The sequence below is a fragment of the Hyalella azteca genome, unplaced genomic scaffold (assembly GCF_000764305.2).
Source record: "Hyalella azteca isolate HAZT.00-mixed unplaced genomic scaffold, Hazt_2.0.2 contig10701, whole genome shotgun sequence".
In the NCBI taxonomy this organism is placed as follows: domain Eukaryota; kingdom Metazoa; phylum Arthropoda; class Malacostraca; order Amphipoda; family Hyalellidae; genus Hyalella; species Hyalella azteca.
Window position 1 is genome coordinate 107 of NW_025940728.1, and position 72,089 is coordinate 72,195.

General features: G+C 37.7%; 4 protein-coding genes across 5 annotated transcripts; 3 read left to right on the forward strand and 1 right to left on the reverse strand.

The window, feature by feature from the left end:
* The first annotated feature begins 5,996 nt into the window (after positions 1 to 5,996).
* On the forward strand, positions 5,997 to 14,385 carry LOC108666243 (WD repeat-containing protein 5). The gene is made up of 8 exons (XM_018153078.2): positions 5,997 to 6,135; positions 7,281 to 7,377; positions 7,925 to 8,088; positions 8,774 to 8,863; positions 9,293 to 9,432; positions 10,101 to 10,332; positions 11,658 to 11,745; positions 12,835 to 14,385. Exons 1-8 carry the CDS (start codon positions 6,073 to 6,075, stop codon positions 12,933 to 12,935), a joined length of 975 nt encoding a protein of 324 aa, XP_018008567.1. The 5' UTR covers positions 5,997 to 6,072; the 3' UTR covers positions 12,936 to 14,385.
* Positions 14,386 to 14,551: 166 nt separating this feature from the next.
* LOC108666242 (probable serine/threonine-protein kinase DDB_G0282963) lies at positions 14,552 to 23,825 on the reverse strand. The gene is made up of 5 exons (XM_018153077.2): positions 23,477 to 23,825; positions 20,970 to 21,370; positions 17,273 to 20,229; positions 16,181 to 16,307; positions 14,552 to 15,447 (listed from the first exon to the last, which is right to left on the reverse strand). The coding sequence occupies exons 1-5, from the start codon at positions 23,619 to 23,621 to the stop codon at positions 15,160 to 15,162; spliced, it is 3,918 nt and encodes a 1,305-aa protein (XP_018008566.1). The 5' UTR covers positions 23,622 to 23,825; the 3' UTR covers positions 14,552 to 15,159.
* Positions 23,826 to 40,869: 17,044 nt separating this feature from the next.
* LOC108666240 (transgelin-2-like) lies at positions 40,870 to 49,539 on the forward strand. Its single transcript, XM_018153076.2, has 3 exons — positions 40,870 to 41,034; positions 43,657 to 43,793; positions 49,299 to 49,539. Exons 1-3 carry the CDS (start codon positions 40,987 to 40,989, stop codon positions 49,528 to 49,530), a joined length of 417 nt encoding a protein of 138 aa, XP_018008565.1. The 5' UTR covers positions 40,870 to 40,986; the 3' UTR covers positions 49,531 to 49,539.
* A 6,215-nt stretch (positions 49,540 to 55,754) lies between these two features.
* Positions 55,755 to 71,841, forward strand: LOC108666244 (UDP-glycosyltransferase UGT5). Of its 2 annotated transcripts, none has more exons than XM_047882551.1 (8): positions 55,755 to 55,786; positions 63,315 to 63,497; positions 65,570 to 65,821; positions 66,867 to 67,100; positions 67,369 to 67,533; positions 68,639 to 68,861; positions 69,555 to 69,774; positions 70,488 to 71,841. In XM_047882551.1, the coding sequence occupies exons 1-8, from the start codon at positions 55,778 to 55,780 to the stop codon at positions 70,795 to 70,797; spliced, it is 1,596 nt and encodes a 531-aa protein (XP_047738507.1). In that variant the 5' UTR covers positions 55,755 to 55,777; the 3' UTR covers positions 70,798 to 71,841. The 2 variants fall into 2 exon arrangements, with proteins under 2 accessions (XP_047738507.1, XP_018008568.1); XM_018153079.2 differs by lacking the exon at positions 55,755 to 55,786 and adding an exon at positions 61,782 to 61,921.
* The last annotated feature ends 248 nt before the right edge of the window (positions 71,842 to 72,089 follow it).

The following is a 72,089-nucleotide window of genomic DNA, read 5'->3' on the forward strand; positions in this document are numbered from 1 at the left end:
GTTCTTTATCGAAAGTGGAGAAGGGGCTAGGCTGCATGAAATAGAAATATTTTGGGGTTTAGCGTGTGGGTTACGACCATTGTTTTGGCGGCTTGCAGGTCATTGGCTCGCTGGTTTACATCCATGAAGGAATTTAGTCCCTGTGGCTTTCAGCAAGTAATCATGTTGGCTAATTTGCTCTGCAGCATGCTTTCGCACGGGGTGAAGTATGAAAATTATGCTGGTATTGGGCAATGCTGGGTTATTTCAGTCGTCCCGCACAAGGTTCTCGATTTCGGGCTATTCTGAGCACTCAATCCTCAACAGTGTTTTAGTACATTTAAATCGTCCTGCGCTTGATGTTTTACTTCTATTCACAATTAAATATACTTAGAATGTTTTTTTAACACAGATAACTATAATTATCCGTCCTCTGTGTTCGAAATTATCCCGCTAGTGTCGCACAAGGTTCTCGATTTCGGACTATTCTGAGCACCCACCCACCACCAACAGCGTTGAAGTCTATTGGGATCAGGCTGCGCTTCGTGTTTTATTGTTACTCATGCTAATAAAGGCTAATTTTATGCTGATTGGTCCATTATTTATTTGGTGTTATTCTTAGATTGTTTTTTCGATTTTCTTCTCTCAATTCCGGACTATTTTGAGCTCCCACCAGCAGTGTTGAAGTCTATTGGAATTATGCTGTGCTTCGTGTTCTATTGTTACTCATGCTTATAAAGGCTAATTTTATGCTGATTTGTCCATTATTTATTTGGTGTTATTTTTAGATTGTTTTATCGCTTTTCTTCATCAGATCGAATCAGTTTCATTAATTCAAGCGTATCATTAGCCTCAGTCTACACCAGTTTTATGATTCGGTGCTGCTGCTGTCTGTGTTAAGGAATTAAATTTACGGATTGTTGATTCATAGATTTAAGGCTTTATTTAGGCTTACGACCATATACAAGGTTTTTCGATTTTCATTGGCTTAAGCATGTTGAGATAAGCTAGTACGGTAATTTTAGGTAGTCATTTGAATTTATAGTGATTTGCTGCTTACATTATTTGCAAATCACTTTTGGTGCGGGGAGTGTTAAAGAATTAAAATTCACCTACAGTTTATTTGCATAACTTTATGCAGAATCTTTTTCGCGATCTCCACTTGGTAAAAGCCTTAACTTTAAAATGTCTTAAATATCAATTTACAGCATCTAGTTGATGCTTCATCTCCACTAGACTCATCCCCCGTCATCCTCCTGCCTTGGACGTGAGACGTGGACCGCTGGCCGTGCCCATTCTTCGGTGCAAACACGTGAACTCCAGACGACAGCATGTGGTGGGTGGCGTGACGACCATTAGTGCAGTGTCCTTTATGCCTTTCCAAATGCTGTTTAAATTTGCTTAGCCAAATAGTCTTCTCGAGCTGTCAATTACTTTAATTTAAACATGATCACAGTAGCCTTCATTAAATTTAATCTATATTGCGGTTATCCCATATTGTGGAGATCGTTAGAAAGATTTCTGAAAACTTTGGTACATTTAAGCAACTCTAAGCACGGAGCATTGTAAGTCTAAACTGTTAATTTACTTTGTCTCCTGCTTAATTATGTCGTATATTTAGGTGCTGTGATCTCTTGAAACTTTGCCTGGGACTGCGGCGGGAGCACTGGCCTACTGCTTACCTTTCAGCGGCAAGGGTCCCCGCCATAGCTAGGATACCGGATTTGGGGAGGATACCGAGCTATGACATTCGTCATACATTTTTGATGCGACGCACGTCGCATATTTCATCGCTCAATAAACTGTTCTTCTACCAATCCAATTTTTAATCCCTAATAAGTTTTTCAAGAGTCTGTGAAGGTTCATGCCAATTTATTTCATTTATTTATTTATTTATTTTATGCTACTATTTCATGCTACTATAATCCTTTTCGTGAGTTGAAATTACTTCGCCAGCTTTAAGGTTCGTTCATTAATTCGTAAACAGATAAAGTTTCTGGGTTTCTTTGCAACATAATAAGTTATCATATTAATATCCTAAATAGGTGTCACTTCAGGAATTTTCGTTAATTGATAGTCATATTTTGTTTCATAAATGGTATGTAATAAATGAAAGCAATATTTTTGATAGCTTGGATAATGATTAGCAATCAAATAAAGTATAAAACATTTATAGCCAATAATTGTCCTATTAATTCATGTGTGGGCAACAGGAATAATTTAATTCGAATTGAACGAGATATTGTCGAATTAAAAATGACATATTCTTGCATTTATTTATTAGAATTTGAGCGTTTTTTCCAGTTACAACTACTGTTTACCGTGAGCAACGTGATAGAAACGATGATGATTAAAGTAAATGCTACTTACAATTAGTCCTTGTAAACGAATAACAAACAGTAAAATCGCTATCAACTTCTCGAGGTAAACGAATAACAAACGGTAAAATCGCTATCAACTTCTCGAGATTAATGTTTAATGATATGACCAACGCACGAAATTCCGTTACTACGGCCGAAATTTCTGTACAACTTGTCTGAGCCCGGTAAGCCCTGGTTTTCGCTCAGGGGAGTGGGTCTGTGCTGAGACTGTGCAGTGTACTAAACTTTTTTTGCATTCTGATTTCTTTACTTCTCCTTACGAAAAAATGGTATTTTTCATCATAACTGAAACGGTGGCTTCATGGTTTAACTATATACTACTAACCACGCGGCGCACTAATACTACTAACCACGCGGCGGCTGATTAGTGGCGTTTACGGATCGCTGCTTGCACAGCAGAGTTGCGCTGGTCGTTCGTTCAACTTCAGTCTTCCATGTAGCCATCCAGGCAGCATGGATGAACCCAGACTGCGACCCTGGCTCTGCCTAAAGTCCCGCAGAATGGAGTGTGCTACTGCTGCCGCTCGACTCAGAATTGGACATGCCGGTGTCAGAAGCCATCCACCTACATAGATTCAACATGAGCGACTCTGATAGGGTTAGCAAACTTTAGACAGGTGACCAAAATGGAAATGTTGCTTATGTAGTCATTGTAGTGTATGTATAAGTGTGTATGTGTGCGTACTCTACTTATACTATCAACTTCAAGTTATAGTATAGGACTCACTCTCAATAGCTAATAGGCCTATGCATTTAAAAATTACTTTTTAAAGATAACACTTCTAAAGAATTCAGTGTTGGCAATGTTGCATATGTAGAATGAATTTCTAATTTTATCATCAAATATTATAAAAAATCATTTTTAAATTTTGTTTTTAAAACTAAAAGAAAAAATCAAAATTTTCAGAATTATTTATTCTGTCAATTGAATCATGCATTGTCTCCAAGTTCCAACAGTCCAACTCAGGCTAACACAAGTGTGCAAAATTTCAGATTGATTGGACCATAGTTAGGTATGTGCACAAAAAAAATTTTTTCCTTTGATTGTAATGAAAATTACACCACTGAAAAGAGAAAAAAATTTAGAAAAATATCATATAAGTATGAGTGAAGTAAGTCGACAAATGAAAAAGATATGAATTTTTTCCTATTTTCAATTTCACCCCACATAGTGGCAAAGCAGAGAGTTTTTTAGACTCTCCCTCAAGTTCATTTTTGAGTCCTATAAGTAGACCAGTAAAGTATCCTGGATACCAGCATTATCATACATAAGAAATTGGCTTAAATCTTGAGTAAATTAAAAATGAACTGATTCTAAAAAAAGCTCCAGCTTGCCACTATGGATTGGACAGGTTGTAGTGTGTTAAATAGTGATTATATTATATGTAGTAGACAAAATTGGTTTTTCAAATTTTTTTTATATTAGAAATAAAAATTTTAAAATCTTTAAAATTATTTATTCTGTCAATTGATTCATGTATTGTTTCCAACTTAATGCAAGTGTGCCAAATTTCAGATAGATTGGACTGGTAGGTACAACCGTAGAAGCAGGCATGGAATACTGGTATATCTAATTGGCAAGCCGCAACTAGATTTTTTTTGAGCCGTGGCTTCATGGGTTTGTCAGCCGTGTTTAAATTTCTTTGAGCCATGGCTTCATGGGTTTGCCAGCCGTGATTCCATTTCTTTGAGCTGTGAATTCCATATCTCGGCCGTGAAAAGCCATATATGACCCATGAACTTGTTATTCACAAAGTCCCATCACTCCCATGCATACAAAGACCCTGGGTAGAAGTGTGTTAAATATCAATTATAAGATTTGTAGCATACAGACAAACAACAAGAAGTGAAGTTAAAGAGAAGTGTTGTATAAATTAACTTGAGGGAGAGTCTAAAGAACTCTGCTTTGCCTCTAAACTATGGTTTGCAGTCTGCAACTGCATTCAAGTGCAGTGACTCTGCTCTACAAAATCTCTGGCACCACAAGTCTTTAACTTTGACTCAAATCTCAATTATAAAAAACTCTTGAGTTTTGGGTGCAATCCTAATTATTTAGCTCAGAGTATGTGCTGCTCTTGCGGTCTTGCTATATGCCCATTCCCAAACATTGCAATAGTTCTCTGAACAAACAGGATTATAATTTTCCCACTTGTTTCTGAAATCTCATGGCTCTGATGTGACGAATATTTAATACAATTGGAACCTTGCGGCCTGATTGCACAATTTTGTTAACAATTAGATAGAAGGTAATTCATCTTGCAGAAATCTTGCAGTTCTGGAAATGCTGGGAAACCTCTAGTTGCAGCCCTAAAGATAGAGGTTTTCCATGCTTGTAAACAAATAGGTTTTGGCCAAAAGGGCAGCCAGGCTGCTCGCTGCTGCATCTTATGATTAAAAATATTGATCTTGTTCCCATTTCCCAGCCCAGCATCTTGAAGTTGAAGGCACTTGGGCAATGATTTGGCATTTTTAAGGCTTTAAATATGCAATTGGCATCATTCACTTTTTATCCATCAAGGTGTGAGTGACCATGGTGGCATTCTAAATTCTTTCTAGATGACCATGTAGCTCTGTAATTGACTAAGTTGAAGGGTGCGGGGGCCAAAAATAGGAGCGCACTTGCTCCAATAGGAGAGGGACCATGAGGATGCGCGCTCCAATACGAGCAGGCCATCAAGCTCTTTCGCTTCTTGAACGAGTAGCACTTTGGCTGTCCTGGTGGACTGCTTTAGTTGCAGATTAGTGGAGTAGATATATCATATGCCTGATAAAAGTCATGATTTGATTTAACTTTATATCATTCACACTCATTCACTTCATTTTCACTGAATTTTTCTTCTTATATATCTATGGCTTAGCAAATGATTTTGTTGCTAGTGTAATTTTTGTCATGGTTGTCAATATATATATGAATTCATGACCTTGAAATGAAGATAAACTCTCAAAAAAATTTGTTGCTGTAAAATTTATTAGCTTATAAACCCAAAAATTCTATAATTGCATGCAAATTAATTTTTTTCATGACTAAATTTAGCTGGATCTTGTTCTTCATTGAAAAATGTTAGCTGACTTGTAAAGAAAGGGACTTTCAATTAAATATGCCATACATATTTGTTCATTATTTAATATATACACTTTTCAAGTTTTAAGTTTCAGATATATCAAATTTGGAAATTTGGACATCTGTTTTACCTAGTGTGTATAAGTATAAATTTATTTTTTAAGATCTCATTACTCACTCATGGAGTTTCATTAACATAACAATTAAATGCAATATAGTTCATTAAAACAGAATTTGGACACATAAGGAATTTTAGTAGCAAAAAGTGGGTTTTTAGTTCCTGTCTTTCTATCATTCTTGGAGTCTAGGTAGAGCACAATGACTGTAAAATTTAGCCTAGCCATTTATCTTCCAGCCAACACTTTAAGTTTACTTTTTCTTAATGAATTACAAAGTGTAAAAATGCTGCTGCTTGATTAAAGTTTTACAGTTTAGTTATTATTATTACAGTTTTACAGTATTATTGTACAGTACTACAGTACAATATTGTACAACAGTACAGTAATACTGTACAGTATGTACAGTATTATTATTACAGTTTAGTTTAGTTATTTTACATGACTTGCTTATTTCCAGAATACAGACAGCTGGTTAATTAAAATTATATATTATCTGAGTTTCTTATTATCAGATTTACTAGAATTAGCCACAATGGGAGATGATCGTGGAGGAGATGGCCAAGCTGCTCCTTCTAAACCTGCCAGTCATACTTTAGTAAGTTTGGTCACTTTCAGGTGCTGTATGAATTGTGTACCTATATTTTAAAATTGATCTTTTTATTATTAATGATAAGATTCTTCTTGTCTTGTGTGGTGTAAGTTTTATCACTTTCAATTGCTGCATGAATTGTTTACCTATATTTTAAAATTGATCTTTTAATTATTAATGATAAGATTCTTCTTGTCTTGTGTGGTGTAGGTTTTATCACTTTCAATTGCTGCATGAATTGTTTACCTATATTTTAAAATTGATCTTGTAATTATTAATGATAAGATTCTTCTTGTCTTGTGTGGTGTAGGTTTTATCACTTTCAATTGCTGCATGAATTGTTTACCTATATTTTAAAATTGATCTTGTAATTATTAATGACAATATTCTTCTTGTCTTGTGTTGTGCAGAATTTGTATGTACTTGGTCATTGGTTTCCCATTGGTCACTTTCAGGTGCCGAATGAATCATTTAAATTTTAAAATTGATCTTGCAATTATTAATGATAAGATTCTTCTTGTCTTGTGTTGTGCAGAATTTGCATGTACTTGGTCATTGGTTTCCCAGAAGTTTTCTCTAAAAGCTCTCATGAACAGAGCCAAATGAATCATTTCAGGTGCCAAATGAATCATTTAAATTTTAAAATTGATCTTGCAATTGTTGAGGATAATATTTATATTGCTAATAAAGAAATATTTTCTATATTAATATTCTAAGAAATATTTTCTATGTTCTATCTATTTCACTTCCACCATCAAGATTCTTCTTGTCTTGTGTGATGCATAATTTCTATGTACTTGGGCATTGGTTTCCCTGAAGTTTTTCTATAAACGCTCTCATGAACAGAGGCATTATAATATCTATCATGAAAGAGACTTGACTAACCTCAATTAAATCAGCCCAAGTTCACAGGCTTTTGGTCAAAGTTTCCAATTACACATTAAATTTTCTTCCTCAGCATGCCAAACGTTTCTCAATAAAATATTTTGATTGAAAGGTTGTTTGTATAAAACTAGTTTTTGTTCTAGCACTTGGTGTTTATATTCATGTGTTTATATTCATGGAATATACCGTAATATATATTTATATATTATATTCCATGTTCGGTCTTCCTATTTTGTACAGTCCCTGATAAACTCTGTGATTTTCAGAAACCAAACTACATATTGAAGTACACCCTCTCTGGTCACTCAAAGGCAATATCTTCCGTCAAATTCAGTCCAACAGGAGAGTGGCTGGCAAGCTCTTGTAAGTAATATAGGTATATGTGTACCCAAAAATGCCTCAGCAGTCATAATGTAATTAACTTTGGCTCTACTGCTACAATAGGGAGTCTGCTTTTCTAAATATTAATACGTATCTATTATCATATAATGCATTGAAATTACCTATATAGATGATCAAATTAGTATTCATTAAATTTTATAAAAAATATTATTTTTTTTGTGAAATATTATTTTCTCTCATTTAGCAAACATGTATTTATTTTATATGATTGTGTTGAAATTTGAATCTGATTAACAAGTTTTTCTGAATCTGATAAACATTTGTTTTTTTTCCTGGCATCTAATGAGCTGTTCAAGATTCCACCTTATTCTCACTGCTACACAAAAGCTATCTAAGATTCTAACTTGTTCTTTCATACTCTCCAGCTACAAAGAAAGAATTTCAAGATACCATCTTTTTCTGCCACACTCTCTCAACTTCAGAAAATTTCATCAAGATTCCACCTTATCCTGCCTTATTCTCTCAGCTGCAGATAAGCTCACTCCACCTTATCTTCTCTTACTCTCAGCTGCAGATAAGCTCATCAAGATCTGGTCTGCCTATGATGGCAAGTTTGAGAAGACGCTCAACGGACACAAGTTGGGTGTAAGTGATGTGGCCTGGTCACACGATGGGCGCCTTCTCTGCTCTGCATCAGATGACAAGACCGTCAAGATGTGGGAGCTTGCATCTGTAATTATGTGTTCAAAGTTCTTGTTGACATATATGGTGCTATTTAGTTCTCATATTTATTATCCAGAAAAAGGTTCAACTTGATAAAAATAATTCTATATCGTGTCCAGCAAAGCAATTTCTATCTCTAAGTCTAGAATAAATGTCCTGTCATTATTACATTGAACATTTCATTTTCTTATTCTATTTGACTTTATTTGATTTGTGTTCCACTTAATATCTCATTCTGCCTTGACTTTATTTGATTTATGTTCCACTTATTATCTCCATATTTATATTTTTTATATCACGCTGACCTGAAAAATTGCACATTATTTTTCTTACTGTTTTTCTCATGTCTAGCTATTTCTGCTCATGGCCTTAGATAAATTTTGTACTTTAATGTATGCCTAATTCTACCTTTCATTCGTGACATTATTATATACTTAAAAGTATTTTATGCAAGTAGTATGATTGAAGACCAGCGCATGCTTTTTATTAACATCAATACTCCATTATCTGTGAGACTTATCCATTATCTGTGAGACTTAAAGTGCATTAAAAAATTAGTCCTAGGATTAATGCTGCAATTGATGATATTTTTGCCACAATACATAAAGAAAATATGTGTATTACTTAGTTGGATTTTTTCACATGCATTTGTTTTCAATTAGAAATCACTGTTAAATATTATTTTTATTTACAGGGCAAGTGTGTGAAAACCCTGAAAGGTCACAGCAACTATGTCTTCTGCTGCAATTTTAATCCCCAGTCTAACCTCGTTGTTTCGGGTTCGGTGAGTACATCAGCAGAGAAAATTATTTCAACTTCAGTCAACTGGTTCTTTATCTGTGATGATTTATTCACCTTCAGTTACTGAACTGGTTCTTGATCTGTGATGAATTAGTCACCTTCAGTTCCTGAACTGGTTCTTGATCTGCGATGATTTAGTCACCTTCAGTTCCTGAACTGGTTCTTGATCTGTGATAATTTATTCACCTTCAGTTCCTGAACTGGTTCTTGACCTGTGTTAATTTATTCACCTTCAGTTCCTGAACTGCTTCTTGATCTGTGATGATTTATTCACCTTCAGTTCCTCAACTGGTTCTTGATCTGTGATAATTTATTCACCTTCAGTTCCTTAACTGATTCTTGATCTGTGATGATTTATTCACCTTCAGCTCCTGAACTGGTTCTCAATTTTTAATAACTTATTTATCTTCAGTTCGATGAGTCGGTGCGCGTTTGGGACATCAAGACTGGCCGTTGCTTGAAAACATTGCCAGCTCACAGCGACCCTGTCAGTGCTGTGAACTTCAACAGAGATGGCACCCTCATTGTCTCCAGCTCTTATGATGGGCTCTGGTTGGTACCAATATGCTATCAAAATTGATAGCAATATACTATCAATTTTGGTGCTAATATGCTATCAAAATTGCCCTGTTATTATTTGCTACAATAATTTTTAGAGCAAAGCAAGTAGGGCTTGAACAACTCACACTTTGAATTTTATAAACGAGATAAGTCTTTGATTACAAGTTTGATGAAAAATGTAGCCTACGTTCATATAAAAGAATTTTCATATTAATTTGAACTCTATTTTTCCAGACTTGAGTTGCTTTAAGATCAATTCCAAATTACGTATTTGATGTTATCATTTATTCTTGTGCGTTGATACCTACATCGGAGATGTGTCTCTCGGCGAATAAATTGCCTGTTCTCAGTACCTACTTAGAAGACGAAAATATAGAAGAATTTTATATAATGAATGTAATTCATTATAATTTATATTTGTGTTCGTCACTGAAGACAGCAAATAAAACTACCGAAATCCTAGTAGAATTTTAAATACTGACAGTAATTTATTGAAATTTATATTTTTGTTTGTCACTGAAGACTAGCAAATAAAACTACCGAAATCCTAGTATCATTTTAAATACTGAATGTAATTTATTGAAATTTTTATTTTTGTTCCTCACTGAAGACCAGCAAATAAAACTACCTTAATCCTAACTAATTTATCACAATTGCAGTCGCATCTGGGATACGTCATCTGGCCAGTGTCTGAAGACACTGATAGATGACGACAATCCACCTGTTTCCTTTGTCAAATTTTCACCCAACGGCAAGTACATTCTGGCAGCAACTCTAGACAACACCCTGAAGCTCTGGGACTACAGTAAAGGCAAATGCCTTAAGACTTACTGCGGCCACAAGAACGAAAAATACTGCATTTTTGCCAATTTTTCAGTGACTGGAGGCAAGGTGAGAAATTTTAATGGTTAAGTTGGCATCAAGTCCCGACTTGAGTGTGAAGAATGTGTTCGGTTTAGTAGGCATCACTTGAGTGTGAAGAATGTGTACGGTTTAGTAGGCATCAAGTCCCGACTTGAGTGTGAAGAATGTGTACGGTTTAGTATGCATCAAGCCCCGACTTGAGTGTGAAGAATGTGTACGTTTTAGTAGGCATCAAGTCCCGACTTGAGTGTGAAGAATGTGTACGGTTTAGTATGCATCAAGTCCCGACTTGAGTGTGAAGAATGTGTACGGTTTAGTATGCATCAAGTCCCGACTTGAGTGTGAAGAATGTGTATGGTTTAGTATGCATCAAGTCCCGACTTGAGTGTGAAGAATGTATTCGGTTTAGTATGCATCAAGTCCCGACTTGAGTGTGAAGAATGTGTACGGTTAAGTGTGCATCAAGTCCTGACTTGAGTGTGAAGAATGTGTACGGTTAAGTATGCATCAAGTCCTGACTTGAGTGTGAAGAATGTGTACGGTTTAGTATGCATCAAGTCCTGACTTAAGTGTGAAGAATGTGTTTGGTTTAGTAGGCATCAAGGCCCGACTTGTGTGTGACGTATGTGTACGGTTAAGTATGCATCAAGTCCCGACTTAAGTGTGAAGAATGTGTACGGTTTAGTATGCATCAAGTCCCGACTTGTGTGTGAAGTATGTGTACGGTTAAGTATGCATCAAGTCCTGACTTGAGTGTGAAGTATGTGTACGGTTAAGTATGCATCAAGTCCTGACTTGAGTGTGAAGAATGTGTACGGTTTAGTATGCATCCCGACTTGAGTTTGAAGAATGTGTACGGTTTAGTATGCATCAAGTCCCGACTTGAGTGTGAAGAATGTGTATGGTTTAGTATGCATCAAGTCCCGACTTGAGTTTGAAGAATGTGTACGGTTTAGTATGCATCAAATTCCGACTTGAGTTTGAAGAATGTGTACGGTTTAGTATGCATCAAATCCCGACTTGAGTGAACAGCACTCGGCAATGAGTGTCTTATGCTCTTATCACTTCATAGATGTTAATGTTCGTTAAATGTATTGTGTCCGGTGATGAGAAAAATTTCCTTGCAATTATTTTATTAATTATTATACATTAAACTTCCCATCTTTAAATTATTTTTTACTCTGTTTATGTACCATTCATGTTAAGATATTGTTTTCATCGCCAATGCAAAGGTTTCACGGCTGCCGGCATTTTAATGAATATTTTTCTACTTTTGATCGTTGATACTTGAACGTTCAGTTCAAACTATCAGTTCAATTCAAACATTAAACATTATTTTCTTTTATGTTCAGTGGATTGTTTCTGGAAGTGAAGACAATCTCATCTACATCTGGAACCTGCAAACCAAGGAAGTTGTGCAGAAACTGGAAGGACACACTGGTAATGAAAGTTATTTTATTGCACCTTTTTTTGAAAAATTACTATTTGTTTAAATTCAAATACTAATTACTAATACATTGAAACTTGAGTGCAAAAGTGCTGATTTTGTGGGGGTTATAAACAGCCTTGGTTCAAAACGCAAAATATTTATTAAGAAAAACGCTACCTACATCGAGCTTATGCATGCTAATTAGCAATCATATTTATAAATTACTGAATTTTTGAAAGAAAAACATTATAATTTATCAATTGACTCGCTTATCAACATGGGCAAAAGCATATTTATAGTTATTGTCTTGGTGAAGAAGAGAACTGAGTTCTTTTTGTGAATGGTTTATTTGCGGTTGCACTATCAATTTCTCAAACCACTAACTTTTGGTTCTGTTTGTAAGCATTAATAGTTAAGTCCAATGACTTCATTTTACAGAGCCTAACTTGTATGTATGACAAATCAGGTGCAATTCTTCCCGGTGAAAATTGAAGAACTTATAATTGAAAATTTTTGTTCGAGAATTAGCTAAGCAGTTGTTTACGATTAATCGGACTAATATTCCTAGTATATATAAAACTAAAAGTAACCAACTTCAAGCAAATATTTTGTCATGTTTTGTATTCAAGGAAAAGATGCAAATCTAATAAAAAATATTGTATGTCGAAAATGCTTATAATATTTTCTAATTTCAAATTTAAATTTTGATGCTTCAAGCTAAAGATGTAAAATTTATAACTCTATAGGTGTTTTATGGATTTATATTTTAACGAGTAATGTATTTGATAATGCTATATAGGTATTAATAGAGTCTTATTATATTATTTATTAATTGAAGACTTCATTGGATTATTATATTAATGGAAACTTCATTTTTGTATCAAATCCGTGAAGACTTATTATAATTTTATTAGTATATATTAATAGAAACTTGATTGAATTGTTGTATTAATTGATATTTCATTTAATTGTTCGATAAAGTAAGATTTCATTGTATCATTTTATAAACGGAGACTGTACAGAAATATTATTGCAAATATTGTTAATTATTGTATTTATCAAATCCTGATAACATTAATATAAATTAATATACATTACAGACGTGGTGCTATGCACAGCCTGCCACCCGACACAGAACATCATCGCTTCAGGGGCCCTCGAGAACGACAAGACGATCAAGCTCTGGAAAAGCGATACTTAGCATTTGTATCATCAAATTTTTTATTTCACTAGTGTCATGTGTCTGTAGCTGGATACTTTTGTTTCTCATATTTCAGCGCTTTTGTATCATCAAATTTTTTATTTCACTTACAAGTGTTCAGTGTCACCGTAGCTGGATACTTAATTTCTCACGTTTAAGCTCTTTTGTATCTTTGAATTTTTTGTCTCGCTTAAAAGCGTTCAGTGTTACCATAGCTGGATACTTTGTTTCTCATATTTCAGCGCTTTTGTATCATCAAATTTTTTATTTCACCTACAAGTGTTATGCGTCACCGTAGCTGGATACTTCGTTTCTCACGTTTCAGCTCTTTTGTATCTTTGAATTTTTTTATCTCACAAGTGTAATGTGTTACCATAGCTGGATACTTAGTTTCTCACGTTTAGGCTCTTTTGTACCTTTGAATTTTTTTATCTCACTTACAAGTGTAATGTGTTACCATAGCTGGGTACTTAGTTTCTCACGTTTCCGCGCTTTTGTACCTTTGAATTTTTTTATCTCACTTACAAGTGTAATGTGTTACCGTTGCTGGATACGTTGATTCTCACGTTTCCGCGCTTATGTACCTTCGATTTTTTTTATCTCTTACAAATGCTATGTGTCACCATAATACTTTGTTTCTCACGTTTCAGCTCATTTGTACCTTCAATTTTTTATTTCACTTACAAGTGTAATGTGTCACCGTAGCTGGATACTTTGTTTCTCACGTTTCTTGTGCTTCAAATTTTGATCTCGCTACAACATTTATTGCTCAGCCTTTTTCGGTGTCTTATTCTTTATTAGAAATGTAAAAATATCGATTTATATTGAAGTATTTTTTATAAAAAATGCCGTTAAAGAATCCAGTTGATTTGTTCTGCCTTGTGTGTGTTTTCTGACAAATTCATTGATTTTTTATTTAATGCCGGGTTTGTCAGGGTTTTTAAAGACTCTCTAAAATTAACGATTAAAATCTTTCTGAAAGATGAGACTAAGGGTACGCACTGTGGATATTCTAATTGATATCTAAAAGATCTGATGTGCTTCCATTATTAATTTTTGAACCGATTAGATGATTTCCAGTGATTTTGACAACATATATTCGTTGTATTACGTTGAACTTAATCTCATTTGTGTTAATGAGAACGTGTGTGAGAATAGTGTTATGTTTTTCTATTTGTATTCCGTCTCATATGCAGTTATGAATGTCTTAGTAAAAGTAGTATTTGATATCATTGATATGATTTTGCTATCAAGTCCTGCAATGACGTACGATTATAACTTAAGGATAAGTTTTATTATATTGATGTATTTACCTGAAATTAACTTCGATCAGCATTTTTTTTATAACATAAGAGTTAGGTGAGAAACTAGCTTATAAGAGGTCAGGTTAAATACGATTTTGGCTATCAAAATTCCCGGTCTGTCACTGGAAATGTATAAATTTTCTATTGAAACTCAATAGTGATTCAGTTACAGGAATTTTTACGCGCCGAAAAACTTCTACTAAAGCTTTGTCATGACAATGAATGATAAACGGTGCTTACCTCACGTTTTGGATTCAATTCTTTGAATCAAAGCATTGAATCCTTATTGATTTGTTGAATAAAAGTCATGAGTTGCATCTTGTAATGACAGCTGTTCATACATAAATTGAAATAGAAAATATTTCAAAATTTTTGTTTGATTTCAACGGAAAATGATGTTAAAAGAAAGACGGAACTAGCAAATTCAAAATGAGCTTAAAACCGCGCACCAGGTATACGGATAACCGTCTTAGCCGTTTTCGACACTGTTTTCAAGAAACTGTAGGAAATGTTCGTAGAAAAGATTCTGTTGTACGGTATACCAAAATAGAAATCCCATTTTATTAATTTATTACTGTTTGCTTTTTTCAGAGTATCGTTTCGTAGAATTAACCGCTAGATTGGAACTTCCAACGATGAATATTGTCTAACCATGAACCATCTATAAGCATGTCATAACATCCACTTTAAAGGTCAACATCGTTAACTCTAACAATCTATAAGCATGTCATAACATCCACTTTAAAGGTTAACATCGTTAACTCTAGCATAATGGCTTTCACCATCGCTTTTATCTTCTTGGCTTCGCCCATCGTCTCCGTAGCCATGCATGCCTGTTGTGTTCTTGTAGGATTTTCTGCCCATTGAACTGAACTCAATAGACGAAGACGAGACGTTGTCGTCTGGCCATAACATCCACTTTAAAGGTTAACATCGTTAACTCTAGCATAATGGCTTTCACCATCGCTTTTATCTTCTTGGCTTCGCCCATCGTCTCCGTAGCCATGCATGCCTGTTGTGTTCTTGTAGGATTTTCTGCCCATTGAACTGAACTCAATAGACGAGGACGAGACGTTGTCGTCTGCATAGCGCTGCTTGAGTCGCCGCAGACGTTCCCGCTTCTCGGAGCTGCAGAGCTCACGGCGCATGCGCGGGGCGTGAAACAGAAGAACTGCTACCACCACCACCACGCCCAGGACGATACCGAGCTGTCATGTTTTCCAAAATTAAAATGTTTGCAATAATTAAAATACTTAATTCAGCCAAAACACAGACCATGCAGAGCTCATGGCGCATGCGCGGGGCGTGGAACAGTAGCACTGCTACCACCACCACTACGCCCAGGACTATACCGAGCTGTGATGTTTTCCATACTTATAATACTCAATTCAGCCAAAACACAGACCAATTTAGATTAAAGCAAGAAATTTATCAAACACTTAACCCTCTACCGCCTGACATCAGTAACCGGAGCAATTTTGTCACAAGTCTACTTCCCAAAAAGAATACGTTCTAGTGAGCGTAAAATGACTTGCACTGATGATTGCCGCCACGTACGACAACTTTAAAATGTTCTCTGTTGCGTACAAACGTCCTCAGGTTGCTACACTCAACAGTTTACGTATAATTTGCCGCCACGTACGACAACTTTAAAATGTTCTCTGTTGCGTACAAACGTCCTCAGGTTGCTACACTTAATAGTTTACTTATAATTTAAGTTGAAAGTTATTTTCCCGAAGAGTGACATGTGGCGGTAGAGAGTTAATACATAGTTAAATTAAAAATGGATTAGGAAAGAAAAAGTCGACTAAAATTTAGCTTAATTTGATTGTATATTCCACTTTGCAACTATAGAATTGAAATACTCAAGGAACGGCTGGAATTTTGCCGTACATAAGTGTAATGTATTAAGGATACGAAGCCTAAAAGCATATAACTGACCTGCATCATAGAAGTGAACGCAGAACTGTCGGTCGCGGCGTCTGTGCCTGTGAATGTGCTGTTGTCTGGGGCGTCGGCTGACAATGTCGGGCTTACCAGCAACTCTCCAACACCAACTTCAAGCACACTGCCCGGGGAAAAAAATAAAATAAAATAAAATTAAAACTTTGGATAAAAGAATGACCTTCAAATAAGAGCGTTCGGTGATAAGGGTTCAGAAGTCAAAAATTAATCAAGTTGGATCTTACCAAGGCTACATCTGATTTTCCCTTCTACCAGAAAAACAAAGGTCAGAGTACTTCTACTGTGATTTTTCCTGTAAATTAAATGAATTGCATGAATAGCGGTAACGTCCCATACATTCGTAGACTGTTTGTTCTCGGTTAGGCAAATGAACTACATGAATGGCGGTAACATCCCATACATTCGTAGGCTGTTTGTTCTCGGTTAGACAAATGAACTACATGAATGGGGGCAACATCCCATACATTCGTACAGACTTTGTTTTCGGTTAGACAAATGAATTACCTGAATGGGGGCAACATCCCATACAGACTTTGTTTGTTCTCAGTTAGACAAATGGACTACATGGAGGGCCATAACATCCCATACTTTGACTTTGTTTCCAGTTAGACAAATGAACTACCTGAATGGCGGTAATACCCCATACATTCGTTCAGACTTTTTTCAGACGAATGGACTACATGAATATCGTTGACATCCCATACATTCGTACAGACCTTGTTCTTAGTTAGACAAATGAACTACCTGAATGGCGCTAACATCCCACACATTCGTACAGACTTTGTTCCCAGTTAGACAAATGAACTACCTGAATGGGGGCAACATCCCATACATTCGGTCAGACTCTGTTTGTTTTCAGTTAGAGAAATGAACTACCTGAATGGGGGCAACATCCCACACATTCGTACTGACTTTGTTCTCAGTTAGACAACTGAACTACCTGAATGGCGGTAACATCCCACACATTCGTACAGACTTTGTTCTCAGTTAGTCAAATGAACTACCTGAATGGGGGCAACATCTCATACATTCGTACAGACTCTGTTTTCAGTTAGAGAAATGAACTACCTGAATGGGGGCAACATCTCTTGTAGGCTTTGTTTGTCGGCGCTCGCCTTCTTCACGAACGTTACGAGGGCGTCTAGCAGTGCTCCTCCAGTTCGATGGCCCCACACTCTGCTGTCACCATCTGGATCGTCTGCTTTATTGTCCAACTTTGCGTCGCGTGAGGTTCCATTGGTAGGCGTCATATGTCCTTCGTCTTTCTCATCGATGATGTTAGGAGTCTTGTTCCTAATAATTGGACCAGAGAGATTTGGAGCAAAATTCATATCATTCTCCTGATTAAAATTTAACTGATGTTCGTCTTCGAAGCTGTGGAGTTCGGCAGCAGTTTCGTCACCACCAATCACTCTTCTTCCAATATTAATATTTTTTCTGATCAAAACACTTCCTGAAGATCCATCGTTCTTGCCAATGTCTCCTAAAATCCCTTGCTTTGCGTTTTTCGAATTTCCATTTTCTTCGGTTGTCAATGAAGTGGAGTTGGTCGAAGCTGAATTATTCTCTGGTTTGGATTTTCCAAAGTTCTGTACTGTAGAAACTTCATCATTCGAACTTTGTTCTGAAATATCCATAGGAATGAAATAAACCCCATCTGGATAAGTCAGTGACGAACTCTTTCCAGAAATGGTACTATTTACTTGAACATCTGCAGGTGTTACGGTCACCACAGCATCGTCTGGACGTGGGGTTGTACCGTAATTTCCTGGCTGCGATTGTGGGAACGGGCCAAAATTCTTGAAAAATGGATTTTGTTCAAAACGAGGACGTCCGAAAGTATCTTTCATCCCTATTCCTTCCTCAATAATACTCTTTGGTGTCGTGTACTGAATATAAGTAATCGGAATCTTACTCGAAAGCGAGTGGATTGCTTCAAACAAATTCACGGCTTCAGGTTCTTCATGCTGGAAGTTTTGTAAGTTTGAACTATGAATGCTACTTGCATATTGGTACACGTCTTGATGTCCAGGAAGGTTCGAAATGGCCTTTGAATTTAATTTTTCATTGTCGGGGCTCTCCGTATCCTCTCGTTTACTTGAAACAGCCGCAATATTTCCGTGCGATCCACTCGGCTGTGGGATACTGTGCATTGATGAAGGTGGAGTATGTTTATCATTTTCGTCACGAAAGTTAGACAGGGGCGTTCCACTTTGAAACGACAATTTTTCAAAATTTTCCTTATTTCGCACCGTATGTGGATTTGTGACCGGAGTCTTGTGTTGTTTAGTGACAGCATCTCGTTCCGTGAACGTGTATCTGGCTGTATCTCGGCTCGGTATTCTGGTATCGATATTTATTCCTGACGCGGAGGAGTAGCTTGTCATTTTGTGATGCACTGCTGATGGATGTTTCAAATTTCTGAGACCTGAATCTAACTTTGAAAACGTTTGAACATGAAAAGACGTAGGAGCGTTTATTGGAGTCATCGGTTCGTTAATTTGCAAATGTACCTCTTGGTTCGAATGACGTGTAGAATCAACTGTTGCTAGTTGTGGCAGAGGTCGCATGGACTGATCGTCTGATATGTGGCTAAGCCGCTTTGAGTAGCGAGTGGTAAGAGCTGTGTTGTTGATTATTTCATCGTTGGTAAGTTTACCATCTTGACGGTAGGAATTTTGCAGCCTGCGAATCTCAGTTTGTGGTTGGCCTTGGCTTCGTGTATAAGATGAGTGATCGTTGAATCCCTCATTGATTTCATGTCTATTTGATGAGTGTTCCCATGGAGTGCCATACAACTGAATATTTCTCTGGACATTTGAATGTTCTTCATTATTTCCTATGCCGTGATCACTAGTTTTGAGCCCCGTGATGGACGAGAAACCTCCCGATTTTTGGTTCATCTCTCTTTCAGCAGTAATATATTTATTGTTTTCAAGGACAAAGTTGATATAATTTTTCTTTTCAGTAATTGGACTTTCGTCGAAACTACTTCCTTGTGTCTCGTGCAATTGTTCATGGCGCCCAATTAGTCCTTCATGATCGCCCTTGCTGGAATCGAACCATCCGTCCTTATTTCCAGTAGAATGATCTTCCCATGAAACATTGTCTCTATTGTTATGATCATTGCCATTTGAAAATCCATGCCAATTTCCTGTCTTGATAAAAGGATTGTATACTTCTTGTTTTCCAAAAATTTGTGCACGTTGGTCCTGTTCACGGTCAGAATTCATGTTGTCTTGACCAGATATGCCTGTCCGTAAACCCTCATGACCAACTTCTCTGTAATTGCCATGTTTTTTCTCATCATCCCTCCATTGGATATTGGTTGGACTTACACTGCGGAAATGGTCACGAGATTCTTCAATGGTACCTTGCTCACCGCTGTCACGGAACATTGTTTCAATGTTCTCAAAACTCGGGTTTGAAACGGCTGGGCCATTGTGGTCAATTCTTCGGTTACTATGATTTGTAGATTCAATTCGTAAAAAACCTGGATTGGAATGTTCGGTATCCTCTCGATTGGGATGAAGAGGATCTCGTTCCATATTGCCGTGGTTTTGGAACCTATTCGAAAAATTGTCGCCCTCTCGAAAATGTCCTCGAACCCTACTGACTTCCCCCGGTAGATTTCCTCTGTGCAGCCCTAGATTCTGATAGTTATTTTCATGGAGGGACATTTCGTTGTCTTTTCGGCCTTCCATATTTCCTTGATTATTTTCATTTGGGTTCTGATGAGAAGATGATTCATAAGCAGAAAATTCCTTTTGTTTTCCCTCGCGCGTTCCGAAATCATGTTCTCTGCTGCTAGGCTTAGTGCTGTACGTTCTTATACCGTCGACTTCAATGTGGGTTGTTGTGTGGGTGGGCTGAAGCAATGTTGGGTGGGGTGAAACAATATTGGGTGATTTTTGGTTCTCTGAATGGCTTTCTTCGCGGGGCGCAGGCTGTACAACTTCAGTATCAGCGCCTCCAACCCAAGTGGCTTTGATGGGAGTAGCGGGGACGAGGAGAAAGTGAGGGCTCTGAGAGAAAAATTCAAGAATATTGTAGTAAAGGTTTAAGATTAGTCGAGTGATCAGGATCAAATGAATTAATAGGTGCTGATTTAAAAATATCAACAATAATTCAAGGATAAATTAGGTTGGAAAAAATATGATCGCGATACAAACAATCCCCTGAAAGTTGATGTTTTTAAGGATTATATAATAGGGTGAGGCATTTCTTCATCCTACATTTACACACAACAGAGATTTTTAACTCGCTTCACGCCGATAAAAAGCAGGATTTTACGATAGAAATTGATATAAATTTTCTTTTAAGATTATAGAATCGTCGAAAATGTTTTCGTCCTTCTAAGGTAGCTAAACATATTTCTGGTCAGTATTACATTCTTTTTATTGATTTGTGGCGATTTATGTAATGTTTACGGTAGAACATAGGAGAATATTTGGTTGACAAAAATTCTGCTCCGAAACTGAATGAAATTCAAACCATGAGTCATCTCCTACAAGTGAAAATTATATTTATATTTTTGTTTCTATGTTTAATAGGAAGTTCCACACGACTGTTTGTTAATAAACTTACGACTCCGAAATTAGAAAAAATAGTTAGAGTTTCAAACCAGCAACCAACTGTTTTCAAAATTCACGGCGAAATGTGGTAAGTGGTCGGGTGGTTTATAATCGGCAAGATGCTACAGGACCTAATTAACGCTTATACTACTATATTTTACAATATTATTTAAAGTGGTCGTTTTGCTCACTTTGGAGTTTGAGACCATCTCTCGCCATTCCAGAGGCCCCAATGGAGTCAATAGCAATTGTTGAGGCAGGTTCACCGGTAGCTCACCATTTCTTCGTTCAAATTGAGAAGCTTTAGTCGTTTTGTCATGATTAGTTCGATCCGAACGAACCGATCCAACTTCTTTTTCGATGTCAGCATTTGTCCTTTCTTTCGGCTCATCGACTTTGGAAGATATTTCAGCGTTCTGAATGTTGACGATCCTAGCAATGCTTGTACCTTGTTTATGTCTCCTAGGGGTAACATTTTGCTGTGCATTATTTCTCCGGACTTGTGCGGATGTTCTTTGTTTTCTGTTGTTCCTTTCGCCATTGTTGCTGCTTCTTCTGGCTGTTCCTGATTTATCTTGACCATAGTAAAAATCTGGAAGAGTCATTATTTGTAGGTATTAACGAATGGATTAGGTTTTAACTTTGTAAATTAGGGGTCAATGATATAAATTTTTACTAATGGATTGGTTTTTACCTTTGTAAATTAGGGTCAATGAAATAAATTTATCTTTTACTTATGAGCAAATGGTTTTGAAAAATAAGTAATTATTACTGATTCCGAGATAGTAAAATTAAATTAGTTCCATTTTAGCTAAAAATGCAAGATAAAATATTTCCTGAAGCATGATTGAATAAAAAATGTTCATATTGATATAAACTTTAGAGTAAAATTTCAAGTGGAAATTTTTTTGAAGGCTCGGCTTCCAATGATATTTATTAGAATATAAATTGAGTTTACCTCAATTTCTACTCGTCACTTACCACTCGATTTCTATTTGTCACTTATTACTCAATTTCTACTCGTCACTTACTGCTCAATTTCTACTCGTCACTTATACTACTCAATTTCAACTCGTCACTTACTACTCAATTTCTACCCGTCACTTACTACTCAATTTCTACTCGTCACTTACTACTCAATTTCTACTCGTCACTTACTACTCAATTTCTACTCGTCACTTACTACTCAATTTCTACTCATCACTTACTACTCAATTTCTACTCGTCACTTATACTTCTCAATTTCAACTCGTCACTTACTACTCATCTCCTACTCAATTTCTACCCGTCACTTACTGCTCAATTTCTACTCGTAACTTTCTATTCAATTTCTCCTACTCAATTTCTACCCGTCACTTACTACTCAATTTCTACTCGTAACTTTCTATTCAACTTCTCCTACTCAATTTCTACTCGTCACTTACTACTCAATTTCTACTCGTCACTTACTGCTCCATTTCTACTCGTCACTTACTGCTCAATTTCTACTCATCACCTACTACTCAATTTCTACTCGTCAGTTACTACTCAATTTCTACTCGTCACCTTCTGCTCCATTTCTACTCTTCACTTACTGCTCAATTTCTACTCGTCACTTACTACTCAATTTCTACTCGTCACTAACTGCTCATGTAATTTCTACTCGTCACTTACTACTCAATTTCTACTCATCACTTACTACTCAATTTATACTCGTAACTTACTACTCAGTACTCAATTTCTACTCGTCACTTGCTACTCAATTTCTACTCGTAACTTACTACTCAATTTCTACTACTCCTTTCCTACCGTCACTCACTACTCAATTTCTACCCGTCACTTACTACTCAATTTCTACTTGTCACTTACTACTCAATTTCTACTCGTAACTTTCTATTCAATTTCTCCAACTCAATTTCTAATCGTCACTTACTACTCAATTTCTACTCATCACTTACTACTCAATTTCTACTCTTAACTTACTACTCACTTTCTACTCGTCACTTACTACTCAATTTTTACTCGTCACTTACTACTCAATTTCTACTCATCACTTACTACTTAATTTCTACTCGTAACTTTCTATTCAATTTCTCCTACTCAATTTCTAATTGTCACTTACTACTCAATTCTACTTATCACTTACTACTCAATTTCTACTCGTAATCTACTACTCAATTTCTACTAGTCACTTACTACTCAATTTCTACTCATCACTTACTACTCAATTTCTACTCGTCACTTACTACTCAATTTCTACTCGTAACTTACTACTCAATTTCTACTCATCACTTACTACTCAATTTCTACTCATCACTTACTACTCAATTTCTACTCATCACTTACTACTCAATTTCTACTCGTCACTTACTTCTACTCGTCACCTACTACTCATTTTCTACTCGTAACTTTCTATTCAATTTCTCCTACTCAATTTCTTCTCATCGCTTCCTACTCAATTTCTACCCGTCACTTACTACTCGATTTCTACTCGTAACTTTGTATTTAATTTCTCCCACTCAATTTCTACTCATCACTTACTACTCAATTTTTACTCATCACTTACTACTCGATTTCTACTCGTAACTTTCTATTCTATTTCTCCTACTCAATTTCTACTCATCACTTACAACTCTATTTCTGCTCAACACTTACTACTCGATTTCTACTCGTAACTTTCAATTCTATTTCTCCTACTCAATTCCTACCCGTCACTTACTTCTGTCTTCCAGGAAAAGGGAGCCCACATCGACCGAGGGCAGCGGGGGCAGTTGATGAAATTGGGGGAAGTTTGTATTCAGTTTGGGGAGAGGCGTGCCTCCCACACGCAGGGTCAGCTCCGTCACGGGGAATGAAAATGCCATTTTCGGTCATGAAAATGCCATTTTCGGTCATGAAATGGCCATTTTCGGTCATCCAAAAAATGTACTAAGCTTATATCTTCAGGCGTTTATGCTTAGGTGAAAAAAAACCTGAAATTTATTTTTCAAGTTTTTTATGTTCGGGAGTCACATTCCATGGTATTCAAGTTTGAAACATGGCATCACTAAATAAGTTTTGAGAATATTTCTGCAAAAAATATTAATAATATAATAATAATGATAATGAAATATTATTAAATAATAACAAATAATAAATAAAATAACGATCGAACGCTACGGTAAATATTTGCGTCGGCAACGAATTTTAATGTATAAACAGTAGTGAATCTAGTGAAAATACTCTATTTAAATTTTCAAAGACCAACAATAAAAAATTATTGAATTCCGAAAATTTTGTAACAGAAATACTTTTTAGTAAGCTTTAGTTTCTGTATACATTTACCATCGTCAAAGCTATTCTCATGTTAATCCTTTGTCGGTAGAGTTACAGTCTTTAGATGAAATGTTAAGAATACAACACTTGCAGAAATTGGGTTCGACTTACCGTCTACAATGCCTTGTTCAGGCATTAGACGAAAGGTTAAAAATGCAACCATTTGCAGAAATGGGGTTCGACTTACCGTTTACTAAGCCTCGTTCAAGCATTAGACGAAAGGTTAAAAATGTAACCATTTGCAAAAATGGGATTCAACTTACGGTTTAAAAAGCCTCGTTCAGGCTTTAGGGTTTAGACGAAAAGTTAAAAATGCAACCATTTGCAGAAATAGGGTTCGACTTACCGTTTACAAAGCTTCGTTCAAGCTTTAGACGAAAAGTTAAAAATGCAACCACTTGCAGAAATGGGATTCGACTTACCGTTTAAGAAGCCTCGTTCAAGCATTAGACGAAAAGTTAAAAATGCAACCATTTGCAAAAATGGGTTTCGACTTGCCGTTTACAAAGCCTTGTTCAAGCATTAGACGAAAAGTTAAAAAAACAACACTTGCAGAAATTTGGTTCGAGTTACCGTTTACAAAGCCTTGTTCAAGCAACGCCTGAGAGGTACGTCCAAAAATACCAACGCTCGCAAACAGACAACAGTTACAGACGACCGCGACGGTCATTTGTCACGCCATCTGTTGTCTTCATGAACGCTTGCAGAGAGTTTCATATCTCACCGTTACCTTACCATCGAGGTGTACAGTTACTCGAGTTGGTAATCACTGCCGAGTGTTATGGAGATATCACCTCTTGGATGTTATAAGATTAATAATAGTTATGTAATGCTGGTACCGACACTTCTATTCTATTCTAATGGTGAAATGAAAATTATACGAGTGATACGTAATGCACATGCGTCAGATGTAAAGTAATGTTTGGAAAAGGTATATCATTTATCAAAGTTTCGCATATAACTTTTCATATGTCATATCAGGATGATTCTGAACGCGGTTCAATTTGTTTTGAAATTTTGGATGAACTTGCAACTTAGTCAGACTATTTATTTAAGTACTTTGATGATATCATGCATTATGATTCGGTTCTTTTTCATTCGGTTTAAATTGTTTTTTAAGTATGAGTCGTCAATCGTGTAACCCATAAAAATCGTATCATTTCAATCAAAGTAATTCATCGTGAAGTGAGTGTTAGGCTGCATAAAAATTTGATGTGATTACCATGCTTGGAACCTTCTAGCAATCTCCCTATCCGACACACAGTTGATACTGAATTAAAAGTTACATGCTACGTTTGAGTATGCAGATTTTTCTATGGAGGGCTAATAAAGATAAAACACATTACAGCTCACATTTTAATGGCATACTCACTAGCAAATAATCTTTTTCTGGTAAATATTTTCATTACTGGAAACATTTTCCTCACGACTACAGTCCTCACCGCTACAGTCACCGTATTCACCGCCGCAGCCACCGTATTCACCGCCGCAGTCACCGTATTCACCGCCGCAGTCACCGTATTCACCGCCGCAGCCACCGTTTATATTCACCGCCGCAGTCACCGTATTCACCGCCGCAGCCACCGTATTCACCGCCGCAGCCACCGTATTCACCGCCACAGCCACCGTATTCACCGCCACAGCCACCGTATTCAACGCCACGACCAGTGTTCTCAACGGCAGCGTAATGCGCAACAGTAGTAATACGGTGACCAGGATAGCGGCCAATAGTAGTCATACGGTGACTAGGATAGTGCCCAATAGTAGTAATACGGTGACCAGAATAGTGCCCAATAGTAGTAATATGGTTACCAGAATAGCGGCCAATAGTAGTAATACGGTGACCAGGATAGCGGCCAATAGTAGTCATACGGTGACCAGGATAGTGCCCAATAGTAGTAATACGGTGACCACGATAGTGTCCAACAGTAGTAATACGGTGACCAGGATAGCGGCCAACAGTAGTAATACGGTGACCTGAATAGCGGCCAACAGTTGTAATACGGTGACAGGATAGGGCCAAATAGTAGTAATACGGTGACCAGGATAGTGCCCAACAGTAGTAATTAATACGGTAACCAGGATAGCGACCAACAGTAGAAATACGGTGACCAGGATAGCGGTCAATAGTTGTAATACGGTGACCAGGATAGCGGACAAGATACAAAAAAATCGGTAATAATTTACTAACTTTACTCTCCTTTAAAACGTCACTTCGAATTCTCTGAGCGAGCGGACATTCAGTAATGGAAGCATCTATATTATATATAGGCACTACGAGCAGCAAAACTTGAGGCCACAATCAACATCCAAGGCCCAAACATCGCTGGCGACAATGATGAGTCTGGTCCTTGGTTCTCCATGGTTCGTCATGGACCTGTCCTGAACACGGCGATCATTCCCTTACTGTAATCGCTTATCTTCAGTTAATCGCAATGATCCTTCACTGCTGACGATTAAATGCTCCTTTGTTTTTGATTCGTTCAAGAACGTGCGTCTGGATCCTTCTTAGCATGCACCTCGATCTTATTGCCCGTATTATGATCCTTCCATGGTTGTACTTTAGTGGCCAGTTTGGTCCTTATCTGTCATCAGTTATCTAAGGAGGTATAACACTGAGCGTATAGGCGTCGCCTAATGCAATCTTTTTCCACTGCATGCCACATCGTATAACGAGGATCACGACCATCATAACCAGAGCACAGAGCCCACGCATGCGCAGGGACACGAGGAAACATTACATTTGAGTACTCCTACTTCGGCTACATGCTGAATCAGAGCCCAGACAGTGCATGGTGGAGATGCAGCCGTGTTGTCGAACTCGAGCTGGCAGATCATGGCACTGGACAGTTGACATGCTGGCCGATGGTAGATCTCACAAGCCATGGAGATGTGGGTGGTAATCCATTACGTCGTGTCTGGATCAATGGATTCAAAGTCTCTGTCTTGACTGGTGTATTGGTTACAGTCCCCGTGAGTCAAGATCACGCTCTGAAAACTTGACTTGTGCCTACGGCACATTATTTTCCAGCATCAAGTTTCGTTTATCAGATACTAAAATCTTCGTTCATGACTTTATCAAAGGACCAATGAATTTTTCGCACTATAGATACTTTCCAGATGCATCCGTTCCATTTGATCTTTATCCCGAAGGTTTATCGGTTTTCCATGCTGCATAATTTTCGCTAGGCTTATTCATTCCCAGTGATGTTTCATGCACCGAAAGCCTATCAGTTAACGATAATGTTTTATTTCGAGTAGGTTTGCTAGCTACAGATGCTGTATCATTTTCCGGCAGATATTTAGTTCCCGATGTTTTAATGTTTTACGAGGGATCATCGAACCGTCGGTCAAGACGAGGCCTAGATTAATGTATAATAGAAAAAATCTGCTTCTATATTTACAGGGCTAACCTTGTTGTTGTTGTAATGGCCCATCATGGTAGAGGCGACTAGGTAAGGGAGGGGGTTATAGGGCAGTTTTTCCGGGCACTTAGTGCCACTGGTAGTTCTACGACCATCACTAGCTCGCTGACCCGCCAGAACCATTTTTGCTAACCTTCGAGAGTGTTTATGAAATGAACTTAACTAATATACGACCCATGAGTACTATTTTAGAAGCAAGAGAATAGAGTTTCTGGAGTGATCCACTTGACCCATGCAAGCACCTTTAATGATGGTTTGCAGCCACCTCTCTAGACCCTATCCATTGTCCAGAGCCGTAGGCGTCTATATGAACCTTTTAGCCTTTCTCCTCGATATCGCTGAGCATAGATTTAAACTTTTTAACACATTGTCATCATATGAATGAGCGTCGATATGACATTTTGACCCTTCTTTATATCGATTAACTTTGATTTGATTTTTTAACCTTCTACAACAAATGTGCATGAATTAAGAATAATAATAATAATAATAATTGTAATAATAATAATTAATAATAATATTTTATCTTCACCCTTTAATTACGACTAATATTGAAAATTCGAAAAGTTTGTTGCATTCAAAATCGTTTCTGTGCAAATTCGCCTAAACAGAGTTCTGATTAACTACTTGTACGTATCTTCTTGGATTCTTTTTAAAATTTACTAGGCAATTTTACTTGTGTTTTTGCATTTCTACATGACACGACCACGAAAATTTTGGTTATAAGAATCTATATTTAAAAGACTGGTAGCTACATAGCTCAATTAGAGTTTTATATTGCACAGAACATAACGTTTTCGAGGTCAGCGCGATAGCTGATAAATAATGATGCTGCGCTCATTCTTGCCATCAATGATCATTATCTTCATCGTTCCTATAGAGCAAAAAGGCTAATGAAGTGAAATTTTGAGCCTCTATATCAATTTAAATTGGTGCATTTTATAGATACAATTTGTGGGAACATGTGAACCGAAATTTCAAACGACACCATCAAAAAAGCATTTCTTCCGTTGAATTTTTGCCCGTTATCTTCATGTTCATCATTGAATGAAGGTAATGTTTCCTAATGTTAACATTACCTACATTAAAAAAACGCATTACCTAATGCGTTTTGTGTTAACATTTTATGATTAAATGCCGATAGAAGATCACGTACAGATGCCGCGCACTACTTTGTCATTCGAAATATGAGCGTTCCACTAAAACTATTTTTAGCCGCTAATGTGCAGTTGTTGCATTTGGGTAGCATAATGCTCTAAGAATTAACATATTTAGCAGGTGTAAGGTTTGAACTGAACGTTTGGGCCGGTGGGACCAAAGGGATAACTTCCGGTAACTGTTGTAAGTCGTAGTGAGATAATGTATCTTGTGTTGGGCAATAAATATTTATACTCACTTAGGAAACTAAATGAGACTGTTCAAATGGAGGTCCCCTGAAATCCAAGTCATCCGAACCAAGTTTGACTCGGAAAAAGGACATGTCAATGCTACGTGGGAAAGTGGGTCATTATTTGGAGTATTTGTCCTATTATTTTTTTTGCACCTGAAGTAAATGAAACATAAAGGCGTTCAAGTACGCGAGAGTGCTTTCGTTTAACCCCTCACAACCGCATCGCAGGTTAAGCACGACTTGTCCCATCGCATTAACTTGTATTACTCGTAAAAAAAAAACAGAATAACTATCACTTTTTGAACTGTCAAGGACGAGGTAGACAAATATTTTAAAGTTTAAATTCGTATTCTTGCAATTATACTGTCTACTGAACTTCACTAGTTTGTCTGCCTCTTCAATAATGCATCTGAAACTTACCGGTAATGTTGCCTTTCAAGTGCCCTCACGTTTGCCTGCCTCCAATTAGAATTTTATTCGAAGAAAAAAATACACTTAAGAGTTTAAAGTTCTAGATGAAAATGAGAAAATGAACGCACTGCTTCAAGTCCATTGCATCAATTAAAGTAGATTGAATTTATTCTCCCTATGAATGTTGTTTCGTTCGTTCTCCTCACGTTCAATTCAATTGGAATTTTATTCGAAAAAAGAGACTTTAGAGTTCAAAGCTCTAGATGAAAATGTACGCACTGTTCCAAGTTCATGGCATAAATTAAAGTAGATTGAATTTATTCTCTTTAGAAATTTCATGACATTCCGCTGTCAGACGCTCGTTTGGAGGATGCATGCAGGATTCTCCTCAATAAATTTTTATTTTTGAATCTAATTAATGTTAAACTATGATTTAATATCACTACTTCAATCTAGTATTGGTCCACAATTAGTTTTAAAATTTTACGTACGAGTTGTCCCCTTATTGAAGCTAGAATTTCTACAGATGAATATTACATTAAGACTAGAAAATATTTTAAAATTAAAAGTAATCTAACGTTGATTTTAGAAAAGTTAACATTTATAGTAAACTAGGATATGCACCGCTTCTCGATCTCGTTCACTGGAGACTGAAGGCCAGTCTTACTCCAAACCCCGCAAAATATGGAAGAAAACGCGGACTGAAGAGTAGCGGTTGCGACAACATATGGCCTCCAGATGACGCTGTAGAAACCGTTGTTCATATTCGTGTTCTACATGTTGCGTGCCGTGGTTTCTAGCAGCTAGGCATACGTTTTAAAAATTAATGTTCAATTTTAACATTTTAGGAGGTATTTTTCAGTTAGCAATGGCTGCGACCAAAATTATTCAATTCTTTGAAAAATTAATTTTTTTATTAAAAATCGGCCGCTTTTTAGCGCATCTTCTCATTTATTGAATAAATGCTCGATTGTGCTTGTCATGTCCGTCTGTCTGTCCGTCCGTCTGTCCGTGACTTCACGTTTTCGTCGACGAGAAAATGCGCTCTCTGTCACTCACTGCAGTGAGTACTGAGTTACATTTTTTCTCAATTTTATGATTTCGAATTGGAAACTTATTTATTTTGGCATTGGAATACATTTGGTTTCATCCATTTCTCGGATAACCAGATCGATCATACTTGTTGACTTTACAAATCTATCTTCAGTTTATGGAAATTTTCTAATTCAATTGTTATTCCAGAAATCAGACATTGACAACATTTAATATACCTCGCTGGTTTCACGCATCTAGCGCATGGCTCCTACAAAATAAGAAAAGTCTACACAATGGATTTATGATTTTACGTTGGGCTTGACGAGGCCGCAATAATTCCTATGATGTTCAGAAAATTTTTTCTGATATACAAATAATTTCTTCTTAAGTGTAGATAAATTCTTCCGATGTCATGATAAATTCTTCTAATGTCTAGATAAATTTTCCTAATGACTAGATAAATTTTTCCGATGTATAGATAAATTCTTTCGATGCCTATATAAATTCTTCTAATTTCTTGATAAATTCTTCTGACGTCTAGATAAATTCTCCTAATTTATAGATAAATTCTTCCGATGTCAAAATAAATTCTCCTAATGTCTCGATAACTTCTTCTGATGTCTAGATAAATTTTTCTAATGTTTAGATAAATTATTTAGACTTCTAGATAAATTTTTCTGATGTCCAGATAATTTCTCATGATGTCGACGGGGCTTTGTCTTGGAAATCTCGCGCGGTGTCATACGCTTGGAGTAGAAAAAGGATCAGTGGGACACCGTATCAGTGACACCGTTATTGGATCCCGTTAATGTCCTATTGTTCGTTATTGCCTATTATTGTTATAATGATAGGCAATAACGAACAATATAATGATTGTTAATGATAATGATTGTTATAATGAACAATATTAATAATTGTTATATTGATGCCTATTATTGTTATAATGTGTGCGGGCACTGATTTTAGGAAAAAATAAGGCTGTAGACGATTGAAAGGAAAATGTTAAGCTGTCTTTGAACATTTTAAAATACTTTTTTGTTGATTCACGAATTAAATTGTTGTGGAATTGTGAAATTATTTAAAGTTGTGGGTTGACGGAGTGGTTGATTGAAATAGTCTTCGGTAGTGTTATTAGATAGTGTTCGGTATTGTTATTAGATAGTGTGAGGTACATTGTACTATTTAATGCGTCAATCTCTTGTACGGTGCACACGTGAGCAAAGTGTAAGCATTATAATTGCTAGAGCTTCTCACTCCGTGTGTTCCTCAAATTTTTTTTAGCATTTGATCTAATCGACCAGCCATTTTACAAATTTTAGAAAACTGAGCAACTGACTCGTGTGTTCCTCAGTTCATTAGCTTGAAGCTCTAAATCAAGTGGCTGTTTTAAATTGCTACATTGACGATGAATGATTCATGCAATGAAATAAATTAATGTAAGGATATGAACGATATGCAAATTTCGCATTCGGCACAGTTCCGAAGAAAGTTAGCATAACCATTTACTCTTGACCGCGACTTTCAGCCTCGACTGTCGAAAGTTGTGAACCTGGTGAAGTTCTCCACACTTTTTTGTGCAGCACGACTAACGATAAAGAGCCGAAACTCACCGCAAAATTATAAGCGGCCTTTGGTCGGCCAATCAGTAACATGTGATGTCACCATCGAGGGCGCTATCAACTTTATTTTGGTATCTTCACGTATCACTTTTTTTTATGTGAATGCATATACATTTGGAAATTTTTCATTTAAATACAACGAAATCATTTTACTTGTGTAGAGTTTGAATTCAATTACTGTGTATATTTTTAAAGATGATTATCAAAATTCAGGGTAAATATTTATATAAATAAATGGAATATATATATTTATATAAAATTGATATAAATACGACTACGACTCAACTTATTCATTTACTTGTGAAATAATAATAAAACTTCGTGGACTAAATGAATTCTACGATGTAACAATAAATTTTCAAATATTCTTCAGCTGTTCACAGCATCGGTATACTCAAAGAAATGAACTAGTAAAAAAATTTGAACGAGTATAAAAATAAAACTTGTCAAAAAAGCGATGCACTCTTTTCCATCTTGACCCAGTTATAGGCCCTAACAAATGAAGTAACAGTGCTACACGCAGGAAGTGTGTCAACATTTTGGACGAATGACCCATTCATTTATTCTGATTGTATGAGTACAATGAATGTATAAAAATCATGGCAGTTTTTCCGTTGATCATTTTTCATTGTGTAGTCTGGCGCCAAGTTCCATATAAGGATGAACAGTAGGTCCTTATATATCCTTCCTTGTTTAGGATCCACTTCCTAATGTCACAACATACTGGGTGACGAATGTGACAGAGATAAAAGTCCGACATGTTTGTATATGTTCAATTTATTGAATTCTTGACTGCGACAGAAATGTATGAATAAAGCAAATACAATTGAAATAATTCAGAGTAAACGTGAAATTTGTGCTTGTTTTATCTGGAGATTTCAATGCACTAGCAGAAACGGGACAAAATTAGGGTAAACTGAATTAAATTTCATGCAATACCAAGCATGTTGCACGGCATATCAGTAAGCGAGTACATGATTACTCGGGAACTTCTATAAATTTGAACGATTTATTATTTAATTTTAATAATAAAGATACGATTATGATTTTTATAAATATGAAAAATGGTTATTATTACATTTAATAGTGAACAATTTTCAATAACTCTCTAAAATAAATATCACTGAATTATTATCAACTCTCACTGAAGCACACAGAAGGCCCATGACCCTGGACGCTTGTATCCATGATACGCGGAAGGGGAAGCTGCGGAAGCGCACCTGTGAAAATTCGCTTATTTTTTGCCATGAAATTTCGTAAGGCTGAGATTCATATTATTTTATCTTGAAATTAATATTATTTAACGGTCGCTAATTTCTAATTGTAGAATATAATCTATGAACAACGCAATGATGTTTTGCTTAGTTTTAAAACGTGTTTTTCTAGCAGAAATCATGTCAGATATGGACTGTGCCGGCAGTGTTGCCATATTTGGGGTGCGTTTGGAGGTCGCTCACATGGCAGACGCTTGCAAGATCGAAGGGAAAACTCGCTAATTTCATGGGATGAGTCACGACGTAACTACAGGAAGTGTATTCAAAGGGAAATATCGAAGCCAGGAAGCTCAGTTGTTAGTTATGGATTTCCATCAAATTTTGGGAATCAATGTAATTTTAATTCCTGCAATGAATCCACGTACGACGTATTTGCCTTGAACTTTTATTCACGTTCCACCTGATGGGTTGCAGGCTTCTAGTAAAATTAAATTAAAAATAACATTTGATTCACAATCGATACATTTACTTCATTAATTTTCATTGTTCATATATATCAGCTCCGAAGTCTAGTCATTTATTCTGAAGTCTTGTCTCCAGAAAGTACATTACCAAATAAAGGAACACAAATTCTACAAATTTCAAATAAATATGATTTACGTTCATTCACGGAATAAAGTTCCTTAACACGTTGACTACGATTGCTTCATCTTGTACTATTATTTCATTTTTCGTCCTTTTTTCAAGCAGGGTTGCCTGACGGTCATTTTTTCCGGACAAATTCCGTGATTTAGTTTTTCTCAATTGCGTTGGCCGGCTAAAATTTATGATGGGGTACTTCCTAATTAAATTTTAAATACTGCAAAAAGAAAATAAATGGAATTTTATAGCGGAACCTACAAATAAACTAGTATACATTGAATTATCGACCTTTTTTGGCCTTTTTTGTTCTCGGATTTGGCCGATTTTAGGCAACCTGAATTATGTACCACTACCTCCTGGAGAAATACATTTCGTGGTACGCATATGTACCAATACGTAATCAACGTGTTAAACAGTTAATAATATTTCTTCTTGATGTACACGGTGTACGCGCTTAAGCTTCATGTCCATCACGCATGCAATAAATTAGCACAAGATCTGACCCTCTGCAACAGGTCTTCTTGAACAGACGTCCTCTGTGCTCTCCTCAAGTGGATATAGAGATTCAACACACGCCTCTATATATAATATACGTGTTGATCAAACTCTATACAAGGGGAAACGGTTGAATCCGAATTGAATTGGTTGAATCGTCTATAATATACGTGTTGATCAAACTCTATAGAATGGGAAACGGTTGAATCCGAATTGAATTGGTTGAATCGTCTATAATATACGTGTTGATCAGACTCTATACAAGGGGAAACGGTTGAATCCGCATTCAATGTTGAACCGTCTATAGCATACGTGTTGAACAGACCCTATAAAAAGGTAAACGGTTGAACCTGCATTCAATTGGTTGAATGTCTATAGTATACGTGTTGATCAGAATATATAAAAGGGGAAAAGGTTGAACCCGTATTCAAACGGTTGAACCATATTTGAAACGCGTTTCGCCAGACCGTTGACCAGACTGTGGACCAAACCCCACGGAAATTTAAAAAATTCACCCACATATAAATTTCATTTTAGTGATGCCCTATGAAAGTAAAACAGAGATTACTCCGCTTTCAAAGTTTATACGTGGACCGAACCCTGTACCTGGGGCCATACTTTCAAAACTGGCCAAGTGAAAGTAAGTACTTACGCTCTATTTTCTCGTCTACGATTGGTGGATTTTGCTTGAAAGGCCGTCAATGATTGGCTGATGAACTTACGATCTTTTAACTTTTTTTGAAAGTATGGCCCAGCGCTGGTCTCTCGGTTCCAACAATGTTAAGGTGATCACAGTGGGGGTACTTACTTCATCCTAGAAGATGCTGGTACACTGGGACAGTAGTGGCGGCTCATTAGATTCAGCATTAGATTCGGCATCATACTCATATTCACTGCGAAACCCGACTTTAGTGGAGCCCATAATCTGTAGAAAAGGACGCTTTTTTGATCAAATTGAAGTTTGATTTTTAAAATTGATTTTAATATTTTTGCCAAGCACTTGTAAGGCCACTGAACCATTGTTTAATCTAAGCATGTCTATGAAATTTAAACTCAGAGAATTGAATGGGTCTCATTGTCCAAATGGTGAAATTTTCTTGCCCACAACGAAAGCAGAGAGAATAGTGGCGGTTGGTATTGTAAAGTTCTACTGGCCGCCACTACTGTCCCCGTGTACAAGCAAGCACCTAGTGGCCGTTAATATTTGAAAATTTTACTGGCCGCTACTACTGACCCCGTGTACAAGCAAGCACCTAGTGGCAGTTAGTATTTGAAAGTTGTACTGGCCGCCACTACTGGCCGTCACTACTGGCCGCCACTACTGTCTCCATGCAACACGCACACACCTAGTGGCAGTTAGTATGTGAAATTATACTGGCCGCCACTACTGTCCCCGTCTACAAGCAAGCACCTAGGGGCGGTTAGCATTTGAAAGTTGTACTGGCCGCCACTACTGGCCGCCACTACTGTCCCCATGCAACACGCACACACCTAGTGGCAGTTAGTATTTGAAATTGTACTGGCCGCCACTAATGACCCCGTGTACAAGCAAGCACCTAGGGGCGGTTAGCATTTGAAAGTTGTACTGGCCGCCACTACTGGCCGCCACTACTGTCCCCGTGCAACACGCACACATTGGCGTAGGTGCCTAAGCTCCCGGTCGCTCAGCAAGCATTCCTGAGGCGTGACCTCATGCATACGCTTCATGTGCTCGCCAGACGCACCAGTCACCACTGGCTTGTCCATGCATCTCCTTACTCTAGTTGTTCTTTTCTAGTAATATTCTAGACTAGTTCAATCGAATTTCGAAAATAATTTTGAAAATCAATTAAATTAAATATTGTCAGAAACTTCCAACCCTGACGAATTGCTGAGCGCTTCGGTACCTTTTCATATTCGGTCGAGTGTTCTCCTTACTCTAGTTGTTCTTTTCTAGTGATATTCTAGGCTAGTTCAGTCGAATTTCGAAAATAATTCTGAAAATCATTCATACTCAGTTAGAGGCGTTTATCGTTTATTGGTAATATCGCAATACATGTTGTTCTACGAGTACAAATTCTAGTGATATTCTAGGCTGGTTTAATCGAATTTCGAAAATAATTTTGAAAATCATTTATCTCATGGAGGATAAATGATCGAATAAAATCATTTATATCATACTTAGAATGGTAGTATCGCAATACACGTTCTGCTAGGAGTATTTGAGTATGTATATCTTGTTTTTTTCTCACATTGTTTCGTCGTTTACTATTTCAATACCTGGTGAGTTTCGGGTCTTTTTTTTATTTGATTTTTGTTGGTCATTTGCCACCTTAGATATATATTTTTCGCACCGCATTATATAGTGCATATATACTTCTTTCGCTCTGCGTTGTAGTTCTTGGAACTGTAATGATATGATGTCATTCGTTTGGTTTGGTCTATTTTCCCCTGTATTTTGTTATGTATTTTTTTTACTGATCTTCATATATACCGTATAAGCGACTCATATATTCCGTCGTAATTTTTTCTTTTGTTTTGTTCCTTGCTTTTGATCTTCATTTTTAATAGTCGCTAGTCTATTCTCTTCGCTTGAATTTATTAGTTCATTTGTTATGATCCACTGAACCCTTTTCTTTATATGAATGATAGCAATATTCGGAGTAACTACTGTGACCCTACCATATAATCTTGTGAGCTCTCTGATGTTTCTCATCGCCCGCCTTCGCTTTCCTCACCGGTTTTTAAACATGTCCGCATTCGCGTTAACTGAGAACAACAAGACCTGGAACTGACCAGTCGTGTGCCGCATGCCATGCCGAGAACAATGCGTTAACTGAAATGAAAAAGAGTTCGTACATACGTCGCATGCCATGGTAAGGAAAATGCGTTAACCGAAGTAAAAAAAAGTTCGTACGTACGCCGCATGCCATGGCAAGGAAAATGCGTAAACTGAAATTAGAAATAGTTTATTCGTACGCCGCATGCCACGGTTAGAACAATGCGTTAACTGAAATCAAAAAGAGTTCGTACATACGTCGTATGACACGGGAAGGAAAATGCGTTAACCGAAGTAAAAAAAAGTTCGTACGTACGCCGCATGCCATGGCAAGGAAAATGCGTAAACTGAAATTAGAAATAGTTTATTCGTACGCCGCATGCCATGGCAAGGAAAATGCGTAAACTGAAATTAGAAATAGTTTATTCGTACGTCGCATGCCACGGCAAGGAAAATGCGTTAACTGATATCAAAAAGAGTTCGTCTATACGCCGCATGTCATAGCAAAGAAATGCGTTAACTAAAATCAAAAAGTAGTTTGTACGCACGCCGCATGCCATGGCAAAGAAAATGCGTAAACTGAAATTAAAAAGAGTTTGTACATACGCCGGCAAGGAAAATGTGTTAACTGAAATTAAAAAGAGTTTGGACATACGCCGGCAAGGAAAATTTGTTAATTGAAATTAAAAAGAGGTTGTACATACGCCGGCAAGGAAAATGCGTTAACTGAAATCGTCGAGACTACGACCTGACCCGTAGCGCCTCTTGTCATGGTAAGGTACCTGAAATCAACGGCTGTAACCGCCATGTGAGGCGCGGCTAACATTTCTCGCGGCTTTGCATGACTCAGAGATCCGGTATCTAGGCAGACAGGTTACCCGTTGCAACGGCCTGCCTCTAGGGTCTAAGATAAGGTATCTAGGCAGACAGGTTACCCGTTGCAACGGCCTGCCTCTAGGGTCTAAGACAAGGTATCTAGGCAGACAGGTTACCCGTTGCAACGGCTTGCCTCTAGGGTCTAAGACAAGGTATCTAGGCAGACAGGTTACCCGTTGCAACGGCTTGCCTCTAGGGTCTAAGACAAGGATCAGGGATAGAAATAAACAGAACAAATACAATGACAATTTGATTTTAATTGAAGAGATAAGAGAAAGGCCTATACTAGATTCTGCCTTGTTCTAGAGATATCAAGGCTTTAGAAATATCACTGCTTAAGAGGCAGCATTGCAATAAAGGCAGCACTGCAATAGAGGCAGACCTGTTCTAGAGGCAGGTCTGCTCTAGAGGCAGACCTGTTCTAGAGGCAGACCTGCTTTAGAGGCAGACCTGCATTAGAGGCAGCACTGATCTAGAGGCAGCACTGCTTTAGAGGCGGCCCTGTTCTAGGGGCAGTCCTGCTCTAGAGGCAGACCTGCTCTAGAGGCAGACCTGCTCTAGAGGCAGCACTGCTCTAGAGACAGACCTGTTCTAGAGGCAGCACTGCAATAGAGGCAGACCTGTTCTAGAGGCAAACCTGCTCTAGAGGCAGACGTGCTCTAGAGGCAGACCTGTTCTAGAGGCGGCCCTGTTCTAGGGGCAGTCCTGCTCTAGAAGCTGCCCTGTTATAGAGGCAGTCTTGTTTAAGAGGCTGCCCTGCTCTAGAGGCAAACCTGCACTAGAGGCAGACCTGCTATAGAGGCAGACCTATTCTAGAGGCTGCACTGCTCACGTGTTGTGAAAGCGTTGAGAAAATATAATTATTGTTCTTATATGGTCAGAATGTAGGCAATTCCTTAGAAGGGCTTTGCTGCGTTGATCAATTGTTTTAGGTATTTTCATTTTTAATTTTTTCTTTGGCATCGATCATTGTGATTTAATATCAATATCCGCTTCTTTCCGAGAAAGTTCGTCTGGTGTATTGAACTTAAACTTCGTTGTAAAATATTAGGTTACATGCCGTATAATTATTACGTTCTTACGCAACGTTAGATTTATTTGTAATTCATTGGAGCTATCCAACATGACATACATAGTTACATTCATTTAGAAGAAATACCTATGGATCGTGACTTGCGTCTTGATTAGCACTGGAGCTTCTTCAAACCAATGAATGTTAAATCATAATTATTAAATTTATCCGACGTTATAAATAACGTGAATGTCAGCAATGCTTCCAAAAAGTTTTTTTTCTAGAGCGAGATACTCGAATTCATTCACGGTAAAATCCACCTAGCTGTTGAATATTAAGCGTTATTGAAATATCATTTAGACTTTAAAATCCAAGTGACTAATTTTGAAGTTGCAGCAAACGTTTTGAAGGGCAGACTAGTTAGCCCGTTCGTGTGATTAGAGAGTTCGTAGGACTAGTTAGAGAGTTCGTGAGATTAGTTAACGCGTTCGTAAGGCGGGTTAGAGAGTTCGCGAGATTAGTTAACGCGTTCGCAAGACGAGTTAGCCCGTTTGTAAGATTAGTACGTTAGTTCGTAAAACTAATTATGCGTTCGTACGGCAAGCTAGCCCGTTCGTAAGATTAGTTAGCGCGTTCGTAAGACTGCTGGGTGCGCTCGTAAGACGAATTAGAGCGTTCGGAAGACTAGTACGTGAGTTCGTAAAACTAATTAATGCGTTCGTATGGCAAGTTAGTCCGTTCGTAAGACTAGTCGGCGCGTTCGTACGCCTAGTGAGTCCGTAAGACTAGTTAGTGCGTTCGTACGGCAAATTAGCCCGTTCGTAAGATTAGTTAACCTGTTTGTAAGACTACTTAGCGCGTTCGTAAGACTTGTTAGTTTATTAGCAAGATTAGTTAGTACGTTTATGATCCGAGAGCCCGTTCATAAGATTAGTTAGCCCGTTCGTAAAATTAGTTTGCCCATTACGAGAGCCCGTTCGTAAGATTAGTTCGCCCGTTACGAGAGCCCGTTCGTAAGATTAGTTAACCCGTTACGAGATCCCGTTCGTAAGATTCACCCGTTACGAGAGCCCGTTCGTAAGATTATTTAACCCGTTACGAGAGCCCGTTCGTAAGATTAGTTAACCCGTTACGAGAGCCCGTTCGTAAGATTATTTAACCCGTTACGAGAGCCCGTTCGTAAGATTAGTTCGCCCGTTGTACGAGAGCCCGTTCGTAAGATTAGTTAACCCGTTACGAGAGCCCGTTCGTAAGATTATTTAACCCGTTACGAGAGCCCGTTCGTAAGATTAGTTCGCCCGTTGCGAGAGCCCGTTCGTAAGATTAGTTAACCCGTTACGTGAGCCCGTTCGTAAGATTACTTAACCCGTTACGAGAGCCCGTTCGTGAGACGTGCAATGTAAAACTGGACCTTTAATAGCAACGTGGCGTAGTGTCAGTCAACATGCACGTTCGAATGACATTTAAATAGCGTTCACACTTAACTTATTTCACTCGTGGATCATCGGGTCTGGGTACTAGGCAATGACTTTGAAATACTGCAGAGGTCAGACTCTCATGGTAAAGTTCTTCCTTTATTCCAAGGCTAACCTTAGACCATCCCTTGAAAGGTCGCGCTTCCTCGGGAGAATTTCGTTTGGCATCTTGGAACTTCCACAGAGTTGATCGGATACTTTTTTTAATTTCTCTTTTGTGATCTAAAATGGCTGTGATTGTTAAATATAGTTATTTGTGGTATCTCTTACATAAATATATATTGTACGTTTTTATATGCCTCTAGTCTAAGATTATCAAGAAATTGATACAAGTTGTTACAACACACACTATCCATATGTTACTATCAGCTAGCGTGCAAGAATGAGATAAAAACGGAGTGCGAGAGAGGAAGATAAGAAGAGTCCGGGAAGGCTATTTAAGGAGGTGACCGCGTACGTCTGGAGTTCATTCGTTGCTCTGTCATTGTTGTGTGCGGTCGTGCATTACAAGTCTCCGCTTGACCTTCTGTCCTCTGAACATCATCACTTCACAAGACCAAAAATGAACCGAGCTGCCAAATCCGGTCTTGCTGCGGAGACTCACGCGAAGGTGAGACTCGTTTCTTTGCTTTTCATTCCACCAATTGCAGCGAAAAAGCTATGCCGGACTCGGAAAATAATCTGTTTCTAATGAGCAAACATACGTTTCCGTAAGATGAGACTGGTATTAAGTTTAGTCTCCATAAAAAGGCGTATTGAATCCTTTAATTCTGGGACGCAGGCCGTTGCTAGGCGCATTTGAGTCAGTTCTATCTTACCGGTTCTGCTTGGCAGAGAAATTTTTAGCGTCGTCTAACCGCTGCCCCTAGAAAGTGAATCCATGCTCATGTTCTACAGTCATGCCAATAACTTCGCCAACAGCACTAAAGTCGCCTGTCTTTAATAGAAACGATCTATTTAATAAATAAATTTAACCACATACCTTCTACGCGATCGTAGAAGGGACAAATCGTAGTTCTGACCAGCATTAAATGGGTTTTAGTGACAAGTAGCGAGGTAAGTGCAGTTTCTCATGGCGACTTCTGTGGCATTGACGGTAATGCTATTCCTACCTGGTATGTACCAAATCTCGGCAGACTTCACACAGTCACAAATGTTGGAGAATCTTTCAACATTTCCTAATGGTATTCTTACCTGGTATGAAAATTAGTGTGACTTTAAAGGTCAATATCTTGAACCCTCAGATACCGCTGAATTTCCCCGTAATTTCATGACTGTATTTATAGTACGCACGTTTTCAATTATATTTAGTATATATTATTCGCGAGCCCAGATGTATTTTCTGAAATTCGATTTAAAAATACCGTTTATATGACTTTAATTCATTTTTATATATGCCCGGTATAAATGTTCCTCATTCAGCTGACTAAGCTTCCGTTCAAACCGATAAATTTATTATCTTAGATTTTACGTCTTGGCTTGAGGCCACTGATAAGAAATTTGCAGCAGCAGCGCTACTCTTGGAAGGCGAGGTTAAAAGTCAAGTCATAATTAATTTAAAGTTTAGAAACGCGAGGTTAAAAGTCAAGTCATAGTTAATTTAAAGTTTAGGAACTCGAGGTTAAAAGTCAAGTCATTGTTAATTTAAAGTTTAGGAACGCGAGGTTAAAAGTCAAGTCATTGTTAATTTAAAGTTTAGGAACGCGAGGTTAAAAGTCAAGTCATTGTTAACATAAAGCTTAGACTTGCGAGGTATGAATGTGCACAAAATATGCGAAAATTATTCAATGAAACACTATATTTAAACTACTGGCTAACGAGATTGATTAGATGATTCTGATAATTATCCAATTGTTCGGGATAGGAACTAACAATTTGGGTGTGTCGGTATCGGTTTCAAAAGTTGAGCAATGTTATCTTGACGTATCGTGCCACATGACGTACCGTGCCATCTCTCTGATTTCTATTTATCCAGCATGACGCATTCTTCATTTATATTTATCTTACGACAGAAATGTCACTTTGTTTATCAGATAACGCTTTCCTCTCTTATCTCCTCGCTCTAGTCGCCACTTTATTGGGAGATTTAAAATTCGCTGCTTCTGAATTTTGTCACAGTTACATTTCTGCAGAACTTAATTTATTCTATCAGACATGAAAAATTCCACTAGTTCCTACCTTTGTTTTCGAGTAATCTGTGCGATTTAAAACCTATATTCCGCAATCTATTTTTCAAATGCTAAGTATTTGCGCATTCTAATTTCGTCCTCTAACTAGATTAGATACAAATTAGTATCTTGCAATTGAATGAATCTCCAGAGTTTGACTTAATTTAGTATTCTGTCATTTGTATCGTGCAAGATCAAAATTACATACAGAACGAGTCTTTTCGCTTAGAGTCACCGACATGTGAAACAGTCTCCCTTGTTAAAATAGTTGATGCTCAGAGTATGAACGCGTTCAAAAACAGAATGGATAAAGATATACAGAGTTACATGTTCCGATTTAATGTGCGTATCACCCCACGGACCTGTTGAAAGTATAGTAGCTACTCTGGAAAGATCTGCTCAAAATGCCAGTTTTTAGATCTCCTTTGAACAAGTCACAAAAAGTAAAAGTATCGGCGACAGGCTAAACCTGGCCTATTTTTCAACTCCGACATTAATAACTACCTATACGATATACATGGAAATAGAGCGTAAGTACTTACGTCCACTTAGCGAATTTCGAAAGTAGGCCCTGGTTAATATGCCATAGAACTGCAGTTCTTATATAGATCTCTTTTGAATAAGTCACAAAATCGGCGACAGGCTAAACCTGGTCTATTCTTCGACTCTGACATTAATAGCTATGCGATATATATATTAGTATTATGTAGTCTAAATTCACCTGACGCTAAAATTTTTTATTTTCGTGTCCTATACTTTCAAAAAAAGTCAAGAGATCGGAAGTTCATTGACGGCCTTTCTTGCCAAATTCACCAATCATAGACAAAAAAATATAGCGTAAGTACTTACGTTCACTTAGCGAATTTTGAAAGTATGGCACTGGTTAAAATACCAGTTTTTAGATCTCTTTTGAACAAGTTACAAAAAGTAAAAGTATCGTTGAAGTATTCTTCAACTCCGACATTAATAACTATACGATATATATTTTAGTATTCTGTAGTTTAAATTCACCTGATTCTAAAACTTTCGACTTTCATGTTTGTAATTGAGTTTGTTGCCTTCAGGTGAACGCAAAGTACGACGAGTCTCAGGCTGCGGAGGTGCTGGAGTGGATCAAGGAGGTGCTCAAGGAGGACCTCGACACCAGCGGCGACGCAGACAACTTCTACGAGACCCTCAAGAACGGCCAGGTCCTCTGCAGGTAATGAATATAATGGGTCACTATCAGTGTGGATCATGGGTCACTATCAGTGAGGGTCATGGGACACTATTAGTGAGGGTCACCACAAATGAAAGGGTCAAATTGTCCAATTGTGACGCACTTTCTTACTCACAACACGTGCAGAGAGCGGACGTAGCACGTATAAATGTTCTTTTTTCTGGGGGAACAACCTGGGTCCTGATTATCTACATAAAGGTAAGAAGTGCTTCGCTCTACGTATAAGGCCCCTATTATTTATTTGAGTTAAATTATCGGCCGCGCTTAGCATTTTAGCACATTTTGCATTTTAGTACTGAGCCGCCGCCACCCTCCACAAATAAGAAAATATCGAAATGAAAATACTTCTCAGCGCCTATAGCTGCTTTATGGGCGCCAACTAAAAAAATAGTTACGTATTGTCGCGGAACATCTTTTCGTTTTTGAACCTTCCAATATAATTTATTAAGTTTTTATTGTCTAATTTTTTTTCGGTAACTTTCAACGTTTAATCGGTAATTTAATCGATTTCGGTAACAATCGGCGCGATTGTTAAAGTAACTCCTGTACGGTGTACCAACCAATTGAGTAAAGTACTACTTAATACTGTATCCTTAGTATATGTTTCAGACGTAGCATTTCTAGGCCACGATAGGTCGCCGCCTCTGACTATCGCTACTGTCTTAGGACCAGCTGATGCACGATGCTGTTGCTTGCTTCTCGCCGCTGATAGTGTTACAAGGGGGACGATCATAGATTGTACTAAGAAACACGTCCAGCCGTCTCTTTAAGGTCTCCAGGGCGAACTCCCCCTGTCTTAGATATTTTGTTAAGACGTTAAATAGACCCCTCCTCCAGCATAACCTTCTGGCAACAACCTTCTCTAATACCTTGACTACGTGTGATGTTAATGTAACCGGTCCGCAATTTTGGGGTTTGTCTCTCTCACCTCCTTTGTAGATTGGGTTATTAGTCCTAATTTTAAGGGACTAGAAACGTTTCATTATCTCAATGATGTTTTCCAGCGCAAACTCCGAGGGGCCTTTACTGCACCGACACATTTTTACAGTAACACTGCAGGTACCCCATCTGGCCTGTGAGCCGAATAAGTCGATAATTCTTGGATACTCCTCTCTAGATCCGGTGCTTCGAACTCAATGTTCATCAGCACCCGCCCCCCAGGAAGTTCTTGAATGACTCCAATTTTGTTCTCCTGCCTTGAGTATCGGGGGTCGGTGAATACTTTTTCAAACTGCGCTCTTAGCAGTTCGCACATGGCCCGGTCGTTTCCAATAAGGACATCGTTATTTATCAGAGGCCCCACTGTGGCTCTGATTTTGGTCTTTGACTGGGCATATTTGTAGAAATATTTGGGGTTCTCCCGAATGGCAGCCACAGCTCGCGCCTCCGCAACTTGTTCTTCAGCCTCGTGCGAGTCTTCCAGCTGTCGTTCAGTGTCCTCCATTTTCTCCTTCAGATGTTACAGCCTCCGCATCTCCGTATTCCTAGAGGCGGCCGTTATCTGGTTGTTCATGCTCGCTCGTTTTCTCATGAGGATTCGTCTGTCTCTTGGAATTATGATAAGTTTGGGGGTCGTTTTCCCGGCGTGTGACGCGCGCATACCTGCAGTAATACTTCGCTCAGTTTGTTCTATATTGCTTCGGCATTTAACTCCACGAACTCGGATCTCCAATCGACTTCGAGGAATTCGTTCCCAATGGCCTCCCAGTCTGTTTTCAATGATCAAAATTTAGCCGAGCCAGGCCCTCTCGAGATGTAGGTCTGGGCTGGTTACCCAATCCCAATTGTTGTCTCGACCACCACTAGTCGATGGTCGGATAATATGGTCTCCTCAACACGAATATCAGCAGCCAGTTCTTTACTGCTGGTGAAGAATGGTTCCAGGATATTGTGTTCTCTTGTTGGCACCTGCACCTGTTGACTTAGCAGGTGCTCCCTAGCGAATCAAAGTAGTTGTGTTGCCTGGGTTCTGTCCTGATCTAACGATGTATTGTAGCTTCCATGCTGAAAATTGAGTATTATTTACCACGTTTTTCTTGACTTCGTTTCGTGTGTGTCTGTCATCAAAAATTCAAACCTTAATTTAGAGCACTTCTAAACATCCTAGTAAGTTGAAATTTGGCATGCATGTTTATGCTGCCTAACAATTCAATATTTGATTATCAGAAATAATAATTAAATTTTTTTTTTAATTTTTTTACAAGTAAAAAAAACACTAAAAATTCACGGTTTGGAATTGAGTTTTTTTCGAACATCCACACTTGCCAACCCTGGAAATTGATTTGAATTGCTAAAATTGCTAACTAAAAAGTAGAAAATAAATAAATCTAAAAAATATTTTTAAAAACCACGTTTTTCTGGTTTTTACAAAACTAAAAATAGTGAAATAAAACAATAAAAAAAAACGTTTAAAAACCACGTTTTCTTAACGGACAAAAAAGAAAAACACTTACTCTTACATAACATTACATAACATTTTACATAACTTAAATGTTATGTAAGAGTAAATGTTTTTCTTTTTTGTCCGTTAAGAAAACGTGGTTTTTTAAAGTTTTTTTTATTTGTTTTATTTCAAATTATCTACCGTGCTCGCTGGTATCGACCATTTACCTGCTGACGATAACTGTAATAGGTATTCATTCCATTTGATTAGGATTCTTCGCAATATTTGAATTAAAGACGATGTATGTATCCGCATTTAAATTTAGGAACACTATTATCTGCAAAGAGGTATATACTTATAGCTGATAAATTTTCTTTTAATTATTTTGAAGTCGTGACTCACCAGCGGGTCTCTTGCTATCTTTGGTCCTCAGAACGCCAATGCAGTTTAGATTTTTTTGTATAATCTAATGTATAATATAATCTCTGTATAATAATCTAATCATATGTACCCTTAGTACTGTATATGTATATCATTATATATATTTAGTCCACTGTATAATATATTTTAACTAATAATCATTGTACAGAGCTCGCGATTTCTGACTGCGGGTATCAGTTGCAGAGTAAAGTTTTGTTCTGTAGCTTGGATTTTATTAACTTTCGTACATATGCCAATTAACGGGCTAGTGTTCCTTCCTGTTCTCATTTACCTTTTCCTTCTTAGTTCTTTGTTACTGCTTTTCTCCAGCCAGTCTCTTCCTCGTTCTTATTTTTCTGTAATGCCAACGCTGCTTTCTTCTTGCCACCTCAGCGCTTTTGTCGTCTTGTTGGCGTTTAACCGCTAGAAAAATTTTTTGTTTTTCCCGACCTTCTTTGTTGATGTTCTTGTAATACAACTTGCGCAGTGAAACAGCTACATAACTCGAGTCGACCTTAAACATCATATTTATAGTATGCTCACTATATTTGCAGTATGTTCACCATATTGATGGTGAATATTGGTATTGATATTGATGAATATTGGTATTGATGGTCAATATTGGTAGTATGTTCTCCACACTCACACCATGTCTATTGTAGATTCATCATATTGCTGTTATGCTCGCTACACTGATTTTATTCACCATATTGATGTTATACTCGCCATATTAACGGTTTTCTCACCATATTTATTATATATGCCCACCATATATTGATGGTCTACACACCTTATCGACGTCATGAGATCATTTATAGTGTAGTGCGGGCATTTCTTGCTTGTTTATTAGTTAAATAGATGTTGAATCAATGGATTTTCATAAAGATCTTGATGATGATTTTTGAATAAGAAAAAAGTGTATTATGCCACTGAGTGATGACAACGCAAAATTTCTTAAGAAAATTTAAACTTTATTTGGAAATAAATGATGATCATTATTTAATCCCAGCGAACTAGTGCACACCAATAACTTGGAAATATGAACGGGTTATTTTGTTCAAATAGGGACACCTCTTTTCACTATTGTTGTTGCACAACCCACATTGTGTTATCTCTTTTTGATGTTATCTCTCCGTCTGTTGTTATATCTGCGTCTCTCGTTATCTCTCCTTCTGTTGTTATCTCTTCGTCTCTTGGATTCTTTCCGTCTTTTGTTTTCTCTCCGTTTGGTGTTACCTCTCCATCTGTTGTTATCTCTCCTTTTGTTGTTTTCTCTCCTTTTGTTGTTATCTCTCCTTCTGTTGTTATATCTCATGCTGTAGTTATCTCTCCGTCTGTAGTTATCTCTCCGTCTGTTGTTATCTCTCCTATTATTATCTCTCCGTCTGTTGTTTTCTCTCCGTCTGTTGTTATATCCGGTTTATCAACAGTGATTCCAATATACCAGAAGCACAACATCGGTGGCCGGCGTCTGTTGTTTAGTATTGCATGCACAGCGCGGCCTAGCATGCCATCGCTGCTGTCGACAGTTGCCACACTCGTGTAAAGTCGCCACACTCGTGTAAAGTCGCCACACTCGTGTAAAGTCGCCACACTCGTGTAAAGTCGCCACACTCGTGTAAAGTCGCCACACTCATGTAAAGTCGCCACACTCGTCAAAAGTCGCCACACTCATCAAAAGTCGCCACACTCGTCAAAAGTCGCCACACTCCTATAAAGTCGCCACACTCAAAACTTAATCAAAAATCCTCTTCGGAAAGTCCCCTTTAGCAAGTTATCATTGTCATCTCTATTGTACGCTTCACTCAACTCTCAATTCAACGCACACAAACCGTACTATGGATAATTGTGATGATTATCTATCATGTCGATTGATGTTGAATAAATATAAAGGATGTTTCCATTGCTGTTGAGTTGGCCTTGATGAACGTCTTTGTTGCTGATGAGTTGGCCTTGATGAACGTCTTTGTTGATGATGAGTTAGCCTTGATGACTCTGTCTTAGTTGATGAACACCTCTATTGTAGATGAACACCTCTATTGAGCTGGCCTTGATGAACACCTCTACTGATGATGAGTTAATTGGCCTTGATGACTCTGTCCATTGCTGATGAGTTGAAATCGCTGACGAGTTGACACTGATGAGAAGCCACTGCAGTTGCTGGTCTTATCAGTGAACGGCTTATCAGGCCGGATGCGAGCTTTTGTTTATATATATTGTGACGCCTTCTCTATTTCTATCGCTGACGCTCTGCTGGGCTAAGCTCGTGTGAACATTTCTCATATTATAATCTAATATTAAAAAGCTTTGCTAAAACAAACAGTAAAAAATTATTTATTGTTGACTAAAGGAAGCGACTTATGGGACATGATTTTTTCTATTTCTGTTGATGGTTGAATGATACGTCATTCTGTCTGACAGCATTACTAATTATACACACTATTTAGACGGATATTGAGTAATCATTTCACAATGAAGCAAGTTTCTATGGGTTAATAAAGTACCAAAGGAGACATTCGCTCCCGTTAACTTGTATGAAGTTCTGTGAAATTTACCAAACCTTTTTTCAAAATCTTTATTCAAATGCAATCTTATTCCGGGATATGAAATCCACGAAATGAAAATTAAATGAAATCCCGAAATTTGTCTTTGATGTGGTCACTAAAGTTTGTCACATCGTGCAGGCTGATCAACACATTGAAGCCTGGGTCCGTTAAAAAGATCCAGACCAGCGCCATGGCCTTCAAGTGTATGGAGAACATCAACGCCTTCGTGACGGGGGCTAAGGCTTGTGGGGTCTCAGACACCGAGGTCTTCCAGACCGTAGACCTGTGGGAGAGGCAGAACCTCAACAGCGTCGTCATCTGCCTTCAGGCTCTGGGCAGAAAGGTAGGAACCACGAAACCTGAACAATGAATCTGAATGTTAAAGCGGTACACGAAACCTCGACAATTAATTTGTATGTCAAAACGGTACGAAGTTCAGAGACGACAAAGAAACCTTAACAGTTAATTTGTATGTCAAAACGGGAGGGAGTGCAGAGACGACAAAGAAAAACCGCTACAATTGAAATTAAATGTATGTAAGTGAAAACGGTAGGAAGTGCAGAGACGGCAAAAAACCACTATAATTTATTTGTAAATGAAAACGGTAGAAAGTGCAGAGACGGCAAAGAAAGAACGCTATAATTTATTTGGAAGTCAAAAATGTTGGTAGTTCATAGGTGATGAAGGGTAGGGCTAAGAGCTTGTCACATACCCACTGGTATTTGATGATAATTAATAAATGCTTAAATTGCGAAAGTCCCCTTATTTTCGCTAGGAGTTGAGATTTTATGATACTATATTTTTAAGGTCATTTCTAAGCATTCGATTAGAATTTTTTCTAAAGCGGCAAAATTTAATGAAAAGACCTATTGGTGCAGGAAGTCAGAAAAAGACACGGTTTTGAATATACATTATGTTGAAAAGAACGTATGTATGTATATTTGTCGCTCAAGCCAAGAAACTGAGATGTTTTTAGGGACTGATTATTATTGCAGACAACATTACAAATTTGGTGGCAAGTTTCCCAGGTATACGAAATTTTGATAGACAATTGAGGAAATTTACGAACAGTGAAAATTCAAGGAAAATAACGTAGAAGAATTGACACGCCTATGTAATTTAATCACAAGGTTATTAATCCATTAAAAAATTGTACATCGATGGAACAATTATTTTTTACGTGCGAGTAAGGAGGTTTCCGGAATCCATGAAGCGTCTGCCCGGTCTCAACAAATTGAAGATTAATTTTAATTATTGAACAAATATGAACTAAAAATTTGAGAACCACATTTATCAGTAAACTGAAATCCGTCAAAAAATGGAATACAACGTTACTGGTGGACTAAAAGCCCTTAAAATTTAAATTCTATATCACTTGGCTGACTATAATCAGTAAAATAATTGAATACCACATTGCTTGGCTGACTGTTATCAGTAAAATAATTGAACACCACATTACTTGACTGACTATAATCAGTAAAATAATTGAATACCACATTACTTGACTAACTTTAATCGGTTGGTTGACCACTCGACACATGTTATAGAGGGTTGCCCTCACTGCGATCACTCAGATCAGAGGGTTTAATGGGATAGAAATTGTTTAAAATTTACTAGGTTGCCCTAACTGCGATCACTCGGATCACTTGATTGACCACATGTAGGAGGTTGTCCTCAATGGACATCCCTTATATACTATGGTTGAACTGGAAGGCACCGGTTAAATTTTAGTAGGTTGCCTTCACTGCCATCCCTTAGATCAGATGGTTGAACGGGAAAGGAACCGCTTAAATTTTGTATCAATCGCGAAGAAACTATGAAATTTTGTCTCAGCGGAGAGAGAACAAAGAAGTTTTATCCATGAGAAAAAGGGAATTCGAAAGATAGGTTTAAGGTAATAGCGGGGAAATACGAGCGGGACTATAGACTTTACAATGGAACGTTGGTACAAATAAAAATTTGGCTGAAATGACTGCAAGCGACAAATTTTTGATATATTACAGCTAGGGTAACTTATGGCTGGATTTTGCTAAAGTTCATTTGGGAATAATTATTTTAAAATCCAATCGATATTCTCATGTCAAGTTTCAAACTTGTGGGCTTAAAAATTGTTCTAATTTTAGTTACCTTTTAAAATGTTGTTTTCATCGCAAACAAGCGTATAAGCGATAGTTCATTTTTTCCCATCACAATACTCAAATGTTACATTGAAAAAGTATAGTTAATATATGTAGACCCGAATATGAACGTGAAAAAAACGTCGATATCTCATTCTTAAACGTAGTCGGCAGCATTATTGAATTTTGTCAGGATTTTCCCTCGATTTTTTTTTTCACTTTAGTAATCGAAATTCGTTCCTCAAAAACTATTAGAATTATTTCAAGAATTCCATGCTTGCGAAGTTAGAATAATTGATGCAGTGTTCGTGCAGGAAAATTCAGTGCAAAAATTATTCTGAACGTTAAATGTACTATTTCCTTCGGCGAAAACCGTGCGTCGAGCGTTTGTTATAAACTTGTTGCAGTATTAAGTTCTTTAAAAAAATTCGCTCAAGCTTTACTTGACTAAAAAATTTGCTGAATATTCTTAATTTAAAGATATATATTTATTTAATTGTCTTCGTACCATACCTCTTCTGAAGAGCTTCCTGTTAATCAATCAAAAATTTTTTTATAGAAGAAAAGTGGTTACCCCGATGGCTCGAGGAAAAGCTCCACATTGAATTGAAAATTAAATTGAATTGAAAAAAATTCATCGAATTAAAAAAATTATTTGATAATTGATAATAATTGACCTCGAAATGTATGGCTGCCCAGGTGGCGTGTGTATCTCCATGGTGGCACGGAGTATAAAATTGAAATTTTTTCCAGCTCTTTGTATTATTCCCCTTGCATTTGAATTGATAAGAGTATTTACATCAAATACCACATTATCAAAGTGTGTCATTATGGAATTATAGTAGTCCTAATGTGAACTTTGCTTAGCTCTACCAGAGTCATTTATTAAAGAGTTCCGCCCACGGAAACATTGAAGTGCTCCGGATCAATTAACTAAGAAAATGCCAAATTAATTATGACCGGATAAATTAACTAAGAAAAATGATTTTCAGTTTCTTGCCATTGTAAAGTTATCAACATTACTGAAGTCACGGTATTTTACTGCAACGCTATAAGAATTTAATTGTATAGTTGTTGCCTTGAAACTAAGCCTCTCTAGATACCGGGATTTTTTTCAATCGATTATTTTGCTCTCTTTTTAGCGCATTTTCTCATTTATGGAAAAAATGCACTATAGTGCTCCCCATGTCCGTATGTCCGTCCGTCCGTCCGTCCGTCAGTCCGTCCGTCCGTCGATGACTTCACGTTTTCGTCGACGAGAAAATGCGCGATCTGTCACTCACTGCAGTGAGTACTGAGTTATATTTTTTCGCATTATTGCTTGCAGTCAAACGAGTTTTTATCCACAGACCATCGGGTTTCCCATATGCCTGTTGTCGCTTGTTTCTAAATTATAATGCAAACAAAATGCGCGACTCAAAATGCGCCTTGAACCGCAGAATTTAGAATTACTTTTTATATTAAATGTTAATTGAAAATTTTATGCCATTTTATGCCATTTTATCAACATTACAGAAGTCACGGTATTTTACTACAACGCATGACTTTCGATTGTGAAATGATTTGCTATAAGTAATGATAAAGCTCACTATAAATTTATTTTCTTGCTCAGAATGAATATGTTTAATATTCATCAGATTAATTATATGAGGACTGATAATGGATTGTTTGTTACACTGAAATAATTTTTATGGATAATATACATTGCTGTCTCGACTAGTTATCCTCCTTTTTTCTCTACTCAATGGCACAATTATAATTGTAATTGTGCAAGCTAATTATAACAATTGCCATTTTTAATAAAAAAACCGTATTGTATTATTACGAATCCTATTTCACTAATCGAAATTTCAAAAAAGTAATTAATTAAAATCATGAGTTCAAGCATGTCCAAAAATACAGAATGCCCGTCAGTGTTGAGTGCGTATCTGGGGTCGCCTGCCGAAGACCACCACTACCCTGGATGTGATGGACCATCATGATTCCTGCCTTCCGGAACGTAGCCTTCAACACTTCTGGGCAATCATATCTATATGGCCGTGCGTCGAACCAGCCCTCGGTCGATCGGCCACTCGTCGAAGGACGATAAATTTTGGAACAGAACTATGCTATCTGAAACCTAACCTCAGATGCAGTGAACGTAAAATTACGTAATTTAACTATGCCCGGAAGTCATATTCGATCCGCGGCCTGGTGGTGCACGGCAGGTTCTATGCAAGGCCGGAGGAAGACAAAGCCGAGTGGTTTACGGCTGATTGGAGGATGTCCGGAGAGGACCAAGGCGGTCGATTCAGAGCTTATTGGTGCACAAAATTGGTGGTGCACGGTTGCGGTCCCGAACGGCCACTCGTCGAAGGACGATAAATTTTGGAACAGAACTATGCCATCCGAAATCTAACCTCAGATGCGGTGAACATAAAATTGCGTAATTTAACGATGCCCGGAAGTCATATCCGATCCGCGGCCTGTTGGTGCACGGCAGGCTTTATGCAAGGCCGGAGGAGGACAAAGCCGAGTGGTTCTCGGCTGATTGGTGGATGTCCGGAGAGATCCGCGGAGTTCGATTCAGGGCTTTTTGGTGCACAAAATTGGTGGTGCACGGCTGCGCTCCCGGTATCTGTAGTTACCGGATAATATAATATATAATATTTATCCAATAGTTGACAATTTTGAATTAATTATGTTAGAATTTTAAACTGATCAATGCACTCATTACTCTGTAGGACTGTTCATGCAATAAAATATTCTCGAAATGTTTTTAATTGATTTTCTGCCATCGGTTTTAATATATAGGAAATTCCTGTCTCCATCGTCAGTCTGGGATCCACGTTCGTGAAGTCTTTGGATTTCAAATAAGATTTTTTTTAAATAAGACAAAATAATGCAGATTGACTGGTGGCATTGACATCTCATTACTACATATGCAGGAAACGCTATTGCTTATTATCAGTCGTGTTGTTTGTTATTATCAGCTTTTATAGTAATAAGCTAAAAAATGTTTACATTTTGATGCTAATTTATTGATATTCCAGATCACTAAAAAACAAATTTGGAAATATCAGGATCGTAAGCCCACATTTGAATATTCTTTAAATGATTTCGAAATTTCCAATATAAATTAGAATCATTAATCATGTTTTTGCTAAAATGTGTCACTGTTTTGCAACGGTAGGCAATAAGGAAATCATTTTTTTTGTGCAGTAACTTGATTAGAAGCTCGGAAGGACTGAGTGCATTTAAGATCAACAAAATTGAAGATTTAAGTTGGCAGTTCGAAACTTGCTACTAGTTGTGAAAGTTGCGGTAGAAATCCACACGGTGATAGGATGATTAAAATAGTCATAAGCCAACATGGGCCAAAAGATGACACCGCTATATTATATTATATTATATTATATTATATTATATTATATTATATTATACTATATCATATGATATTTTATGACATTATATTAATTTATCCTACATTGTATTCTCATGTTATATGCTCTTCCGGCCATCAACTAACTTCAACAATTTATTTTTTTATTTTTACTGCATCGTTAAGCTTATCTTTTCGGCTGATTAAAATTTCTTGTCAGCGACAAACATTGAGTGTTAATTTCTGTTGAGTGTTAATAATGCTTTTAATTTATAAATTGAGTGTTAATTAGCCATTGGCCCCAAACCGAATTTATTAACTGGAGACTTGTGCTAAACTACACAGCCTCCGCAGAGAGGCCTTCGATCTGACGTTTGTGTGTCATCAGAAGTCCTACGTAATACTTTGTTACTACGGACATTGTTCCTGGACCACCCACCCCAAAGCTCGCGGTGTCTACAACTACTCACAATAATACTTCTATTAATACTCGCATTACTACTTCTACTAATACTCACTTAATACCATCGAGGAACCTATCTACGTCGCGGTTGATAGGAACCTACCTACGTAGAAGTTGATAATAGAACGTACCTACGAGGAAGTTGATTAGAACCTTCCTAGGTAGAAGTTGATTAGAGCCTAGCCACGTGGGCGTTGATTAGAACCTACCTATGTAAGAGTTTATTAGAACCTACCTACGCGGACGTTGATTAGAACCTACCTACGTGGACGTTGATAGGAACCTACCTACGTGGGAGTTGATTAGAACCTACCTACGTGGACGTTGATAGGAACCTACCTACGTAGGAGTTGATTAGAACCTACCTACGTGGACTTTGATTAGAACCTACCTACGTGGACGTTGATAGGAACCTACCTACGTAGGAGTTGATTACAGAACGTACCTACGAGGACTTTGAAAAGAACCTACCTACGTTTACGTTGATAGAAACCCATCTGCGTCGAGTAGGTGTATGTAGGCGTTACCTGACGCTTATTGCGTCCAGTGCACGCGTTACGTGATATTTTTGTGTGATGCCTTTAGATCGAATTGAACTATTTTCGGAGCTTTCATGCCTGCTCCATCATCACATGTTTTTCTGTTACTGCACGTAGCTCACCAGCTGCGCTATTCTATGGTTGTGGTGAGTGTAGAGGTTTGCATTTGGTGACATTATCACCATTGTAGCAGTTAAATATCCTTTCGCAGCTTTCTTACATTTCATTCTGATTTTTAGACTGTAAAGTAGATGCTAGATCACTGCCAAAAGAGTTTTTGAAGACTTGCCCCTCCATTCGCGAAGATGACGTTTGTGTAGCACTATGAATTATTAATTTGTGTCTTGAAGTTTGCTGCTATGTTGTGAATATTTTTGGTTATTATATTTAGAGTTTCTTCCCATTATATTTGACAATGTTTTCTTACAGTGATTTTTAATTGTGTGCGGCCTTTCTGACTGGCAGTTTAATAAAACTCGAACAACTAGGCAAATATTTCGGTGGTTGAGACCCAAATAAATCTTTTTGCACGAAAAGATGTCTCCCTATTTTTCGTAATTTTCTTCATTCCTAATTTCGTGATTTTGATCGCTTGGCTGATGAATCTTTAGCTAAGACAGAACCTACTTACGACTTGATAGTAGGAACCTATATATATTCACTGACGATGGGGAGCAATGCTAGAGGCCAGCATTGCCTAACGTCACATTAGATTCATATTTCATTCCGTGGGTAAAAACCCTGAAGGGCATAGCGGCCTACGAAGTCCACTGTTCAAACCATAACGCCGGTTGTCCACAACCACCACTGAAACATGCTAAAGGTCAGCAAGACCGTATACTGCATCTGGCCAAACCTCTTCCAGTCTAAGCTCTTCTGGCCTAGCCTACACAAGTTGCAACGAATTCTCCACCCAAAATAAACCTGAGCGGACGTAACCTAACCTCATTGGCTTCAGAAGTTAGATAGGCAGTTTAAATGAGCTGGTAGAGCCATTCATTGGTTGCAAGAATGTTGTGAGCCAGGAAAGCGTGAAGAGGTTAGGCCAGAGTAAGTGCGGCCGGATGCAAAACTGCCAGTTTATGAGCGGGCATGCTCAAGTATTGGCTGATGGCCTACGGTGCTATGAGCTATCGGCCTCGAAAGGAAGACTTCAAGTCATCGAATCGCGAGATGCATTGTGGGATCGGCCAGCAATGTATCACTGGTCTGGATTACGGTGTTCCAGCGTGGTGTGCGGCTTCTAGATCTGTGGCTGAGTGTAGATATTGCATGATGGGACTGGGTTACCTCAGGGAAATGAGATAGACATGTTCCTAATAGCGATTCACCTGTTGCCCTCTGTGGGTCGATCAACCTGACCATGTTTGTCCCTGCAAATTGTAGGATCAGTGCGATGCCCGCCACCCACTTTTTCTGTTGGAAAGAGAGTGTGTCATTATTTGGACATAATAATTTTCACGTATTCACATTCAAAATATTTTTAGTTAACGCCCACGATCAATCGGGCGCTGAGTAGCTTATTGGTGCTATATTTCGCGGAGCGGATGCCACGGGCAGTGAGCTGAAGCATGTATATAAATCTTAGTACGTCGTTAATAACGTTTATAGAGAAGCTTGTCCATTCACTGTATCGTCTAATGGTTTTAATCACTTCTGCAAGTACTTTATTTTTGATAGACACAGTAATATTCCTGTGTTACTTTATACCATGATATTTATAGTTTATGTTGCCGCAAACACATACAATTGACAGTATTCGAGGGCGTCGGTGTAACATATCAGTAGCCTCATTTTAGCATATGGAAGTCTTTGTACCGTTATTCACAATCTGTCGCAATGCTTCAATGGAGTAAACATTCTCTTTTTCTTGTCACTTTAAAGTTTGCAGGAACATTGTGGAGGGGGGAGAAAAACCCAGGTTCGTTTTGTTAACTGCCACGGCGACATACGTACCTTAAACGTGGCACGCCTTGGACAATAACCTATATATTTCCTGAGTAATAGAGACGAAAAAACGTCTACTAGTGTCCACAATATGGATAATATGCAGAAAATGATCTGGGAAGATTAGAAGGACAATTTTAATTTAAAATCGTCTGGAGGAGATGAAACGAACTATAGCTAAAACAGTTTAAACAGCAAATTCCTAAAATAATGAGTGTGTGTGTGTGTTATATTCACCGAAATTAAACAACTGACACGACTCTGACTGGTACGGCTCAGACTGGTACGGCTCTGACTGGTACGGCTCTGACTGGTACGGCTCTGACTGGTACGGCTCTGACCGGTACGGCTCTGACCGGTACGGCTCTGACTGGTACGGCTCTGACTGGTACGGCTCTGACTGGTACGGCTCTGACTGGTACGGCTCAGACTGGTACGGCTCTGACTGGTACGGCTCTGACTGGTACGGCTCTGACTGGTACGGCTCTGACTGGTACGACTCAGACTGGTACGGCTCAGACTGGTACGGCTCAGACTGGTACGGCTCTGACTGGTACGGCTCTGACTGGTACGGCTCTGACTGGTACGGCTCTGACTGGTACGGCTCTGACTGGTATGGCTCTGACTGGTACGGCCCTGACTGGTACGGCTCTGACTGGTACGGCCCTGACTGGTACGGCTCTGACTGGTACGACTCTGACTGGTACGTCTCTGACTGGTACGGCTCTGACTTTTACGGCTCTGACTGGTACGACTCTGACTGATACGGCTCTGACTGGTACGACTGTGACTGGTGTGACCGTAGTTTCCTAACAAAACTTCTCTAACTGCTCGCGCTGTGGGTTAAGAAAGTGTGTCACTATTTACAATAATAGTGACACAATAATAATACAATACACAATATGTCCCATTCATTTTATTGAGTGGTCGGTCCGAGCATTGCGTGCTTGTATGCGCTGTACAATCCCGCAGTGTGGCCCTCTATAATATCTCGGTAAAAAAGTACATTTTTTTACACAAAAATTCATTGATTTTCTGTGTATCCAAGCAATTGAACTCAAGGTTATTTTATTTAAAAAAATGTTCTCTGCTCCAGCTGCTACTTGGCCAATTTTAAATTCATTCTCGGAATTATATTTTTCATTTTTACAAAACCATTTATTCTGTTGTGGTACGTATCAGAAGTAACCGCTATTTTAGATACTAAAATTATGGCAAATATATTAAATGTTTTCGTTGCATTACTTGATATTTCTTGCACAAGTGTTAGCCTAACGCAAAAAAATATCACAAATATTCATATGCATCATTTTCATAACCTGTTCAATAGCTACATTTCACTGAACAATTTAACCCCTTTTTTCATTCTTGAATGTGCTTGTTTTCCGACTAGAACTCTTACTGCGAACTCGTTTTAGCTTTATTTTTTATCTCATTCATAATATGCACAATGTCTACACTTTTTTAAAAACATCATTTTATTTTGGACGATATTGATCCTTTCACTTTAAATTTTTAGGTCATTGGAGTTATTTTTTCGAAAGGAAATCTCACGTTGACTTCAAGTGCTCAGTCGAGTGCCATCTTGAAACGGTCAGTATTTCATGCTAATGATTCAGCAATAAATTCAGGGAACAACAAAGTCTCTCTTCGATTGTCTGGGTAAAACCTTTACCGAACTTTTTTCAAATGTTTGATTTGAAGGAGTTTTTCCAAAACATTTGATTTAATTTACACGTGGGGTTGACATCCCAGTCCTTCTCTCTGTAAATTTTTTGCTTAAAAAAAGTATTTACGTAGCCTGGTCCCATGTATTTGGCCCGCATGACTTGACGGAACATGAATGCGCATATGCTTCACTGAGAGAAATGAGTGGGTCTGGATGACCCACTTAGATAAGGCAACCGCGTCTAAAAAGTGATGCACTTTTTAGCGCATTTTCTCATTTATGGAAAAAAGGCGCTATTGTGCTCGTCATGTCCGTCCGTCTGTCCGTCTGTCTGTCTGAGACTTCACGTTTTCGTCGATTTTGAGAAAATGCGCTTTCTGTCACTCACTACAGTGATTACTGAGTTTTTTTTTACTCACTTGCCTCATACTTGCCTATTAATGGCCATCGAATTTCAGGCATGACTCATTTGTAGCGTCAGAAGCGATTTGACGCTATAATAAATGAGTTATACCTGAAATTTAAATTTCCAACGTAATAGTTCAGCAATTCACTCACAAATGGAAGAAGTGAGTAAAAAAAAGTGCATCGCTGTTTGTACACTGTTGACTCATCTAACTGGGTCATCCAGACCCACACATTTTTCTCAGTATTTAGACGGCCTGAGAAATTTGCCCTCCGATTTCTTCTTATTTCCTCGTATAAAGTAGAAATGATGGATACCATTAGCCAAAAAATAATTGTTTGAAACAAATATTTGTCCGTAAATGTGCATAATAAACAATTGACCTAAACACGATTTCAAGTTAATATTAATGAGAATCTTCATTTAATGTTCGAACTTTGTTTCACTTTCTAAAAATACGTTCAACTGAAGCAGCGTAGCTCGAAAAAATATTGAAATGATTCAGCTTTGATAATTCTTTTGAATTTCTTTATCCTGCCAAGTTATAAAATACATATTTATTTGATTTTAAACTTTATTTTATATTGTTTGAATTTTTGCACAAACTTTCTAACAAAGGATTGAATTTCTCACAAGAGGAATTCTTGCACGAAGTCATCTATAAATTGATCTATATGTAATTACAAGGTATGAAAGGCGACATCTATACCATACCTTAAAAAAATATAACTCAGTACTCGATCACTGCAGTGAGTGACAGAGAGCGCATTGTCTCGTCGACGAAAACGTGAAGTCACGGACGGACGCACAGACAGATAGACGGACGGACGAACATGACGAGCACAATAGCGCCTTTTTCTCCATAAATGAGAAAATGCGCTAAAAAAGCCTAACGCGGATGTGACTAAATGATTGCTAGAAATACATGCTTGAAGAATGCTTGATGGAACGATTGAATGATTGGTTGAAAAAAATGCTGGAAATGAAGCTCAGTAATATTTTAAAATCGCTTCCATGGATTTGTCACTAAAGCTAGAATTGGTTGACAGTTTGGTACGCCGTATTTGGAAGATGCTGCTGCTAAGTGGCGCCTCAGTGCATGGCGAAAAAAATAGCAAATAAGTTTTTGCGACGACTGTTGATTTGTCTTCAGGAATCGTTCCAAACTTCTAGAAAATTTTGCAGCAGTAACATTTTGATATTTAGTTAAAACAACACTTTTTTTCCTGTGTGTGTATTAATTACTTTTAAAATGGAAATAAAATTTTTAGGAAGTCAGAAATACTAAAAAAAAGTCACGGATTTTGCGACGACTGTTGATATGTCTTCAGGAATCGTTCCAAACTTCTAGAAAATTTTGCAGCAGTAACATTTTGATATTTAGTTAAAACATCACTCTTTTTGTGTGTGTATTAATTACTTTTAAAATGGAAATAAAATTTTGGGAAAGTCAAGAATGCTCAGAAAAAGTTACGGAGACATTATAAACCGGATAATGTCCCCATGACTTTTTTTACACCGAATTTGTGCAGCAAATTTGTGGCAGAGAAGCAAAGCTCTGAGTAAAATTTGATTGGGTCGATTTTAAAGCATTTTTTAAAGATGATAAGATGCTGGACAAAATGTGAGCTGGTGATAACCAACATGGAGGGCTAACCGACGTTTGTTTTCCCTCAGCCTCCACCAAGGAAGGACGGTGGACGTCGAGCTCGTAGATCTGCATGGGCGTCTTTGGGAGAATCTAGTTCTTCTCTGAGCATTTTTTTTCTTTAAACTTAAAATAAAGGACGAAACATACGATTGTTCACTTATTTTTGCACCAACGAATATAAAGGACGAACTAAAAGTTGAACTTTCATGTTTTTTGTGTAGTGATGGCATTCGAGAACGAAACTGAAGTTTTGGCTTATATATGTAGATTAATTTTGAATTAAATTTTATGGTCATTTTCCGCGAAGCTTAATAGCAAACTTCAGTACCGCTTTGCTATAAAGTTTCATGAGTCGCGTGAAGGTTGCTGAAAAAGCAATGAAGATAATTTTGAAAATTTAAAGTTACCGTCTTTCAAGTTAATTTCAGCAACTCATGTCAAGATGCATTTTAATTAGTATTTTTTTACAGTAATAAAAAAAATTTGCATACCAATCGAAATTGGTCGTTTTGCGTATTTAAATTACCAGTCCATATCCAGAATTGATAATCGGTAAAAATTTCGGCACGAAATCAATGAGTTAAATTTGCTCTGCTTTAGTAATGAAGGTGAGTGTGTTCAGCAGTTTTTTGAATAATTCTATAAGAAAATTTTCTGTATGAGTTCTAGTTCATAGGTTTACAGCTATTTGTGTATTACATGGCTAGAGATCTAAGAATAATATTTTCAACCTCCGTCCACTGGCCACATCTGGACCGCGATGTTCGCTCACTCTAATAGAATAGAATAGAAGTGTCGGCACTGAAGAAATAGGCCCATGGCCTGTTGCCGATTCTTGTTCATAGAATATAATAGAAGTGTCGGCACTGAAGAAATAGGCCCATGGCCTGTTGCCGATTCTTGTACTCGTGACTTGATTCCACAAGGGATCCAGCCTTATGAACCCGATCTTTCCATAACTGACGAATTGATTGAGATAGCTGCTGGACTTATTGCCTGGTCCGTAAGGTGCTAGGCATTTCAAGACTGGACATATGCTCCTGCATAGCTTCGTCTAATCTGTCCTTGAAGGCGTTCATACTCGGAGCGTCAACGATGCTATCAGGGAGGCTGTTCCACATGTCGGTGACTCGAAGCGAGAAGAAATGTTGTAGCATGGATGTGTTACAACGTAGTTTTTTTAGTTTATAGCCGATACCCCTGGTGTTGGTTCTTGTTTCAAAATCCAGTAATCCTCTGAGACCTTAATGGTATTTCACACGGCATATCACAACCTTGCATGATTGTACTAGCAGTTTCGTTAGGTTTTCTAAGTACCATATTTAAATCCTAATATTCACACTACAAATCACAATATTCACCATTTAATTATTAGCGGTTTCAGCGTTTAGTAGGCCGTAGGCCTGTCGCCGATTTTTAACATCGCAGAACACACACGGCATTTTGCGGTCTCGAACTCGCAATTCACTGCTATAATTCTGCTGTGCTTAACCGCCCGGCCTCCTCGCCGATTCTGACCAGAAACTTTCGCACAGAGCTGGGATCGAACCCGAGCCTCTCTGCTCGAATCCTAGTACTCTGCACTTTAACCACTGGGCCAACCTGCCTATACCTTAGGAATGAATTTAAATGCGGAAATCGGGTCATCGATGTCTAAGCGTTGACTTCGTACAGAGAGGATTGAAATCGTGAATTATGATTAGCAACCGACGTTTGAAATAATGAGATATCATTATAACCGACCATGAGGTCACGATCGACTGTCGGTAATGTGTGTTTTCAATAGTTGGTGAGCTATTATTTCTTATTCTATTTTTAGTGAAAATTGGAATCAAGTCATTGTTTTAAATCTTTCGTTTTAAATTTTTGTGTTTCAAGTCTTCCGATAATGAGGCGCATCAATTGTAACAGAAAACCTGCATAATTATGTTGTTCATTGTGCTTGGTCTATTAAAAATACTATTAATTAACCGATCATCAATTAAATTTTTTCTGTCACAGGTCAACTTGATACTCACAGTCATCGTGATGATGGCTACCCAAATCCAAGGCTACGTTCAACAAGTAAATCTGCCGCCGTCGGAGGAGTCCTACAAAATATTGTTCATGGTGCCTGGGAACTTCCCCAGTCATGTGAAAATAATCCTTACGGTTGCCACAGCCCTCGCTGACCGAGGGCATCAGGTGAGAGCAGCTCCAAGAGCCATACTTTCAAAACTCGCTAAGTGAACGTAAGTACTTACGCTCTATTTTCTTGTCCATAATTGGTGGATTTTGCTCGATAGGCCGTCAATGATTAGCTAATGAACTTACGATCTCTTAACTTTTTTGAAGGAGCTCAGGAGCTCTACTATCAAAGTCACAAATGCACGTAGTGGCTTAAATACAAGTAGCAGCCGAAGTACTTTATTTATTGTAGGGTCTAAAGTACAAGTATATAAAGGTCTTCATACACGTAGCGGCCAAAGAACACGTAGCGAAGCAAGTACACAAACGGGCTTAGTGCACTATATAGCGGCCCAAACACATGTAGCGGCCTATGTGTACATAGTAATTAATTGCCAGAACAGTTGCAACGTCCTCATAAATCCGGTAGTTTATAAATTTATAGCTGGATAAATTGATAGCGATAGCAGTACGATAGCTGAAGCTGAAGATAGCTGAAGCTGGCAATAGCTGAAGCTCTGGCTGAAAATTTACAAACAACCTGATTTGTTAAGGGCGTTGAAACTGTTTTCGTAATTCAAGCTTTGATTTTCAATCTGTATTAGCTCAAGTACACATATCGGCCTATGTTCACGTATCGGCCTTATATAGCTGTCGCGAACGGAATAGGTGCACGAACGGGCTTGGTAAACTTAACGGTCTGAATACACGCAGTAGCCAAATAAGTACTTGTAGTAGCCGTAGTGCACGTAACGGCATATTTATCGTCATTGATTTATGTGTCAAGTTGAACAGCCGTCAGTGATTGGCTGACGAAGTTATAAAGTCGTACATATTTTTAATTTTTGTCTGACCCCAGGGTTCCACTTTCAATCCATGCACGTTTCGATGACGAATTTGTCTGTTCATGTATAGTGTGCTGCATTCATGTGTCATTCACCACTAACGTTCAAATGCGACAATTCTATCCAAGGTTTCAACTCAATACTTTATAGTCTAGCAGCATGGGCTTATGATAGAAATTATTTACATGTATGCTTAAATTATCAAATTGTGAGCATATCATCCGATTTCCTTCAAATTCATTTTTTATTGTAAAACAGGGAGAAATAAAAAAATCGATATCGGACATCGCTATTTTTGAGGTATAAATCAATTATTGCTTCCTTCTAAGTAATATATTTTGAAATTATATATGTAGATATTATAAATTATTATCAAACATAATACATATATATTATAATTATCTATAATATATATTATATATATACATATTATATATTTATAAGTCCACACTAAATAACTTGACATAACAAACATCAAACAAACGTTGGTGTTTTTCCTCGGCTGTTATGTCGTCGACATGGCAACCTGTCTTTGAGCACACCGGGGAAATTGTGTGGGTGGTTCACTCCTAAGAAATGTTGATGAAGTTGCAATAACATTGCGGTGCGATGACAGATGTTGGTTAACGGATATCTGGCGTTCAGTATATATACATATTATATATTTATAAGTCCACTTATCCGGACTTTAATTTTATATTCGCTTCCAGTTGTTAAGTACAAACTAATTGCAGAGTACGCAACCGGACGCGATTTTGTCCGGGTTTCTAACCCTTGTCCGGTAATGTTACCAATTCTGTCCGGTTATTGCTGGATATATATAGATAAACATATATAAATTTTTTATCTTCCATCAATTTCACCTTCTAAAAGACCGATAATATATTGTTTGATCTTGGAATATAGGTGCTGTGAATCATTTTATTCGCGTGACTTTCATTTATGTTGAGTTTTTCCGTGTACCAATGAAAATGTTTGGTGAGAAGTAAAAAGTACGTGGACTATAAACAGGTCGTAAACTGAGTCATATTATTGACTCATAATTACTCCAGTAAGACGTAAGCTAGATTTATCCGCCTATCTAGCACGTTATAGATCTTTTGTAGATCGCTGGATGTGAAATTCGAATTTCATCGTTTATTTGAGCGCAGAAAGGTAAAAAAATTCCTATTTCACGTTTATTATCTCATTATTTTTCCAATTTTTGATATAGATAATGTACCAATTGCCGTTTTTCCATTACAGATCTCGGTGATCGGCGGCTCACTCGCTACTCAGCATCCCAACATCACATATTTATACAACCCCGATTTCAGTGAAGCCATTAAAAAGTATAAATATTTTGATACCGCTGGCGATGGCTGGAAGCACATAGAGCACACGAGGAATCTGATCGCTTCTGCTTTTGAATCTGCGTACGCATCCGAGGAGTTCATGGATGTTTACCGACGGCGGAAAGAATTTGACCTCATGGTGGTCGATCATTTGGCCTTAATTGTGGGTTTACATGAAAGTTGTGTTTTGTATACCTCCATTTTTTACATTTTAGTCTAACATTTATAGCTGCGTTGCATGTGAAATCGCTCTCAGTCGAGGAATAGTTGAGAGATTTAGACTAGGAGAATTGTCTTAGAATAGAATAGAATAGAAGTGTCGGCACTGAAGAAATAGGCCCATGGCCTGTTACCGATTCTTGAATTTTTCGTGACTTGATTTACAAGGGGTCCGGCCTTTGGAACCCGATCTTTCCATAACTGACGATTGATTGAGATAGCTGCTGGACTTATTGCCTGGTCCGTAATTTGCTAGACATTTTAAGACTAAACATATGCTCCTGCATAGCATCGTCTAGTCTGTTCTTGAAGGCGTTCATACTCGGAGCGTCAACGATGCTATCAGGGAGGCTGTTCCACATGTCGGTGACTCGAAGCGAGAAGAAATGTTGTCGCATGGATGTGTTACAACGCAGTTTTTTTAGTCTATAGCCGTGGCCCCTGGTGTTGGTTCTTGTTTCAAATTCTAGTAATCCTTCTGGGACCTTGTATAAGCCATGATGTATACTTGTATGCTTCAATGAGGTCCCCACGCAGACGTCGATAACTGAGGCTTGTCTTGAATTGTATCGGTTTGAGCAGTAGATGGAGGATATCGTTTGTCCAATTACGTGGGTGGCATTATGTTACTGAATAACGGGCAGTTGACTAGGCTTCAAAGTTTCCCTTTGTTTAGTACATATTCGTGTGTGTGTTCATGTGAACGAAAAGTCAAACTATATAGTTTCGTGTCGTTAAGTTTTAAATAATTTTATTCAACCAATGAAGTTTTTGCAGTTATTTTGACACCATTATGAACGGATAATTAAACGAAATAGTTTCGTTTACCTTTCAAGTTGAATTTAGCGATCATTGTGCTATAGATTCGCAACTTTGTAACCCTATGTGATTCATTCTTACAGATCAATTAATGCACTAAAATTGCCAAATTCCTCGACATAAGTAATTTGATATTTTTCAATATTACAAACAGAAGTTTTTATCTCCAGGGCCTGGCACCATTCCTGCATGAGAGTCCCTTCATAATATACTGTACGACGATGTTGAATCCACTGCAAAGCGCCAACATTGGCAACATTCACAGTCCCGCAGTTCTGTCGAGTTCCGTAACAGACTACAGGCAACCGTACTCAGCTTTGGACCGCTTGAGAAATCTTTTCGCGACCCTGGCGTTCGCTGTTATTTGGAGTATTATCCTGAGATCAAAAGTCGACTCTGAAGTGGCAAGTTGTTGCAAATGTATTATGCGAAGAAAAATAAATACGTTAATAAATAACTTAGAAGTATATTTGTTGCAATTGTGTTTCCAAAACGTATTTCCATCAAAACACAAGAATTTGACGCGCTGTGTTATTAGTTTGTGGTCAAAATTATTAAAGGATCATTTATCAATCTTGCCTCTGGCAGACCCGAACCCTAGGGCATGTAAATCGTGTGTGCTTTTCATTCCGATATTTCAAAATTTAATGTCTGTCTTCCGTTGTGGTGCAGATTTCCAAGCGGTTTCCTGATGTGCCATCTTCGTACGAGCTGGAAAAGAATGCAAGTCTTACTCTAATAAATACTCACTTCTCGCTCGACGGGCCAATTCCTCTGTTGCCCAACCAAGTCATGGTCGCCGGCATGCTGCTGCGACCCGAGCGTCCTCTACCAGAGGTATTAACTACACATGCGATGCTTGGACATTGTGTCACTATAGTGGCTGCTAGTACAACTTTCAAATGCTTAAGATATTGTTTCACTGTAGTGGCGGCCAGTACAACTTTGAAATTTGTATGACATTGTGTCACTATAGTGGCTGCCTGTACAACTTTCGAATGCTTAAGACATTGTGTCATATAGTGGCGGCCAGTAGCTACAACTTTCAAATGCTTAAGATATTGTTTCACTGTTGTGGCGACCAGTACAACTTTCAAATTTTTATGACATTGTGTCACTATAGTGGCGGCCAGTACGACTTTCAAATTCTTGGACACTGTGTCACTATAGTAGCCGCCAGTACAACTTTCGAATTCTTGGACATAGTATCACTATAGTGGCGGCCAGTACAACTTTCAAATACTTAATGCCAGTAATTATCCTACTACTGGCATCCTGTAAAGGGTTATTGGATCCTTCCCTAGTCATGCAGTAGCACCTATGCACGAGGCAAAAGCATCGTAAATAGTGACAGAATTTGAATGTTTTACTGGACGCTTCTACTGTCCCGCTGTACAAGTACTTACGAGTACTCTTCCTTGACTTGTTCGATTTATTTATTAAATGAAAATACAAGAGATTCTGCAGGAAAGTCGTGTTGTTTATATCACAAAAGTTTTTAATTGACGTTTTTTGTGCCTACGAGCTATATTTAGCGTGCTTTTTTTAACATTAATACTCAGCTTAGTTCTGAACTTATGTCTGACTGTCTCATCAAAATTAGCGATCAGAGTCATTATTTCATATATTAACGATCGGCTAGCTGGAAATTCTTAAGAATAAAATACTTTGTAATGTTGTAAGCAATGTTCCCTGATGATACAGAATGTTTGCTATTGCATACAAATGTGAAATTATGAAAATGTGAAAACAAATTACCCATGTTTCTATCACAAATAACGCATTTACCAAATTCCATTTTGAATTAATGTATTGCCTTCAGTGACCAAGCAGTATTAGGTTACTCAATCTATGAGATGCATTTACCTTCATCGGAATAATCAAGAATTTGTCGTAGTTAGAGAAAATTTTCTTATGAATAAAAGTGATCCTTTTCCATCAGAAAATCGACAGCTTTGTTCGAGGCAACGCTTCAACGATCCTGTTTAGCACGGGCACTTTCATTCGTCTGAACACTATGCCAAAGAAGTTAAAGGAAATGTTCTTCTCGGTCTTTTCAAAGTTGCCGTACAAAATCGTTATGAAGTATCACGCTGAACCAGGGGAGTTTACAAATGTAACAAATATTCACTTCTTGGACTGGATACCTCAGAGTGACATATTAGGTAAGCTTATTCTACAGCCTATTCATATGCCATTATAGAATAAAATAGAATATGAGTGTCGGCACTGAAGAAATAGGCCCATGCCCTGTTGCCGATTCTTATTTTTTTTCGTGACTTGATTCACAAGGGATCCGGCCTTTGGAACGCGATATTTCCATAACTGACGAAAGATTGAGGTAGCTGCTGGACTTATTGATGCCATTACAATTGGATACCTTCTAATACATTTCATAAGGAGAAAAATTCACCTGGACTGGTTGTAAACTTTATGAAAAGTATTGACCCAAGTATGCTGTATCTGAAATTCTTGTTACTCATACCTATTATCAAATGTTATCGTAGGTAATGAAATGTGTCTTCAATTGACGACTGCGCAACTTTCAATATTGGTTGTTATTTCGTCGAAAATTAGGCAAGATACTCAGTAGGAAATTACTAAAAGTTCCGTATTTATAAAAATTGAAATAAATTTCTGCATATTGTAGGGGGAAAATTTTAAAATATCAGTTTCGACTGAAAATCACTGTGAACGCTTTCAAAATGAAATTTGGGGTTGAAAACTGTTCATGATTAAATCATTGAATGTGAATTAATGAATGACAAATTATTCAATTAAGTTGAACAATGTTCAAAACGGGAATTTTAATTTGTAAATCAACTACAAAATTTAACTGATCAACTCTACGTTCTCAGCCCACGCCAACACGAAGCTGTTCATCAGCCACTGCGGTGTCAACGGTGTTCAAGAGGCCGTCTATTACGGAGTGCCGATGATATGCATTCCTGTGCAGGGAGACCATCATAAAATGGCTGAAATGGTTCATCATAGAGGCCTGGGAATACGACTAGAATGGAAGAAATTTTCAGAAGAGATCCTAAATCAATCAATCCATGAAATAATAACAAATACCAGGTAGATACTTTATTATATAATAATAATATAGCGGTTTTTGTGTTTATTAGGCCGTAGGCCTGTCGCCGATCTTAGCATTACAGAAAGTCCACAGCTTGTTGCAGGCTTGAACTCGCAACTCACTACATCAAATTTTCTTTGCTTGAATGCCCGGCCTCCTTGCCGATTCTGACCAGAAACTGGCGCACAGAGCTGGGATCGAACCCGTTCCTCCCTGCTGCAATCTTGGTACTCTGAACTGTAACCACTGGGCCACCCTGCAATAGATGCTAGATCAATTATGCATGATGCCAATCTGCAAAATATATAAAATAATAATCGAAAAATTTTAAACTCAGCACGTTTTTTTATAAATGAAATTCTAAATTTGAAATGTATTTTTTGGAGGTGTCGAGTATTAGCAAATGAATGACTTTTTATGCGGTAAAATTCGTATATTTTTTTAGACATTCATCACAAATGCGTGAAATTTTAATCAATATTATGAATTTATTCTCAAAGATTTTATTTGGAGTGCAAAAATAAGGTTTTGCACCGTCAAATCTAAAGCTGAATTTGTAAATTCTCTATAATTTTAGTATATTACTTTTCACACGCGGAGCTGGTGATCATATATTTTGAGACTAATGTGTACAATTTCAATATTTCATTTACATGAACAAATTTATGTCTAACATATACATGGCTAACATGAACAATTTTATCCCCCGCAGCTACCGAGACAAAGTTCATGAAGTTTCATTGATGTGGAGGGACCAGATGGAAAGTCCCCTGCAAAGAGCCGTATACTGGGTGGAATACGTTGCTAGGTTCAGAGGTGCACCGCATCTCAGATCTCCAGCCATGGATTTGAGTTTGATACAGATATTCTATTTGGATTTGCTACTTGTAATTCATTTATTTATGTACGTGACGTATAGAATTGTATTCCGACGACCAAGTTTCCATTTCAGCTCGATGTATCGAAATTTGAAGAGATTCTTTGGTTTCAGCCAAGAAGGAGCTCGGTTGAAAATAGAGTAGTGTTTCACAAAGCATAACTGTAGCTGCGAGCATTATTGAACGTGTTTAGCTTCTTCTTGTATATGAAAACTTGAAAGTTGATTATTTTGGCTGAAATAAAACGGAATTGTCCATTAGAAAAAGGCTAGTTGGACGGAATCAAAGCATCCTTTAATATCAGTGTCCCTGCATGCTGAAGTCTAGCCTGCACGTTAGCTACCCTGCATGCTGAAGTCTAGCCTGCACGTTAGCTACCATGAAGTCTTGCTGACATTTGCTGTACTGTTTATACATTAACGTCGTCGACTTAAAGTGCATAACTTACTCCCGCCACCTATCAATGTTATCAATTCTGATGCTCTTTATTGGAAAGAAATTTGCCATAGCAAGCATTTGAATCCTAATTATAGGAATTTTATTACTTTTTCGGTAAAATTATTTACCGAAAAAGTAATTCACGAGTTTATTTAACTGCAATCTTTTAGCATGAAAATTGCCAAAGATAGCCAAGCCCCAAAAACAGCAGATCAGTGGTCATGACTGGCAGGAGCGATTGAGGTGAAATGAGATTGAAATTGAATAGCACAGCCAACCGAAAATATTATATGAATATAGCCGGTGCATGCGTAGCGAATGATCGTTTTCAATATTATTTATTTATAAGTGGTCGATAAACATTCATTCAACAGTGACACATCAATTATCAGTGTTCACTTTTAAAAATTTAACATGATAGTCAAAAATACGTTCAGAAATTCTTTCCATACATGAACGGTGATTAGTTATAATATTGTACTACAGAAGTGTTAACACTATGACCCAAATTCTTTCCAAGTAAATGTTTTATGACATTTGTATTATATGGTACCAACGATCATCCTAGGAACTGCCCTTGAAACTGGGGAAACTCACAACTGTAAAGTTCACCCATGGGTGGTGTGGATGCGCATTTTTTTATTCTTTATGCCCAGATTTTTTAGTTATTTTCATCTGAAAAATATTATTCTTTATTTATTAGCGTTGCAGTTAAATAAATGATGGCACGCAGTTGTGTGCTTGACTTTTCGGAATTTTTTTTCCATAATTCTTATTAGCTCATCAATTCATCTAGTAAGTATTGAGTTTAAATATTCTCAGTTCTCTAGTATAATCCTAATTATGTTGTTTTTAGGCTATTTCCTAATTTTGTAAAGACATGATTTTATAGATTTTTGGCATCCGTGTCTTAAAAGGAGCTGAAATTCTTCGGTCATGCGGAATGATAAGTACTGACGAGAGTAAAGTGGAATCGGTTGCGGACTTGCGGTTCTGCC

Coding starts and splice junctions, on each gene's coding strand:
- LOC108666243 (XM_018153078.2), top strand. CDS start 6,073: ATGGGAGATGATCGTGGAGGAGATGGCCAAGCTGCTCCTTCTAAACCT. Junction 6,136..7,280: donor AACCTGCCAGTCATACTTTA/GTAAGTTTGGTC, acceptor TGTGATTTTCAG/AAACCAAACTACATATTGAA. Junction 9,433..10,100: donor AGCTCTTATGATGGGCTCTG/GTTGGTACCAAT, acceptor TCACAATTGCAG/TCGCATCTGGGATACGTCAT.
- LOC108666242 (XM_018153077.2), bottom strand. CDS start 23,621: ATGGCATTTTCATTCCCCGTGACGGAGCTGACCCTGCGTGTGGGAGGC. Junction 21,371..23,476: donor CCTTTTCCTGGAAGACAGAA/GTAAGTGACGGG, acceptor TGACTCTTCCAG/ATTTTTACTATGGTCAAGAT. Junction 15,448..16,180: donor CGTTCACTTCTATGATGCAG/GTCAGTTATATG, acceptor AAAACATGACAG/CTCGGTATCGTCCTGGGCGT.
- LOC108666240 (XM_018153076.2), top strand. CDS start 40,987: ATGAACCGAGCTGCCAAATCCGGTCTTGCTGCGGAGACTCACGCGAAG. Junction 41,035..43,656: donor CTGCGGAGACTCACGCGAAG/GTGAGACTCGTT, acceptor TGTTGCCTTCAG/GTGAACGCAAAGTACGACGA. Junction 43,794..49,298: donor AACGGCCAGGTCCTCTGCAG/GTAATGAATATA, acceptor CACATCGTGCAG/GCTGATCAACACATTGAAGC.
- LOC108666244 (XM_047882551.1), top strand. Junction 63,498..65,569: donor TCGCTGACCGAGGGCATCAG/GTGAGAGCAGCT, acceptor TTTCCATTACAG/ATCTCGGTGATCGGCGGCTC. Junction 67,534..68,638: donor CCGAGCGTCCTCTACCAGAG/GTATTAACTACA, acceptor CTTTTCCATCAG/AAAATCGACAGCTTTGTTCG.